This window comes from Mobula hypostoma, chromosome 3 (genome assembly GCF_963921235.1).
Source record: "Mobula hypostoma chromosome 3, sMobHyp1.1, whole genome shotgun sequence".
Lineage (NCBI taxonomy): Eukaryota > Metazoa > Chordata > Chondrichthyes > Myliobatiformes > Myliobatidae > Mobula > Mobula hypostoma.
In genome coordinates this window covers 117,481,836-117,553,924 of record NC_086099.1, presented here as the reverse complement: position 1 = coordinate 117,553,924, position 72,089 = coordinate 117,481,836, and the positions used below count along the sequence as shown (strand labels likewise).

Genomic DNA, 72,089 nt, shown 5'->3' with positions numbered 1-72,089 from the left:
GCAGGATGACTAGATACAGCACAAATGGCATCTATAAATTTCCCAATGATACAACTGTTGTTGGCAGAATCTCATATGGTGATGGGGAATGAGATAAATCAGCTGGTTAAGTAGCTTCACAACAATAACCTTGCACTCTATGTCAGTAAGACCAAGGTATTGATTATAAATTTCAGGATATATATATATATATATAGTAATTTATAGTGTATTTTATGTATTGACCTGTAATGCTGCTGCAAAACAACAAGTTTCATTACATATTATGTGAGGCAATACCCAAGAGAGATGTCAAAGGATGACTCCAGACCATGTCAGTTGTCATTGTCAGCTTTGATACTGAGAGATTCGGCCTAGTGGGGAAGAAAGCCACCAAAGGCCCCTACACAATGAACTGTAAGGTGGCCAAAATATACCAGCTATGTCAAGAGCTCCGATCCCTGGCTAAACAGTACAGGGGGGCAAGTGAAGCAGGGGAACCATCACTTGCTGAGCTCCCTAACATCCTCAGAAGTAAGCTTATGACACTGTGTAGGGCAGAATGTCATAGAAGATAGGGGAGAGAGAGAGAGAGAGAGAGCCAGTATATGAGCTGTCTTTATTATGAACCCCTAAGGATTCATTAAGCGGCTGCCAGGACAGAAGGCATAGTGGGCACCTCACAAGGTCCAACCAAAAGATGGATCCACACCTTTAGAACTCCCTCAGCGGCTCAGAGAGGAAGCGGGAGCGAGGCATCCTAGTAAATCCTCCACCTCCTGTGGTTGAATTCAAAGGCAAGAGCCCAGCCGGAAGGAGCTCCAGGAAGTAGTCAGAACAACCTAGTTCTGCCCCGGTCCCAGCGAGGAATTTTGCAAGATGTTCAAGCACAGCCCTAAGCTCCTCCAGCTACTTTGGAAATTCCTTAGGGTTGTCTAAATCAGGGACATGTTGCAGACTAGCTGAAGTGAGGTGCGCAGAGGGAGTCTGGATCCCGAAAGAGGAGAACTCCAAGGACATTGAGCAGTTTAGATCAATCTTATTGCTTAGTGTGGAAGGGAAGATATTTTTCAGTATCGTTTCCTGTCGCCTGACTCAGTTTTTTCTCAAAAATGGCTACATTGATATGTCTGTGTAGAAAGGAGGGATTCCTAAATTGAGTGGAACACATGGGTGTGGTTTCCAAGCTGATCAGGGAAGAACGCAAACGAAAGGGAGACCTAGTCCATAAGACCATAAACAGAATTAGGTCATTCAGCCCATCGATTCTTCTCCGCCATTCCATTGTGGCTGATCCCAGATTGCATTCAACCCCATACACCTGCACATTTTGACATATCCTTTGGTACCATGACTGATCAGGAAACTATCAACTTCCACCTTAAATATACCCACAGACTTGGCCTCCGCCGCAGTCTGTGGCAGAGCATTCCACAGATTCACAATGCGCTAGCTAAAAAAATTCCACCTTACCTCTGTTCTAAATGGTCACTCCTCAATTTTGAGGCTGTGTCCTCCAGTTCTGGATACCCTCACCAGAGGAAACATTCTCTCCACATCCACCTTATCTAGTCCTTTCAACATCTGGTAGGTTTCAATGAGATCCCCACACATTCTTCTAAATTCCAGTGAGTACAGGCCTAAAGCTGCCAAATGTTCCTCATATGTTAACCCCTACTTCCCAGAATAATCCTCATGGACCTCCCCTGGACTTTCTCCAATGATAACACACTGTTTCTGAGCTATGGGGCCTAAAACTGTTGACAGTACTCCAAATATAGCCTGATTAGTGTCTTATAAAGCCTTGCATTATCTCCTTGCTTTTATTTCCCTTGAAATAAATGCCAACATTGCTTTTGCCTTCTTTACCACAGACTTCCCCTGTAAATTAACCTTCAGGGAGTCTTGTACAAGGACCCCCAAGTCTGTCTGCACCTCTGATGTTTGAATTTTCTCCTAATTTACATAATAGTCTGCACTTTGGTTCCTTTTACCAAAATATATTATCATATATTTCCCAACACTGTACTCCATCTGCCACTTCTTTGCCCATTTTTCCAATTTGTCTTATTCCTGCTGCAATCGCATTGCTTCCTCATCACTACCTACCCCTCCACCTATCTTTGTATCATCCACAAACTTTGCCACAAAGCCATCAATTCCACCATCTAAATCATCGACAAACAATGTGAAAAGTAGCAGTTCCAATACTAACCCCTGAGGAACACTACTAGTAGTCACTGGCAGCCAGTCAGAAATGGCCCTTTTATTCCCACTCGCTGCCTCCTGCCTGTCAGCCATTCCTCTATCCATGCCAGTACCTTTCCTGTAATGCCATAGGATTCTATCTTGTTACTATAGCTATGGTCATACTATGGCTAGATCTTGCCAACACATATGGGCCATTACCTAATAAGCTCAAGGAAATTGCGCTGAACTAACATCATGTTCTGAGGAAGATAAAAGACCTCATCCTGGATTACTATGGGAACGTCTGATTGAGAGTCTCCTCAGAAATGACCACATCAGCTGGATCTGGCTCAAGAAGGGTATTATAATTGGATGTATAATTTCAGTGATCCTCTTCTCCCTAACTACGAACATGCTGGTTAAGGCAGCAAAGTGGAGTGTAGAGTTCTCTCTGACTAAGACAGGTGTGTGGCAGCCCCCAACCAGAGCCTTCATGGATGGCCTCATGGTGACAGTAACATCAGTCCCAGGCTATACATGGATCGTCCAGGGGCTAGAGAGGCTCATTGAATGGGCAAGATGAGCTTCAAGTCAGAAAAATCCAGGGTTCTAGTGTTAAAGAAAGTTCTATTTCACCTTGGATGGTATTGCTGTCCCATTCATCTCTGGGAAACCAGTCAAGAGCCTGGGGATGGTCTTTGCAGCCCAAGAGATGCAGCTGCCATCTAGAAAACCACCAAGTAGTTAGAGGTTTGGTTCACCAGTGTGAACAAGTCAGGCCTACCTGGCAAGTTCAAGGCCTGGATCTGCCAGCATGGAATAGTTCCCCGAATCTTCTGACCCATGCTGGTATATGAAGTATCCATGTCAAAAGTTAAGGCTCTTGAAGGAAAGATCAATGGCTATCTTTGAACATGGCTGGCCCTCCCACATAGCCTGAGCAGCATTTCTCTGTATATGAAGAGGAATAAATTGCAGCTTCTTTCAGCAACCTGAACAAGGAGTTCATGGTTTCCATACACAAGAATTGCTGCTATACAGAGATTCCAGCAACCCCAAAGTCTCATTAGCAGGCACAGAGACCTGGATAGGCAGGTAAAGGAAGGCCAAGGACACAGTGGAGATGGCCAAATCATATCTGAGGCATAGGGATCTGGTGCCGACAATGGCCTCAGGACAGGTGGAGCTGGGCAGCTTCACTTCAACCCGCTTCGACAGGACCCAGAGCAGGGACAGATACAGACTTGTCCAGGAAGCGGTGCGAGCAGCTGTCAAAGAAGTGCATACCACCAGGATGATAGACATGAGGTAGTAGGGAGCTTGGACAAGGAGGGAGGGTGCGCTGAAGCAGGAGATCTCCTGGTCCAACATCTGGCAGGTAGAACCCCAGCACATCCAGTTCATCCAGGCTGTGTATGACATTCTGCCGAGTCCAGTGAACCTTTTTGCTTGGGGCAAAAGTGAGACCTCATCATGTCCATAAGACCATAAGACATGGAAGCATTGTTAGGCCTTTCAGCCCATTGAGTCCACTCCGCCATTTCATCATGGCTGATCCTGCTCAACTCCATACACCTGCCCTCTCACCGTATCACTTAATACCCCAACCAATCAGGAATCTATCAACTTGCACTTCGAATATACCCACGGAATTGGCACTGCAGTCTGTGGCAGAACATTCCACAGATTCACCAGTCTGGTTAAAAGAAAATTCCTCCTTACTTACGTTCTAAAAGGTCACCCCTCAATTTTGAGGCTGTATTGTCTAGTTCTGGATACGCCCACCACAGGAAACATCCTCTCCACATCCACCTTATCTAGTCCTTTCAACATTCAGTAGGTTTCAATGAGATCCCCACACATTCTTCTAAATTCCAGTGAGTACAGGCCCAAAGATGCCAAATGCTTCTCATATGTTAACCCCTTCATTCCCTGAATAATTCTTGTGAACCTCCACTGGACTCTCTCCAATGACAGTACATCCTTTCTGAGATAAGGGGTCCAGGCCTGCTGACAATACTCCAAGTGTGGCCTGATTAGAGTATTATAAAGCTTCAGCATTATCTCCTTGCTTTTGTATTCTATTCTTCTTAGAATAAATGCCAACATTGCTTTTCCCTTCTTTATCACAGACTCAACCTGTGAATTAATCTTCTGGGAGTCTTGTACGAGGACTCCCTCTGCATCTCTGATGTTTGAATTTTCTCCGCATTTACATGATAGTCTGCATTATTGTTCCATATGATGGATTTTGTCTTCTTTGGTTCAAAGATTTCTACAGATGGTAACTGCAGCCACAAAATTAAATGGCACCAACTTCTGGGGAGGGCAGAAGTGACAAATTTAGATAAAATACTGAAGAGCAGAGACATAAATTGTCTGAAGATCTGTATAGTCAAGTCTTTGGTATTTCCAGTTATGATGTATGGCTGTGAGAGCTGGACTATTAGTAAGGCTGAATACAAAAGAGTCAATGCCTTTGAACTTTAATGCTGGTGGAAAGTGTTAAGAGTTTGTCAGACAGCAAGAAGATCCAACAAGTCATACTGGCTAGTCGGTTAATTGGTCATTGTAAATTGTCCTGTGATTAGACTAGGGTTAACTAGATGGGTTGCTGGGTGGCATACTGTTCTGTGCAGTAACTCTAAATAAATAAAAAAGTCAGTATTTTGAAGAAATACAGCCAGACTACTCACTAGGAGGCTTGCTTATGAGACAAAAGCTCAAATATTTTGGCCACATCATGAAAAGACAAGATTCCATGGAGAAGATGCTCATGTTAGGTAAAACAGAAGATAACAGAAGGAGAGGACGACAGAGGCTATGATGAATAGATAATATTACTCAGTGTTTATCACCTTGGGGGATCTTAGAGAGGCAGTTTCCAACAAGGTTTGGTGTGGAGGAGTCCATGAGGTCACAAGGAGTCGCACTACAGCTGAACAACAAATTGTTACTTTTACCGAAGTATATTATCATACATTTCCCAACACTGTATTCCATCTGCCACTTTTTTGCCCATTTTTCCAATTTGTCTAAGTCCTGCTGCAATGGTATTGCTTTGTCATCACTACCTACCCCTCCACCTATCTTTGTATTATCCACAAACTTTGCCACAAAGCCATCAATTCCACCACCTAAATCATTGACAAACAATGGGAAAAGTAGCAGTCCCAATATTGACCCCCGAGGAACACCACTAGTCACTGGAAGCCGACCAAAAGAGGCCCCTTTCATTCCCACTCGTTGCCTCCTGCCTGTCAGCCATACCTCTATCCATCCCAGTGTATTTCCTGTAACACCATAGGATTTTATCTTGTTAAGCAGCCTCATGTAATGCGCCTTATCAAATGCTGTCTGAAAATCTAAGTAAATGACATCCACTGCCTCTCCTTTGTCCACCCTGCTTATTACTTCCTTGAAGAATTCTAACAGATTTGTCAGGCAAGATTTCCTTTTACTTATTTTATCATTAGTCGCCAAGTGCCTCAAAATCACTGAGGTTAGGCTAACTGGTCTATAATTTCCTCCCTTCTTAAAGAGTGGAGTGACATTTGTGATTTTACAGTCCTCCGGGACAATGCCAGAATCAAGTGATTCTTGAAAGATCATGACCAATGCATCTATCATCTCTTCAGCAACCTCTTTCAGGATTCTGGAATGTAGTCCATCTGGTCCAGTTGACTTATCCACCTTAAGACGTTTCAGTTTGCCTCTCACTTTTTCCTTTGTAATAGCAATGGCACTCACTCCTGCTCCCTGACACTCACAGTTCTCTCACTAGTGTCTTCCACAGCTAAGACTGAAGCAAAGTACTTACTAAATTCATCTGCCATTTCTTTGTTCCCCCATTACTACCTCACCAGCATCATTTCCCAGTGATCCAATATCAACTCTCACCTCCCTTTTATTCTTTATATAAACTGGAAAAACTTTCAGTATCCTGCTTTATACTATCAGCTAGTTTGCTCTCATATTTCATCTTTTCCCTTCTTATAGCTTTGTTATTTGACTTTTGTTGGATTTTAAAAGCTTCCCAATCATCCAACTTCCCACTTACTTTTGCTGCTTTATATACCTACTCTACCCTGCGAGAGAGACCCTGGAACATACCCTCAGAAGATGCCCAAAAGTCCTGGGGAAGGTCACTACCGTTGGTGCCATGACCAGGTGCTGAAGGCAGTGGCAGAAGGTATCTCCTCAGTCATTAACAACAGTATACACCTCACCAACCCAAAAAGCCCATAGCCTTTGTCGAAGCTGGAGACTAACCACAGCCTCAGCCCAGACACCAGCGGGCTTGCTCACCATGGTGTCTGAGTGGTAACTGAAAGTCAATCTTGGCAAGCAATTAAAGTTCCCTGATTTTATCGCATCATCATCCTTGAGGCCTGACATGGTCATTCAGTCAGAAACCTTAAAGCAAGTGGTCATGGTAGAACTGACAGTACCTTGGGAGAACTGGATTGAAGAGGCACTTGAGCGTAAGAAAGCCTAGGATGTACCTTGGCATTGTGTTCGTGATAATAAACCTGATTCTGATTTATTATTGTGCCCTGCATGCTAAATTTTCCCTCTAATTTGCCTCGTGATAGATGTCAATATCTGATGGAACCCAATGGGTGGTTGAAGGACTGCTTACTGTAAAGAGATGGGAATGGATTATAGGTAGGAGAGGATAAGGTGTTTGATGAACATAGAGTATTTGCAGACATTAAAGGGAGGTGAGCAGGCTTAAATGTGACAGGAGCCTTTCAAGCTGCGGTTCTTAGATCGTGGATGTCTAAAATAAATTAATTGCCTTCAGAGTTTTTCTGCAATTTTGGGTTAAATTTCTTTCACAGCCTGTGTCAGCTGCCAGCTTTGATAACGTTTTAAAAATGCTATAGCATAACAAGTAATTTTAATGTAGATCAGAGGAATGACTAGACTACCTCATTGTAAATTCATCAGCTTTAAGTTACTTTGATGTCTCTGAAACAATTTCTAATTGCAAGGTAGTTTCTAATCACCTCTTCTTGGGCTTCCAGCCAGGTACAGGTTTCAATTATAATCGACGATTCAATGACAAACCCTGCATCTTCATCAGGGATGATGCCTGGGCATGTCTAGTCTGGTGGTATTTATACTCCAGTAGTCCGTCCCTCCTGATTGGTTTGTCCTCATCCAATCAGGGTTCTGCTCTCCCACCTTGTTTACAATTGAATTCCAGTTCTTACTTAGAGCAAGACTTTCACCTTTGTTAAAAATCTTTTCTTTTAGTTTTATTTCAATGGCTTCCTTCACCAGGTGGTCCCAGAAGCCATTGGCATGGCACAGTAGTTTTGTACCATCGAAGTCAATCCTATGGCCACTGCAAATGTAATGTTCTGCCACCACCAATTTCTCCAGGTAACCAAAATGGATTCACCTCCTGTGCTCCTTGATGCAGGTTTCCTTCGTGCATCCTATCTGGCTGAAGTATGCTGCTCCACATTCACAGGGAATCCTGTGAAGGCCAGCCATCCTAAACCCTAGGTCATCTTTGACCCGCATAAGATGTGATTTGAGCTTCCTTATGGGTTTGTGGATTGTATTAATCTGGTATTTCTTCAGGATGCTGGCAATCCTTCCATTCTGCAGGATCATCTTGCGTAATTATCTGATTTTCTCGGGGCTGACAAGGCTACAAGGTGAAGGAAATCAATTGAGCCCTTCAAATGGCCAATGGAAAAATCCAGGAAACCTAACAACAAAGAGGAACTCATCTCTACTGCCTGTCTTCCCTATAGTTTCATGGTTTCTGGAAGGATCACCAGGATCCGGAAGAAATACATCCACAGACCTATAAGGAAGCTCAAGTCACAGCTTATGCAGGTCAAAGATGACCTCCGACACAGGTCGGCTGGCGTTTACAGAATTCTCTGTGAACGTGAAGTAGCATATATTGGCCAGATGGGACTCATGGTGGAAACCCCCATCAAGGAGCCCAGGAGGTGTATCCCTTTAGGTTACCCAGATAAATCAGCAGTAGCAGAACATTGCATTCGCAATAGCCATCAGATTGACTTCGACACAAAACTACTGTGCCGCGCCAATGTTTTTTGGGACTGCCTGGTGAAGGAAGCCATTGAGATAAAACTAGAGGAAAAGAATTTTAACAAAGTCAAAAGTCTTGTTCTAAGTAGGAAGTAGAATTCAATTGCAAACAAGGTGGGAGAGCGGAAACCTGATTGGATAAGGACTAACCAATCGGGGGGACGGACTATGAGGGTATAAATACAACCAGACTAAGCATGCCCAAGTGTGATTCCTGTTGAAAATGGCAGAGTTTGTCACTGAAACATTTATAATCAATATCTGAACCCAACTGGAAGCCTGAGAAGAGTTTATTTGTGATATACGCCAGGAAAAAAAACACCAGATCCTTTTTGAAGGTGTTTTCTCTTTATTAATATTGTCTTGTAATTTAAATTGAAATTTTCATCCAATGAAGTGCCTTGGTTCAAATACTATGTATAAAGTTGTTAGTGCTGCTATGCAGACTGGAATTTTTTTTAACCTCATGTCTTTCTTTTAACAAAATAAAATAGAGTATGATTCCAGAATCTGAATTGTTCACAGAAGTGTATAAAGGAAACTCAGAAGTCGCTTATCTCTTTGGAAAGCCCTTACAACAGGTATGTCATAATCAAAGTTAGAAATACAAAGACTTGAGGACAGACTACCACATATATTGTTTTGAGAAAAGATGCTTCCTGCAAAATGATATTTGAGGGTTTAGTAGTTTAATTATTTTAGTCCAGACTTTAGATTCAAGCAGATTATTACCATATCTAGATTTGCTGACAGTCTCTTTGAATTATAAATTAGACAATTGACCAGATATATCAATACTTTTTCTTTGGGAAGTGTTATTGAACTCTACATCTTTTCAACAGCATCTGAGTAGACTAAATACAGAATCTGAGTACATGAAGTTCATTTCAGATTACTTCGGCAGGTAAAACACTTTGCAGTTGCGGTTATAAAACACATACCATTCCATCTAAAAACCAAATTAATAATTCTATGTCTAATGTTGAGTGCTTGGCCACTCTAGACTAAGAAAATCCCTGGTGAGTTGAAATAATAGGAGGAACTCTTAATACTATTCCAATGAGGTATGTTGGGAGGATCATAGCATGTATGATAGAATTTTTACATCTGGGAAATGTGGAAAGAAAATTCAAAATTAGTTGAGTTGAGTGGAAGGAAGCAAAGGATAATGTTTAACTGGTACTTCAGTGACAGAAGGCTGTTTGCAATGTGGTTCCATACATTTTAGTGTTTGGTCCCCTATCATATTAACAATGATACAAAAACTAGCTGTAGCTGATAATGATTAAGAAGGCTATTGGATACAGAAAGATTTCAGTAGACTGCTCAGATAGCAGAAAGGTGACAAATAGAGTTCTATCTGAAGAAGTGTAATTGATAAACAATGTAGATGGAATGTACTGTCTGGTCGAGTAGAACATACTGAAACCCTAGCGGGAAGGTTTATAAGTGTTGTAAGTTATGACATTGCAATTATGACAATGTAGCCACTAGTGAGACTTGGTTGCAGAAGGGGCAACCATGGCAATTCAGAGTTCTGAGGTTTCATTATTTTAGACATGATAGAGCAGCGGGGTGGATTAAAGGGGAAGAGGTGGCATCTCTAGTCAGGGAAATTGCCGTGACACTGCTCAGTCTGAATAGACTGGAGAGCTCATCTAGTGATGCTTTATGCGTAGAACTGGGGAATAAGAAACGTATGACCACGTTAATGGGATTATATTATAGACCATCCAACAATCTGCGGGATTTAGGGGACAAATTTGTAGAGAGATCACAGACTGTTGCAAGAGACGTAAGGTTGTGATTGTAGGTGATTTTAATTTTACACATATTGACTAGGATTCCCAGTCATTTAAAGGGCTGAATGCCAAAAATGTTTGTCAAATGTGTACAGGAAAGTTTCCTAAATCAGTACATAGAAGTCCTAACTAGAGTGAGTATGATACTAGATATCTTATTAGGGAATGAGTTAGGACAGGTGACAAAATGTGTATAGGGGAACACTTTGCATCTAGTGATCATAATACCACTATGTCTAACACGAGAGGGCATAGTTTTAAGGTGCTTGGAAATAGGTACAGAGGAGATGTCATAATGGGGGGGTTGGGAACGGACCCAAATGCAAGACACAGACACTGAAGTACTAGGAACAGGACAAGGATGCAGGACTTGGGCTAGGACATGGACAAGAACCAGAGAACCCGGACAAGGAACTAAGAACTAGGAGCCCGGGCTTGAACCCCGAGCCAGAGACTGGACAAGGACCCAGAACCTGGGTCTTGCCTGGGGCTCGAGCCCCAGAACCAGGCAAGGACATGACATGACTGCAGGACTGGAGGCTGGGGTCTTGAGGCTTAAGGCTTGGAGCCTTGAGGCTTGGAGACGGGCTTGGAGGCTGGGGTCTTGGCCTTGAGGCTTAAGGCTGGGGTCTTGGTCTTGAGTCTAGGGTACTTCGAGGCTTGGGTATGGACTCCGAGCCAGAGACTGGGCAAGGACCCAGAACCTGGGACTTGATTTGGGCTCGGGCTCCAGAACTAGGCGAGGACAAGACGAGGCTACAGGACTGGACATGGCGTGGGTGTGAAACTCCTGGGTAGGGCGAAACACAAGGACAGGTAAAGGAACATGGACAGGACTCGGATAGGACTGGACTAGGCACGGACAGGACAAGGGCCTTCAGGAGCACAGAACCTTGGACTAGAAAAGATGGGAGCATGGAACACAGAGCCAGGACCCCTCCTTGGGAACAGGACGTAGGGCTGGGACTCGTACACAGAACACTGAACTTGAAGAGACGGATTGCAACACAAGGTAGCGGCAAACGGCTGGACCTACCTAGCAAAGGCATGGACACAGAGAGACAATTCTATAAAACGAAAGACAGTTCCTTATCTTGACCTAACAAGGCTCCGGTCTTACTCTGGCAGTCAAACTTCAGCGATATGGGGGGGCTATCCAGGCTAGGTGAGCAGGCAGAGAGTCAGGCAAGGGGGGAAAGACAAGGAGGGGAACAGAACAGTCCAGCAGGGAATCCCTGGTTTGCAGAGGTATTTATTTCTCAGCCCCAGAATGAAAAACATGTGCCCACAACAGAAACTGGGGAAAACCAGAAACCCCAGAACAAGAAACCATGGACTGGACCGTGAACCGGAACACGGACTTCACGGACTGGACCATGACAGGAGATGTCAGGTAAGTTTTTTATGCAGAGTGGTGAGTGCGTGGAATGGGCTGCCAGCGGCTGTGGTGGAGGCGGATACAGTAGGATCTTTAAGAGACTCTTGGATAGGTACATGGAGCTTAGAAAAATAGAGGGCTCTGGGTAACCCTAGGTAATTTCCAAAATAAGAACATGTTCGGCACAGCATTGTGAGCTGAAGGGCCTGTATTGTGCTGTAGGTTTTTTATGTTCTATGTTCTTTAGTTTCAAGATAATTATGGAAAAGGATAGGTCTGGTCCTCAGGTTGAGATTCTAAATTGGAGAAAGGCCAATTTTGATGGAATCAGAAAGGGCCAGGCAAATGTGGATTGTGACAGGTTGCTTTCAAGCAAAGGTGTACTTGGTAAGTGGAGACCTTCAAAACTGAAATTTTGAGAGTACATAGTTTGTATGTTCCTGTCAGAAAAAAAAGGCAATGCTAACAGGTTTAGGGAACCTTGATTTCCGATAATTATTGAAGTCCTGGTTAAGAAGTAAAAGGAGGTGCATAGCAGGTATAGGCAGGCAGGAACAAATGAGGTACTTGAGGAGTATAGGAAATGCAAAACAACATTTAAGAAGGAAATCAGGAAAGCTGATGACATGAGATTTATTTGGCAGGCAAGGTGAAAGAGAATCCTAACAGCTTTTACAGATATATTAAGAGCAACAGGATAGCAAGGGACAAAATTGGTCCTCTAGGAGATTAGAGTAGTAATCTATACACGGAGCTGAAAGAGATAGGAGAGACCTCAGATGGATTTTTTGTATCTGAATTTATTCGGGAGATGGACACAGAATCTGTAGGTCTGGGGCAGTGCAGCTATGAGGTCAGGGACCCTATACAGTTTACAGAGGAGGAAGTGTTTGCTGTCTTGAGGCAAATTAGGGTAGATAAATCCCCAGGATCTGGCAATGTGTTCATTCGGACCTGTGAGAGACCATGCAGAAATTGCAAGGGCCCTAGCAGAGATATTTGAAACATCCTTAGACACAAGTGAGGTGCTGGAGTTTTGGGGGAGAGCTTATGTTCTTCCATTGTTTAAGAAAGGCTCTAAGAATCAGACAGGAAACTATAGGCCATTGAGCCTGACATGAGTAGTGGAAAGGTTATTGGAGGGTATTCTAAGGGACCTGTTATATAAGTATTTAGATAGACAGGGACTGATTAGGGATAGTCAACATGGCTTTGTACATGTTAGTCATGTCTAACCAATCTTAAAGATTTTTTTGAAGAAGTTATGGGGAATGTTGATGAAGGCAAGGCAGTGGATATTGTTACACAGATGTTAGCAAGGCCTTTGACAAGGACCTACGTGGGAGATTGGTCAGGAAGGTTCAGTCGCTTGGCATTCAAAATGTGGTAGTAAGTCTGTTTAGACATTGGCTTCATGGAAAAATCCAGAGAGTGGTTGTTGATGATTACTTCTCTGACAGGAGGCCTGTGCCTAGTGGTATGCTACAGGATTCCTGCTGGGTCCATTGTCTGTCATCCATGTCAATGATCTGGATGATAATGTGGTAAACTGGATCAGCAAATTTGTGGATGATTCCAAGATTGATGGTGTAGTGGATGGTGAGGAAGACTATCAAAGCTTCCAGCAGAATCTGTACCAACTGGAAAAATGGACTGAGAAAGGGAAGATGCAATTTAATACAGACAAGTGTGAATTTGGGAGGTCTTACATGGTGAGTAGTATGATAATAAGGAGTACGGTAGAACAGAGGGATCTGGGAGTACAGGTTCATAATTCCTTGAAAGTGGCATCACAGGTAGATAGGGTCATAAAGAGAGCTTTTGGCACATTGGTCATGATAAATCAATGTTTTGAGTGCAGGAGTTGGGATGTTATGTTGAAATTGTGTACGACATTGGTCATTGGTGAGGTTGAATTTGGAGTATTTTGTCCAGTTTTGTTCACCTACCAACAGGAAAGATGTAAGTAAGATTGAAGGAGTGCAGAGAAAATTTACAAGGACGTTGCTGGGACCTGAGGACCAGAGTTATTGGAAAGGTTGAATAGGTTGGGACTGTATTCACTAGAACATAGAACACTGAGGGGTGATTTGATAGTGGTGTACAAATTTATGAGGGGTGTAGGCAGGATAAATGCAAACAGGCTTTTTCCACTGAGATTGGGTTAGACTACAATTAGAGGTCTTGGGTTAAGGGTGAAAGGTGAAATGTTTAAGGGGAGCATGAGGGGGAACCCCTTCACTTAGAGGGTGGTGAGAGTGAAACAAGTTGCCAGCACAAGTAGTGGATGCAGGGTCAATTTCAACATTGAAGAAAAATTTGCATAGGTACACAGATGGGAGGGGTATGGAGGGCGATGGTCCATGTGCAGGTCGATGGGAATAGGAAGATGGATGGTTTGGCACAGACTGCATGGGCTAAAGGATCTGCTTTTGTACTGTAATGATCTATGGCTCTAAGATGCTTGGTTATTATAAGCACAAGGAATTGTTAACAAAATGGTGGATAACTCTATTTAAACTGGAGTTAAAGTAGGGTTATATTCTTCAGAATATAGCAGACTGAGAATTGATATAATTGCGGTTTATAAAAATATGAGTAGTTTCAATTGAGTGGTTGGGAAAGGCCTTTTAGCTCAGGAGAGAAAATACTTAGAAAAGCATAGAAGTAAGATAACCGTAAGAAAGATGAAAGAGGAATTGAGAAAAATTATTTTCACCAAATTGATATTAATGGATTGGAACCCACTGTACAAAGGTAACAGAGGCAGACATACTTATAACCATATAACAATTACAGCACGGAAACAGGCCATCTCGGCCCTTCTGGTCCGTGCTGAACTCTTACTCTCACCTAGTCCCAGCGACCTGCACTCAGCCCATAACCCTCCATACCTTTCCCATCCATATATCTATCCAACTTAACTTTAAACAACAACATCGAACCTGCCTCAACCACTTCTGCTGGAAGCTCGTTCCACACAGCTACCACTCTCTGAGTAAAGAAGTTCCCCCTCATGTTACCCCTAAACTTTTGCCCTTTAACTCTCAACTCATGTCCTCTTGTTTGAATCTCCCCCATTCTCAATGGAAAAAGCCTATCCACATCAACTCTATCAATCCCCTCATAATTTTAAACACCTCTATCAAGTCCCCCCTCAACCTTCTATGCTCCATAAGGTTCTTATTCCAAGTAATGCTTTGATGAGCACTTGATGTGATATCACTTACTAACTTTAATAAGTAGCATTACAATTTGTTACAATATGTTGTTTTTCAAATTAAATGCATTATTATAAATATTTTAATCAGTTTTTCCCCATTTATATTTTATTTCCAGTTGAGCAGCCCAGCAAAGCTCAGAACATATGGCAATACTCTCAAAATGGCTGCTGTTAAGAAAATGCGACAAGCAGGATGGGAATCTGTTACTGAGTCAAGCAGGAAAAAAAGAATGAAAACAGCAGAGAAAAACTATTGAATTAATTTAGATTTTAGTTTCTTTTCTTTTTCTTATAATTTCTTTGGACTTCCTAAGAAAACATCTTTTTTTGTATATTCAAATATAATTTTAATAATATGTTTTCAAATCCTTTAAAATATTTAAAGAGGAGGATGTTTTAATTTTACATGTAGTTGAGTTTAAATCTTCATAAAAGTGATGATTTACTGAGTTTCTCGGTATCATATGCTCCTAGGAGAAATTACAGCAATTCTCCACAATTCAGCAGTACATAGTTCAAAACAATTTTAAAAAATCTCTATCTTCATTGTTTAACTTTTTTTTTAAATAATAGGTAAGTCCTTAAATGTGTTTAGAAGCCAATATCATAGAACAGAACTATTATTTTGATTGAAGATCTTCAACTGAATTTTGGGTTATACTGCTGGAGATGATGAGGAATGAATGGACACATCCATTTCCTTTCTTGGTAACCAAAGGGCATTTTCCAACTTTTAAACTTATTTTCACAACAGGCAAGGAATGCTTTGTTGTCAGGAGTAGCATTAGGATTAATAAGATGGCCCAAATATTGGTAAATTTATCACTAAATGATATGTTGCATAGCAAGTTCATTTTTGTAAAACATTTAAGTGCATGGAAGTGAGTCTGGCTATCTGCAATGTTCTATTCTCTTTGCAACCATTTTCCATTGTAACAGTTGAAGAGGCTAGCAAAATTATGCAGATCTGGAATATACAATACCACTTTCTTGCTGATAGATTCAGTCTCGCTAAAGATGTGTTGAATCCTGTGTGGTAAATCTAGGTTATTGCTACAATTGAGGGTTGACTAATTCCTACAGTTTGTATTTGGGCAACTTGGTCATTCGCCTCACTTTTCAATGTTAATAGAAGTTTCTGCTTTGGAACATAGTTCAGTTAAATTCCTTTCAATTGAAGTTCAAATGTTAAGTTTTACTGACTGAGATAATACTTTATTTGAAAAAATTGTTAACCTATACAGAGAAGGCAGTAACAACAAAATATGTTCGACAAAATATATTTTTGTTCTTGTTCTTAAAATATTTGTACTGTAGCAAGATATTCTTGATGTTAATAAATTTAAAAATATTTCATTCTTGTTATTTTATTTGTAAAAGATTAATATGTCATTATAATTCCAAAAAGTCTCTCTCTTTCCACTTAAAAATAAAATGTTATTCAAAAAATAACGGAAGCTAATTGATGGCAGTGTTCTTAATATTCAGCATAAACATCATACAAATTAATTCATAAAATAGATGCAGATAGTTTTATTGGGGCAATGGCAACTTTGTCACGTTATTGTCTTAGGGTTATGGTGAGAATTAAGTCTAAGATCCCTTTAATTGTATATTTTCTTGTTATATTTAAATATCTCTAAATTTGTTCAAAAAACTGCAGATTTGATTTTTGTGCCTCATTAAATCCTTGGTAACATGGTATATAGCCAAAATATGGTTGAAGAGTCCAGAAGGAGATCAGCTGGTGAAAATACTGATCTATGGTAGATAAGTTTTAATGCAGGTATGAGCAATGCATTCAATGAAACAAAGTTGCAAAATCATAGTTTAGGCTCAGTGGCCACCTTTTAAGGTAACTCCTGTACCTAATAAAGTGGCCCTTGAGTGTATATTTACGGCCTTCTGCTGCTGTAGCCCATCCACTGCAAATTTCAACTCGTGCATTCAAAGATGCTCTTCTGCACACCACTGTTGTAACATGTGGTTATTTGAGTTACTGTCACCTTCCTGTCAGCTTGAATCATTCTGGCCACTCCCATCTGACCTCTCTCATTAACAAGGGATTTTGTCCACAGAACTGCTGCTCACTGAATTTTTTTGTTTTTCGCACAATTCTCTGTAAACTCTATACAGTTGTGCTTGAAAATCCCAGGAAATCAGCAGTTTCTAAGATACTCAAACCAACAAGGCATTTTTGCTCACAGAACTGATGCTCACTTGATGTTTTTATTTCTCATTCATTCATGTACAATATAGGATTGTACCTAAGTATTGATGGTGATTTTTTTCTGGCTTGTCTCCAGAACTTAGCTGCAAACTTTTAAAGTTTATCCTACAACTTCAGTGGGGTTTTAACTATCTATGATACAACAATGAGCAGGGACAAGAGCCAAGGGACTTGTGAATATATATTTACAAATTGCTAAAGAAAGTGCAAGCTGTTAAACAAGTTAAGTATAAAGATTGATTGAATACAAAAAAGTCATGCTTAACTCATAAGAATCAATAATTATGCATCAACCTGTTTGTACTGTGTATAACTTTGGGTTTAACAGAATGGTACCAGAGCTGAGGCATTTCTTTGTATTAAAATATTGGAAGAAAACTATTTTCCTTAGAGCAAGAAAAGTAAGAAATGTGTTTAATGAAGCAAGTGTGCGAAGCAGTAGATCATATAGTTAGTTAGAGATAGTTCCTTGTGGACTTCATGTGCCAGAGTTAAAAAGCAACCAGGGCCTGACGGGACTTTTCTGCGCAGTGGGAGATAACAGAGTGAGCTGGGACAGTTCCTTGTGGACTTTACGTGCCAAATTTAAAAAGCGACTGGAGCCTATTGGGATTTGTTTGGGGTATGGAAGATTGCTTGGGTTATTAGTAACTTAGCAAGGGCCAGTAAAAAGAAGGGAGTTTTAAGTGGAGTGCCCATCGTGTGAGTGGGCCAGGTTTACAGGGGGAGACTTTGACTCAATACAATTTGGTGAGAACAGGAAGAGGCTGAGAGTGCTGAGTTGTTTGGAATTTTTTCATTGATTGTAGAACTTAAACTTAAGAAATTAGAGCTAAATGTATGATAAGAGTAGGCAGGATGGTAGTTAAGGCAGCGGAATGCTCTTCCTGTAAGATGTGGCATTACAGAGTACCTAATGGTCTCCCTGATGACTACATCTGCAGGAAGTGCACATAACTTTGGCTTCTGACTGAGAAGGTCAAGGAACTGGAGAACCATCCAAGAGGGTGGAAACCTCATAGATAAGACTTTTACTGAGATGGTCAACCCAGAGTACAAGCTTCAGATAATAGATGGGTGACCACCTGGGGAAGTAAGGAGAGTAAGCAGTAAGCAGGAGGGTAAGTATAGACCTTGTGGGAGAGTATTAAATTGAAGAAGAAACTAGGGAGAGTTAATTGGGTACAGCTATTTTTGGACAAGTCCACATCTGACATGTGGAGGGAGTTTGAAGCAAATGCAGGACAGGTATATTCCAGTGAGAAGAAAGGACAAGGAACAAGGATGGCAAGGTATGGGAATTTTGGATTTCAAGGAGAGGTGATGAATTTAGTCAAGAACAAAAAAGAATAGTGTGTAAAGCTTAGGAAGCTACAAACAGAGCCCTTGAGGATTATAAAGAAGCCAGAAGTGAACTAGGAAAGCCAGGAGGGACCATGAAAAGTCCTAGGCAAGTAAGATTAAAGAGGATTCCAAGACATTCTATACATAGATCGAAGGCAAGAAAATAACTAAGGAGAGGGTAAGACCACTCAAGAATAAAGAGGAGAACATTTGCTTGGTTGCAGAGGATACGGGTGAGGTCCTTAAGTACTTTCCATCAGTATTTACAAAGGAGGAGGACATAGAGGATAGTGAGATCAGTGCTGAGTGCATTAATATGCCAGGGCATTTGAGGTAAAGGAAGTAATATTGGGTATGTTAAAGATCATTAAGGCGCATAAATCCCCAGTGCCTGATGGGATATACTCCAGGTTATTGAGACAGACGAGAAGAGATTGCTGGAGCCTTGACCAATATCTTCATGTCCTCTCTAGCAACAGGCTAGGTCCCAGAGGACTGGCAATTAGCTAATGTACCATTCAAGAAGGAATAAGGGATAATCCTGGAAGCTATAGACCATTGAGTCTCACATCAGTAGTAGGGAAATTACTAGAGAGAATTCGTAGGGATGGGATTTATGAGCATTTGGAAAACCATGGCCTAATTTGGAGGAACTAGCATGGCTTTCTGCTGGGCAAGTCATGATTTGCTAACCTGATTTAATTTTTTGATGAGGTGATGAGGATGATTGATAAAGGTAGAGCTGTGGATGTTGTCTACTACATGAATTTCAGAGAGGTGCTTGACAAAGAACCTCATGGGAGACTTTGTCTAGAATATTAAGATATGTGGGATCTATGGTGAATTGCCATTTGGATTCAGAAACAATGTGTTCCACAGGGATCTGTACTAAAACCCTGCTGTTGTGATGCATATAAATGACCTGCCCTGGATGAAAATGTAGATGGGTAGATTTTTAAACTTGCAGATGATACAAAGATTTTTGGTGTTGTGAATAGAAACATAGAAACATAGAAACATAGAAAATAGGTGCAGGAGTAGGCCATTCGGCCCTTCGAGCCTGCACCGCCATTTATTATGATCATGGCTGATCATCCAACTCAGAACCCAGCCTTCCCTCCATACCCCCTGACCCCTGTAGCCACAAGGGCCATATCTAACTTCCTTTTAAACATAGCTAATGAACTGGCCTCAACAGTTTGCTGTCTTCTAAATTCCAACGAGTACAAGCCCAGTTCATCCAGTCTTTCTTCATATGAAAGACCTGCCATCCCAGGAATCAATCTGGTGAACCTTCTTTGTACTCCCTCTATGGCAAAGATGTCTTTCCTCAGATTAGGGGACCAAAACTGCACACAATACTCCAGGTGTGGTCTCACCAAGGCCTTGTACAACTGCAGTAGTACCTCCCTGCTCCTGTACTCGAATCCTCTCGCTATAAATGCCAGCATACCGTTCGCCTTTTTCACCGCCTGCTGTACCTGCATGCCCACTTTCAATGACTGGTGTATAATGACACCCAGGTCTCGTAGAAGACTGACAAAAGATACAATGGGATATAGATCGGTTGCAGATATGGACAGAGAAATGGCAGATGGAGTTTAACCTGGACAAATGAGAAGTGTTGCACCTTGATAGATCAAATACAAAGAGACAGTACACTGTTAGGGGCACTTGTTGATGAGCAGAGAGAACTTGAGTCCAAGTTCATAGCTCTCTGAAAGTGGCTGCACAAGTTTATAGAGAGGTTTAAGTTCAAAATTCAAAATAAACGTATTATCAAACTACATATATGCCACCATATACAATCCTGAGATTCACTTTCTTGTGGGTATACTGAGTAAATCCAATAACCATTATAGAATCAATGAAAGACTGCACCAACAGGGCAGACAACGACTGTGGAAAAGACAAACTGTGACAATACAAAAAGAAGGAAAAAAATAAATAACAAATAAATAAACATGCAATAAATATTAAGAACATGAGATAGAGTACTTGAAAATGGTTGTGGGAACAGTTTAGTGATGGGCCAAGTGAAGTTGAGTGAAGCTATCCCCTCTGATTCAAGAGCCCGATAGTTGAAGGGTAATACATTTTCCTGAATCTGGTGCTGTGAGTCCTGAGACCCCTGTGCCTTCTTGATGGCAACAGCAAGAACAGAGCATGAACTGCTTGGTGGGGATTCCTAATGATGGATGCTGCTTTCCTGCAACCAACAATGCTCTGTGTAGATGTGCTCAATGGTGGGGAGGGTTTTACCTATGATGGACTGGGCTGTATCCATTACTTTTTGTGGGATTTTCCATTCAAAGGCATGGTGTTTCCATACCAGGCTGTAATGTACCCAGGCAATATAATCTCCACCACACATGTATAGAAGTTTGTCAACATTTTAGATATCATACCAAATCTTTTAAAACTTTTAAGGAGTATAAAGGCTGCTCTAATCGCCTTGTAACTGCACTTAGATGCTGAGCTCAGCACAGGTACACCCAGGAATTTAAAGTTGCTGACCCTCTCCACCTTTGATTCCCTGATGAGGACTGACTTGGACCTCTGGTTTCCTCCTCCTGTCATTAATAATCAGCTCCTTGGTCTTGCTGACATTGAGTGAGAGGTTATTGTTCTGACACCATTCAGCCAGATTTTCAATCTCCCTCTTATATGGTAATTCATTAACATCTTTGGTTCAGCCTATGATAGTAGTGTCATCAGCAAACTTAAGTATGGCATTGGAGCTCTGCTTGGCCACACAGTCATGAGTGTAAAGCAAGTAGAGCAGAGGACTAAGCACATAGCCTTGTGGTGCATCTGTGCTGATGATAGAGATTGTGAAGGAGATGTTGCCAATCAAAACTGACTGGGGTCTGCAAATGTGGAAATCAAGGATTCAATTGCAGAAGGAAATATTCAGGTCAACGTCTTGGAGCTTATTGATTAGATTTGAGGGGATGATGGTATTGAATGCTGAGCTGTAGTCAATAAAGAACATCCTGATGTATACATCTTTGCTGTCCAGATGTTCCAGGGTTGAGTGAAGACCCAATGAAATGGCATCTACTGTGGACCTGTTGTGCCAGTAGGCAATTGAAATGGATCCAAGTCACTTCTCAGACAGGAGTTGATATGTTTCATCACCAACCTCTCAAAACACTTCATCGCAGTGGATATAAGCGCGACTGGACAATGGTCACTGAGGCAGGTTACCATATTCTTATAGGCACTGGTATAATCCTGTGTATCAAGAAGGCTTCTGTTCTGATAACCATATCTGGCATACTCTTGAGTAAGCCAGGTCTTGGTAATCCACAGAACACAACAGTTCCTCATTTCCCTACGGGCAAGAGTGCTGTATGCACCCTTGCCCTTAGGTCCTCAATTTTGTTCTCCAGCAACTGCACACTTGCTAACAAGATGCTGGGTGGAAGGAGCTTCCTCCCTTGGCATTTCAGTCTGGCTTGGAGTTCTCCCCTCCTGCCTCGCTTCCAGCCATTGCACTGAACCTTCATCCACTTAATAGTGCCATAACTGCTTGCTTGAAAGTTAAATCTGCCAAGTCCTTCAGTAGATTGTGAAGAAGGTATACGGCAGACTTGCCTTTAGTAGTCAAGGCATGGAGTTCAAAAGTCATGCAGCTTTATAAAATTCTGGTTAGTCCACATCTGGAGTATTGCATACAGTTCTGGTCATCCCATTATGGGAAGGGTGTCATGGTTTTGGAGAAGGTGCAGAAGAGGTTTACCAAGACGTTGCCTGGATCAGCGGGCATGTACTAGAACAAGAGGTAGGACAAACTTGAGTTGTTTTCTCTGGAGTACCAGAGACTGAGGGGTGCTCTGATAGAGGTTTATAAGATTATGAGAGGCTTAGGTAGAGTAAATAGACAATATCTTTTTCCAAGAGCTGAAACATTTAACACCAGAGAGCATGCATTTAAGGTGAGAGGGGCTTCCCATAATGGCAATGGACTTGAAAGGCAATAAAAATATATGCAACTCTGTAGCTGAAATCTGCAGCCAATATATTTTAATTTAAATGCTGACATACCCTTGTTAAATATAACAATGTAAGTACAGGTAACACGGAGTTGTTTGTTTACTCTTTTATTGAAGAGCAATATTTGGTGATATTTTGATACACTAGGATAAATAAATGCATCAGCCGCTGAAGATAAATTGTAGAAAGTTACTAAGATACTAGATTGGCTGAAAGTTTTATCTTGAACATGTATTTACGAGCAACCTACTAGCAAGTCTGGGCAGAAAATGATTTATAAAAATAAAACTATTTAACTAAAATAGGATTTCAGATTCCAAAGAAATATCCAAACAGTGTCGATATATATAATATATTTACAGCTCTCCTTTAATAGCATTGATTTCCTTCATAATAACTTCATTACCTGGCACCAGTGGAACCTGTCATAATTATTATCATGGTTGTCTGCACGTTAAATCCATACTTGAGCATACCACAAATACAACTAACTTGAGCTTATAATGAGGATACATTTGCTTAGAGTTTCAAAATAAATTAATCCTTATTTTAAGATAATTTACTTTTACAGGACAGAATTATTACCATGTTTTCTGTGCAAATGGTGTCTGTCCCTAAACAAAGCTCCTTTGGCATGCCCGATAAACCAGAGCTATCTAAATAGGACAGGAAACATACTGCCACAGACAGAGGTTTTAAGCAACAATTCTGATCAACAAAGTGACAATTTTTCATTCTGACCAGTAACCAAATACAAATGCACAAGCATACAGCTGAAAGAATCTCACTGATTAGACATGCTTCAAGGCAATTCAACATAATCAATGAAAACTATTTTGACTGAATATCACGGAAATAAGTATTTTGATACTTCAGAATGATTAAGGAGTGTCTACACATGATTAGGCTCATCATTAAATTTGGAGTGAAAGATAGAAAAGGTCACCTCACCCTTTAAAATCCAGGGAAGTCAAGGATTGGATGATTATTCCCAAGGCAACTAACAAGGATTATAACAAAGTTACACATAGGTACATCAAACACAAATACTTCTGAATATAAAAGTTCATATTATTTACAATACAGGCATGTCTGTACAAACATTCACGCTTTCTTCAGAGTTGCTTTCACAATATCACAAACACAGTTGCTGGTTAGAACACATACAATACTAGTTTTACTCATTCCAAAAGTTCTATTATAGCTGCAGGGACACAAAACACAAAAAGCTACCTTTTGTTCATCTAACCCAAGAAACTGAAAGAAATACAGGATAGAGGGTAGAGTTAACACAATGGTTGTAATGGGATTATGTTTCCGGTTGGAATGTGGTAAATGAGGCTCCTTGACCTGAAACATCTCTTTCCTCTGGTAAAAATTCCAGCTTGAATTGGCTATACTTGGAGGTAAATGAAGGGTAATCAGCATGAAGGTCATCATCTTCTTCAAGAACAGTCATGTTGGGATTATAAACACGTGATTCATCATATAGACCTCCTGATATCACTAACGTATCATTTGGAAAACCTATACAAGAGAGAATAGACATTTATGCATGAGAACTGTATTACATAAGCAATGCCAATGTCAGCTTTAGCTTTCTGAGATCAACATTAACAATACTGTAACTTCCACAAAACATGGCCCATAAGACCATAAGATCTAGGCCATTCATCCCGCCAAGTCTGCTCTGCCATTCCATCATGGCTGATTTATTATCCCCCTAAACCCCATTCTCCAACTGTTTCCTCATAACCTTTAATGCCTTGATTAATGAAGAACCTATCAACCTCCGTCTTAAATGTACCTTTGCCGCCTGTGGCAAAGAATTCCACAGATTCGCCACCCTCTGGCTAAAGGAACTTTTCCTCATCTCTGTTCTAAATGAATGTCTCTCAATTCTGAGAATGTGCCCTCTGGTCCTAGACTCTCCCACTATAGGAAACATCCTCTCCATATCCACTCTATCCGACCTTTCAATCTTGAATCGGTTTCAAAGAGATCCCCTCTCATTCTTTTAAAATCCAGTGAGTACAGGCACAGAAGCATCAAACACTACTCATATATTAACCCTTTCATTCCTGGGATCATTCTCATGAACCTCATCTGGTCCCTCTCCAATGCCAGCACATCCTTTCTTAGATAAGGGGCCCAAAACTGCTCACAATACTCCAAGAAGGGTCTGATCAATGCCTTATAAAGCCTTAGCATTACATCCTTGCTTTTGTATTCTAGTCGTCTTAAAATGAATGCTGACATTGCATTTACCTTCCTTATCATCGATTCAACCCGCAAATTAATCTTCAGGGAATCCTGCACAAGGACTCCTAAGTCCCACTGCACCTCTGATTTTTGAATTTTCAAAATATATTTACAAAATACTTCATGTCTTCTTCATTCCTTCTGCCAAAATGTAGGACCATGCACTTGCCTACACTATGTTCCATCTGCTGCTTCTTTGCCCATTCCCCCAACCTGTCTAAGTCCTTCGGTGGACACCCTGCTTCCTCAACACTACCTCCCCTTCCACCAACCTTTGTATTCATTGCAAACTTGGCCACAAAGCTAACAATTCCTTCAACCAAGTCTGTGCAATATAACATGAAAAGAAGTGGTCCCAACACCAAACCTTGCAGCACACCACTGGTCACCTGCAGCCAACCAGAAAAGGCCCCCTTTATTCCCACTCTTTGGCTCCTGCCAGTCAGCCAATCTTCTATCCATTCTAGTACCTTTCCCATAATACAATGGGCTGTTAGTTTGTTAAGCAGCCTCATGTGTGGCACCTTGTCAAAGGCCCTCTGAAAACCAAATAAACATTCAATGACTCTCCTTTGTCTATCCTGTTTGCTATCTCCTCAAAGAATTATAAAAGATTTGTCAGGCAAGATTTCCCCTTTAGAAAAGCATGCTGGCTTTGGCCTATTTTTATCATGTGCCTCCAAGTAAAGTACAGTGATACTTCATGAGAGAGTGAGAGAGAGAGAGAGAGAGAGAGAGAGTGAGAGTGTGTGTGTCTGTGTGTGTGTGTGTGTGTGAGAGAGAGAGAGAGAGAGAGAGAGTGAGAGTGTGTGTGTCTGTGTGTGTGTGTGTGAGAGAAAGAGAGAGAGAGGCCAGCTCCTCTCTCCTGCCTCTATAATTCCCTTTACTTCACTGTAATGCTGATACATCCATTTTTTTCTTCTCCTTGTCAAACTGCAGGGTGAATTATATCATATTATGATCACTGCCTCCTAAGGGTTCCTTTACCTTAAATTTCCTAATCAAATCTGGGCCAGTACATAACATATTACCTGGGTTTCAGCACCTAAGTTATAGAGAAAGGTTGAACAAGTTGGGTCTTTATTCTTTGGAGCGTAGAAGGTTAAGGGGGGACTTGATAGAGGTATTTAAAATTATGAGGGGGATAGATAGAGTTGACATGGATAGGCTTTTTCCATTGAGAGTAGGGGAGATTCAAACAAGAGGACAGGAGTTGAGAGTTGGGGGCAAAAGTTTAGGGGTAACACGAGGGGGAACTTCTTTACTCAGAGAGTGGTAGCTGTGTGGAATGAGCTTCCAGTAGAAATGGTAGAGGCAGGCTCGATATTGTCATTTAAAGTAAAATTGGATAGCTATATGGACAGGAAAGGAATGGAGGGTTATGGGCTGAGCGCAGGTCATTGGGACTAGGTGAGAGTAAGCATTCGGCACAGACTAGAATTGTCCACGGCCCCTATTTAACGGATATGATATCATTTTTCACTGGTGCACTGCTCTCTCTCCTCCCGCCGTTCTTCTCTGCTCTACTATAGAATCCCCTCTCACTACTGCCGCTCCTCCCTCTTCCCACTTCCCTTCTGAGCCACAGAGCCAGACTAGCTTCTCCCAGTAGGTTAAACCTTACCTCCCCCACCAACCCACAGTATCCAAAGCAGTGTACTTAAGCACAAGAGTACTCTGCACTGGCTACCTATTCCTTTTCCCTCTCCTGACAGCCACCCAGGGATCTGGCTCCTGCAGCTTAGGGGTGACTACTTCCCTGTAGCTCCAGTTCTTTAACACAGTCTCCGAGGAGCTGCAGCTCGATGCACTCATGAAGACTGAGTTATCAGAGAGGCCGGAAGTTTCTCAAATTTCCCACATCTCACACAAGGAACACACTACCTCTAGATCCATTATCAGTGCACTAGCTATGTACTAACAGAGGAAAAAAAAACTTACTAGAATCTTTCTTTCTTACTTACTTAGAAGCTCCGCCTGTTCTTGGCCAAACCTGTTGAGCTGAAGTCTGACCACTCTAACAATGCCCCACTCACACAATGGTCGCTCCAACAATAACCATTCCAATCACACCTCCTTTCTTTTTATTGGCCCCATGTTGATCGCTGCCCACCGAGAAAAAAGCCGAAAGCACCAAAGGACTTTTCAAACTTCCTACTGTGTCACCAAAGAATGACCTCCCACACTGATTGCCATCCACCAAGAAAAAAGCAACGAACACCCGAGCTCTTTTTTAAACCTTGCACTGCATCACGAACGAATGACCTCTTGTGCTTATTGCCTCCTACCCAGGGAGAGTCAAGAGAGTGTCTGCTGATGCAGATACAGCTAATTTTATCACATGATTTCCAAACTTACTTTTTTTCCCCTGATTTTTTAATAATCGCAAAAGAAACTATTAAAAGAAAATGAAAGCTCCCCCTTTCCACACAGCTGATGAATCCAAAGGAACAGCAGAGACCGGTACAGTTCAGCACCAGCGATGGCGCAGGAGTTGCCAGTCAGCGTTAAACAAAGAACTGCCTTAGGATTTTCCCTTGGAGTTTACTCCCAAAGCCTTCCCTGTGAGTAGTCATTGCTGCAAGGCAGTAGAGGTCAGAGATCAGCATTCCTTCCAGATGACTTGCCAACCACGGCTGACAAACCCCATCTGCCCAAAGCGATTGGTATTTAACGCACCAGTAATCTGCCTTTACCCCCTCTCCTGTCAGTAGAAACAGTTCTGCCGGGCTTAGTCACATGTGAAGGCCAGAAGCTGGACTTAGTTGTCAGAGGCTATTTGAGACGCGTGCCTTTGGGAGCTTATCCTCACTACCACCCGTGGCTATGACAACCTTAAGGAACCAATACTATAAGTAAAGCTGAACATATCTACATATAGACCAGAGAGATCAGGAATTTACACACCTGGCTCCTCATGTGAGTTGGCATAGAGAGGATGGTGTGAGTACTGTGCTCTCCTTCGTTTGCACTTGTTGACATTATACATCACAATAGTTAAAATGACCACAGCGAGAATGGTGCTCAAGCAGATAGTCAGAATTACTTCTTCCTTTTGCAGAGGTAAAATTGAGCCTGGAAAATAGAAACAAATTTGCTCCTCGTTATTTTACTCTTCATGCAAGCTAACCAAGTGTTTCCAATTAACAGTTGATACAACATATTAAAGTAATACTTTGTCAAAGTATTTACACTCCCTTTATCTGGTTTCACTCATCATGTTTTCTTAACAGGTTCCATAACCTGTTCCCCTTTGTTCTCACTACTTATCACCACTCTGCCTGTGTCACTATCTCCACCCTTTCTACCTCTACCAACCTCCATCTGCTTATCAACTCCTCCCCATCTGGATCCACCTATCACTCGCCAACTCGAGCCTCAGCCCTTTCCCATTCCTTGTCATACTGGCTATCTGACCTTTGCACTCTTAGTCCTGATGCAGGATATCGACAAAATGTCCTATCACTTTGCCTCCACAGATGCTGCCTGACCCACTGAGTTCATATAAGCTCTTCAGCCCATGCACCAATATTTTAACATACTCTAAGATAAATCTAGGGTGGCAGGGTGGAGATAAGTCTCTACCAAAGGAGGTGTAAGGTGCTCCTTCCCTCCGCTAGTCCTTGGGTAGGGTGTAGCACCTGCTCCGACCCCCAGTCAAGGTCACGTGAACCCATGAGTTCAGGTTGGGAATAGTCATATGAGCAGCTGGTGCATATCACAAACTCTGGTTTTGCAGCCAGTGACTCTAGGCAGACAATCTCTGAAGAGTATTGATAATGGCTGGGGTCACCCCTCTTGTAAAGACACTGCCCAGAAAGAAGGCAATGGCAAACCACTTCTGTAGAAACATTTGCCAAGAACAATCATGGTCATGGAAAGAGCATGATTGTGCACGTCATATGACACAGCACATAATGAGTGAATGAACAAATCTAACCATTCCCTTCTCCATAAGCTCTCTGTTTTTCTATCATCCATGTGCCTGTCTCAGAGATTCTTGTTGCACCACATCCCACATCTGCAGTCTTTTTATTCTCACTCCTTGCCTCCTGCGTGGAGAGTGGCTGGCATTCTGATGCAATGACTCTTCCATTCTAGACCCTCTCCCTCTTCACAGTGCCTCCTGGAGACTTGCAAGAGTACACAGTGAAGTGTATGGTCGCAGAATCTTAGTGACTCCTGTGACAGGAATCTCAGCACCTGGTCTACGTTGGTTACACATGGAGAAAGTGCCTGGCTCATATTGGCCGGGACACTAAATACAAGGTTTGATGTGTCATCTTACAGCTGTCTAGGATGTTGGTGAGACAGCACCTGCAATAGTGTGTGCAATTCTGGTCACAAGTTATAGAATGGATGTGATTAAGCTAGAGGGGGAGCCAGGACTGGAAGACAAACTGGCCAGGCTGGGATTGTTTTCCCTGGAGCAAAGGAGGCTGAGTGGTGGTCTAATAGACCTTTATGAAGTCATGGGAAACACAGATGAGGCCGTTGATCACAGTCTTTTCCCTAAAGTACTGCAATCTAAAACTAGAGGGCATAGGTTGAAGATGAGATAGGAAAGATTTAAAGGGGACTTGAGGGGCAAGTCTTTACATACAGAGGGTAGTGGGTTTGTGGAATGAGCTGCTAGAGGAAGCCATAGGGGTATTGCAAGTACAATTATTCAGGTTGATGAATAGGAGAGGCATGGACCAAATGTGAGAAAATGGGACTAGCTCAGGTAGACAGCCTGGTCTGCATGCTGTATAACTCTGAGAATACAGGCAGCAGTTTGACATTAAATCTCCAGAGCACCAGGACGAAGAAATACCCATAAAAAGAATGAAGGTTAGGTCTTTAGTTAATAGACAAAGAAATTAATACATTAATTAGAGGTAATTCACTGTATCTACACTGAAATTCAACACCGAGGTAACTCTTTCCTCTTCCAATTCCACAGACAGCCACCTGTTGAAAATCCTGGCTGTCACAGAGGGCAGGCATCCTAAGACATCCATATAGTCTAAAGGTCCACCATGATAGCATCTGATTACTTGTCTTGCTCCAATGAAAGTAAATCTGATGCTCTGCTGTTATGTGATCCTTCTCTAGGCTCTGACTCAGCAGCAAGATCACTGATGATAGAATTTAATGCTGTTAACATCAGCCCTTACAATGCAAAGCCAATAGGAAAGTTCAGCACCTATGGCTAAGGTAACCATTGGACAAAAGGGCCAAGAAATTGCAATGTACCGATGTAGACTAGCTCTGAGCAGTCCTGCCATGTCGACATGTAATTGCCATTGAGGACCAGAGACCTCATCCTAAGAGGCTGCTGAGACTTCTGGCTTATGGAGGATATAGGGCCAATGGAGGACCCAAGGGGATCAGAGAAGTAGATGTCTTTATTCTTCGAGGGATTGGGAGCATTAGGACAATTCTTACTGGGGGAGAAAGTGTGGGAGCGATTTGAGGCACCAAAATGATTCCTGTGTTCAGGGATAAGCGTGATGTGGAGAGAGATCAGAGATTTTGGTCCACAGGTGTGGGTGCACAAGTGTGTGCACATTGCATTAGCAAAATTGTCTGGGAGACTGGCCAGATAGAAATCAAAGGTTCACACTAATGCAAGCAGTCAGAGAAGTGGTCAATTGGAAATTGGTGTGAAGCTGGGAGAGGGTTATCCAGAACTTTCTTAAGGATTTTAATAACTTTGCAGATGCCTCAGAGATCAAACCCTGTTAGCCAGCTAGTTACCAGGGACAGTGAACTTGTTGTTCCACTATTTTAAAAGTCATTTGCTTCCAGAGCAACATGTTTTCTGGAAAACTTCAGAATCTATGTTCCATGGGGATATGAATCACTTCTTGTGTTCCTGATGTGATAACGTTATTAGGATAACGGGACTAGCAAATGACAGGAAGTGTCGAGTCAAATTTTCCTCATACAGATGTTCACTCATGGGAAAAAAAAATTCTGAATTGACTGAAGATAAAATCATTTGGCTTTGCGTTTTAACCTACTCAAAGGCCAGAGTCCAGCAGGGTCATAACTGAGGGGAACAGAGTGAAGAAGAGGATGAGAGAAAGAGAGAAACCTAAGTCAGGGAGGCGGAAAGAATGAGAGAGACAGAGAGAGAAAGAACAAGTGTGAGTGCATAAGTGTGTGACAGCCAATGTTCCAGTAAAGAATAATGAGATGCAACACAAACCTGACTACTTCCAGATAGGGCATCTAGATTCCACAGCTGCATTCCACCTCTAAGACCAGGGGTTTCCAGCCTGAGTCCACAGACCCCTTGGTCAATGGTAAGGATCCATGACATAGAAAAGGTTAGAGACCCCTGGTTTGGACCAAAACATCATGGTCAATTTGATTCATTGCTTGTCCTCTAGAAACTGGTTTGGATCAGTATTACATCGTGTGCAACATTTAAGGACTGATGCTGGTGTCAGTTGTCCCCAAAATCCAAGTCAAAGTCAGACCCGCCTAACCAAGATCCTGCTCCTCTCTCCTATCTTACAGTGCCTCAGCCAAAATTAATACTCTTAGGATGTCAGCTGAGCAGTAATATATTTGATAATGAGCTACTCAGTTCCAGTGGAGGAATGAAGAGTATCAGAAGCGGAACAGAAGAAAAGCAAAGGAACATATTTGACCATTGGGCTCTCTTCCAGGGGTGGTGGGACCTGTACAGAAAAGAAACTTTGCACCGGAACTGGAGGGGGATTAATATCCTAGTGGGAAGGTTCCCCACTGCTGCACGGGGTGGGGGTGTTTAATTTAGAGTTGTAGGAGTATAGGAACCAGAGTGCCAGCACAGATAGTGGAGAGGTTGTGGAGGCAGATGTTGTTAAGACCTCAGACTACGTCAGGAGTCAAAAGGTTGAGCACGTTGTGACTAGTGCCCTGAGCTGTGTATATTTCAGTGCAAGAATTATCATAGGAAATGCAGACGAGCTCAGGGCATGGAGTTATGAAATTGTAGCCATTAGTGAGGCTTGTTTGCAGGAGGGGCAGGACTGGCAGCTCAATATCCTGGGGTTCCATTGTTTTTGACATGACAGAGCGGGAGGGATTAAATGAGGAGGGGTGGAGTTACTAGCCATGGGAAATGTCACGGCAGTGCTCAGTGAAGACAGACTGGGGAACTCATCTAGTGAGGCTTTAAGGGTGGAACTGAGAAATAAGAAAGGTATGTCCCCATTAATGGACAACCCCACAGTCCACAGAATTTAGAGGAACGAATTTGTGAAAAAGATCACAGACACTTGCAAGAAACGTAAGGTTGTGATACTAGGTGATGTTAACTCTCCACATATTGACCGGGACTCCCATACTGTAAAAGGGCTGGATGGGATAGATTTTGTCAGATGTGTTCAGGGAAGTTTCAATGAGAGAGTGTTTGCTATTTAATGTGCTATTAGGGAATGAGACAGGGCAGGTGACAGAAGTTTGTAAGGGGACACTTTGCATCTAGTGATCACAATGCCATCAGTTGCAAAGTAAATATGGAAAAAGATAGGTCTGGTCCATATCTGAGATTCTAAACTGGAGAAAGGCTAATTTTGATGGTACCAGGAAGGATCTGGCATGAGTGGATTGAGACAGGCTGTTTTCTGGCAAAGGGGTACTTGGTAGGTGGGAGGCCTTCAAAAGTGAAAATATGGGAGTACAAGGCTTGTACGTGCCTGTCAGAATAAAAAAGATAAAGATAACAGGTTTAAGGAACCCTGGTTTTCAAAAGCTATTGAGGGCCTGCTTAAGAAAGAAAAAAGTAGGTGTGTAGTGGGTATAGGCAGGTAGGAACAAATGAAATACTTGTGGAGTGTAAGAAATGCATGAGAATACTTAAGAAATAAATCAGGAGGGCTAAAAGAAGGCATGAGGTTGCCCTGGCACTCAAGGTGAAGGAGAATCCAAAAGGATTCTACAGATATCTTAAGAGCAAAAAAATTGCAAAGGACAAAATTGGTCCTCTGGAAGATCAGAATGGTAATCCATGTGTGGAGTCAAAAGAGATGAGGGAGATCTTAAATGGATGTTTTGCATCTGTAGTTACTCAGGAGACAGAGTCTACAGAAGTGAGGCAAAGCAGCATCTTATTCATGGACCCCAGACAGATTACAGAGGAGGAGGTGTATGCTGTCAAGGAAAATTAGGAGGGATAAATCCCCAGGCCTGACGAGGTGTTCCTTTGGACCCTGTGGGAGGCAAGTACAGGAATTGCAGAGGACCAAGCAGACATACTTAAATCGTTCTTAACAACAAGTGAGGCACCGGAGGATCGGAGGATGGCCAATGTTGTTCTGCTGTTTATGAAAGGCTCTAAACATAAACAAGGAGATTGTAGGTCCATGAGCCTGACATCAGTAGTGGGAAAGTTACTGAAAGGTGTTCTAAGGGACTGGATATACAAATATTTAGATAGACATGGACTGATTAAGGATAGTCAGCATCACTTTGTGTGTGGTAGGTCGTGTCTAACCAATCTTATTGAGTTTTTTGAGGAAGTTATCAGGAAATTTGATGAAGGCAAGGCAGTGAATGTTGTCTACATGGACTTTAGCAAGTCACTTGACAAGGTCCCGCATGGGAGGTTGGTTAAAAAGATTCAATTGCTTGGCATTCATTATGAGGCATGAACTTGTATTAGACATTGGCTTTGTGGAAGAAGTTTATGACAAGTGGAGAGCTGCAGAGATCAGTGCTGGGTCTGTTATTGTTTGTTATCAACAAATGACCTGGATGATAATGTGATTAACTGGATCAACAAATTTGCAGAGAACACAGAGACTGGAGGTGTAGCGGACAGCAAGGAAGATTATCGAAGCTTCCTGTGGGATCTGGACCAGCTGGAAAAATGGGAGATGGAATTTAATGTAGACAAGTGCAAGGTGTTGCACTTTGAAAGGACCACCAGAGGAAGTCTTACACAGCGAATGGCAGGGCACTGGAAGTGCTGTAGAACAAAGGGATCTGGGAATACAGGTCCATAATTCACTGAAAGTGGTGTCACAAGTAGATAGGGTTGAAAGAAAGCTTTTTGGCATATTGACCTTCATAAATCAAAGTACTGAATACAGGAGATGGAATATTATATTGAAGTTCTATAAGACATCAGTGAGGCCTAATTTGGAGTATTGTGTGCAATTTTGGTCACCGAGCGACAGGAAAGATGTAAATAAGGTTGAAAGAGTACAGAGAAAGTTTACAAGAATGTTGCAGGGTCTGCAGGACCTGAGTCATAAGGAAAGACTGAATAGGTTAAGGCTTTATTTCGTGGAACATAAAAGATTAAGGGGAGATTGGACAGAGGTTTACAAAATTATGAGGGGTATAGATAGGATAAGGTCAAGCAGGCTCTTTCCTCAGCGGTTGGGTGGGACTACAACTAGAGGTCATGGGTTAAGGATAACAGGTGAAAAGTTTAAGGACAACATGAGGGGAAACTTCTTTACTCAGAGCGTGGTGAGAGTATGGAACAAGCTGTCAGCACGAGTTGTGGATACAAGCTCGATTGCAATGTTTAAGAGAAGTTTGGATAGGTACATGGATGGCAGGGTATGGTCCCGTTGTAGGTCGATGGGAGTAGGCTGTTTCAATGGTTTGCATAGACTAGATGGGCTGAAGGGCCTGTTTCTGTGCTTTTTTCTATGACTATTGATTTCTGGGGTTGTTTACTGTGAACAATAGCCTGGGGCATGGATTTATAATTGCACAAACTAACATACAATCGAGTCTGCTTTCTCAGAAATGGTGTCTCCATAGGCTTGATCCCCATTGTCTCTTGTGGTGGAAGAACAGAAGGAAGGATTAAGTTGAATTTGGATTCAGTTTCATACTCAATTACTAATATTACTCATTAAATTAAAAGCTAACAAACGTCATCAATTTCAAATCCATACTGAACACCGGAAGAAAGACTGGAAATGATATTTAAAATGATGAATTCACCTTCCCCTCTGCGTTTGGTCTGGAATACCCTTGGACTGCTTACCTTAAGTAGATTCAGGTTTTGCTAAACTGATCAAAATTCCTGAACAGTGACACAGCAAATAATCTGCTGGAAGAACACAGGGCATCAAGCATCACCTGTGGGAAGAAAGGAATTGTCGACATTTTAGATCAAATCCTGGCACTAGTCCCAATGCACAGTTTCAACCCGAAACGTTGTTAATTCCTTTCCTCACGTAGATGCCGCTTAAGCTGCTGAATTCTTCCAGCCGATTGCTTGTTGATCTGGACTCCAGCATTTACAGTCTCAGTCTCCTGAATTGTTACAGTTTGTTCATTTGAGTATTTGATTTCACTGTGCTTCCGTCAGAAATGAGACCATACCTGAAGTGGCAGTGGTAATGACTGTATACAGTGAGCCAGTGGTTGGCTGAGTGGTGCCAGTGCTACTTGACTTTCTGCCTGTTGCAGTGGACTCCATCTGCGTGGACTTTGGTACCAGTGTTGCTATCGCAGTAGTTTGGGTTTTTCCAGCTGTTGAATGAACTGTTGGAGTTGCTGTTGACTCATTTATACTGTGACTTGAAATATTGGACAGTGCTGTTTGAACAGAATCTGTTGGTGTCACAGATGTCTGTGAACTGTTAGGCTTAGAGGTTGACATGGCATCTGTAGTCCCAGAAGCCAAGGTACTTGCGCTCTGATTGGATGTAGGTGCTGATGTTGCCTTCGGCACAGTGGACCCTTGACCCAGGGGACCATTGTTCGTAGTTGTTTGAAGACTTTCAGCTGGAGTGCCACTGCCATTCGAATCAGTAGTGGCAGAAACATTAACATCAATGACCAAGAGGACATTGCACAGAATATAAGCTGCACGTAGCCAGCTTTTGGACTGCATGTTCTTTTTGCTACTTTTGTGCACAGTGTTTGATAGTTTAGAATTTTCTTAATCTATTCCTGTAAAATACAAAAAAAATTACTTATGTATGACCATAAAAAGGAACTCAACCATATTTAATAAAGATATAAATGCCAAAAAGATTTAAAGATTCAAAGTACTGTGACGAATACACAGAGATAAGATGTTAGCTGTCCAGTGTGATCAGCAGTTGGTCTGCCACCTGTCTTCAAGAGAGAGATAAGGGACACAATGAAACAGCACCTGGAGATGTGTAGAGAGCTGTCTGGAGCGGCTCCCCCTTTGAACCCTGAACTGTGTGAAGTGATGGACAGGCGATGCCCCAGCAGGGGGATAAAAAGGGACCGGTTCGCTAAGGCAGGACACACGCCACCCGAGGTAACGAGACCCTGGAAGCGGTGCGCCTCTCACCAGTCGGTGGGAAGTACCAGACAACGCCCAGGGTGGAAAGGTACGATCAGCGGGAACCCGGTGTGTGTCCGCCCTTGCTTGGGTGCCGGGTTCACTGCAGAGGATCGACCGCATCTGGAGGAGGGGTCACAGTCGGTGACCTCAGGTGACATCACCAAGGACCTGCCCAAAAGCTGCTTGTGAGCCATCTCGCCGGTCTGTGAGTGAAACCGTGTCTGAATGATCAGTTGTTCCTGTTCTCTCTCTCTCTCCCCCCCACGTTGTCCATCGCCATGGCAACGATTACTGTGAACTGAACTACTAAACTGGACTGAACTTTGAGTCACTTTGAAATTTGGTCATTTACCCCTAGACAACGATAGAGCTTGATTGATGCTGTTATCTTAATTCCGTGCACATGTGTGTTTATCATCGCTGAACTGTTGCATTTATTATCCTTTCAATTACTGTGTTGCTTGTTTCTTTAATAAAACTTTCTTAGTTCTAGTACTCCAGACTCCAACTGAGTGATCCATTTCTGCTGGTTTGGCAACCCAGTTACGGGATACGTAACAGTACATTTATTATCAAAGTATGTATACAGAATACAACTCTGAGACTCGTCCACCCACAGGCAGCTATGAGACAAAGAAACACCTTGGAACCCGTTCCAGAAAAAATCAAACACTCAATGCGTGAGAAAAGAACAAATTGCACGAACGGCAGTAAGTGAGTGAACAGCATGTAGGGTATCAAACGTCAAACCAGGAATCCAGGAGAATCATATTTGAAAGAAGAAGAAGAAGAAGTAGTAGTTTTGTGAACTGTCTGCAGGACACCGTCGTTGGGTGTGCTGTTCGCTGGTGCCATCTTGAAGATAATGAAGGGCAGCGTGCAGGCAAAAGAGAAGACTCTCCACTGGAGGCAAAGCGCTAAAGCTGTGGTGACTGCTTTGCAATTGTCTGAAAGCAGAGGGTGCTTTATTAGTTGCCGGCATGATTAGTCAGGGTACAGACTGACAAAGCAAAGGTGGTTAAAATGTGGTTAAAGGAAACTCATGCTACTGATAGAAGGCAGTCAGGTTTCTGAGTGAACAGAAAGTCTGGTCATGAGTCACCCAACATCTTTTGATATAGAGGTGCCGGCTCAGACTGAAGGGATGCCAGCGATGTTTATAAAAGATACCAAGTGAGATTCATCAATTACCCAGCTTCAGTAAATAGGTGAATGTTCAGAAATAGCAATCCAGGGAAGAATTGTTGGTTGGGAAATCATGGGGGATAAATGAAAGTTAGTACAGATTTACTGAAGGTAAACCACTGTTGGTGAACTAATTTACATTCTGCTGTAAAGCAATCTAAGATTGGATAAGTGTGAAGTGGTAGATACTGTTACATGTATAATTAAAGAACACATAAAATACCACATGAAAGCTTATGCCAGGACCTTCTGCATTTTCATCTCTACTGCTACGTAGGATGCACTACGTGTTGATCAATTACCCTTAGCAGGGTCATCCTTTGTAGGATCTCTTCAACAAGTTTCTTCTCAACCATTATCTTCCCTATCTCACTGATTTTGAAATATTGGCAATATTCCTGCCTTGGTAAAGACTGATAGAACTTACTCATTCTGTATTCTAGCTTTGCTCCATTTCTTAATTTATACACTACACTTCTTGGCTCTTAATCTGCCTCATCACATCCATTTCTACCAACCTTATATTCATATACCTTTACAAGACCTTTAGTCTCCCTGATAGTGTTAACTATCCTTCCATTCTCATTCCCACTTTGCCCATCTTACTTTCTTTTCCACCTCCCATCTTTCTACCATCTAGTTGAGCTTTCAATCATCTGACATGCACAACTGAAGGAGGTAGAAGAGAGCTGGGCGGCACACATACAGATGAGCAGTGGAGAGCATCCTAACAGGCTGCATCTCTGCTTGTTATGGAACCTGTACTGCGGCAGGCAGGAGGGGTCTACGCAAGACTGCCCAACGCATCACTGGCACCAGCTTACCCACCGTCAAGGGACTTGGATGGAGAACCCACAAGTGGTGGTCATCTTCTGCAGGTAAGGAGCACCATGAGCTTGTAACACGAGAAATACCAGAGGTAGAAGAGGAGAAGGGGTTAACTAAAACAGCTGGCCTGGCCAAACAAGGGGCTTGGACCTAGTGGGAAAGTATTGAACAATGACATCTATCTTGGAATGTTCTGTGGCAGATGGAACCGCTCCGCATTTTGTTTCTATGCAGAGCAGCGTATGATCTGCTCCCAACACCTGCCAACCTCAGCACCTGGTATGAAGATAAGACAGACAGGTGTGCTGCTTGTAGTGAGAAGGGAACACATCAACATATCTTGAGTGCATGCAGAGTCAATCTTTCCAGCGGCATGTACACTCGGAGACATAACAACGTTCTCAAAGTTGTAACAGAAGCGGTTGAGCAGAGAGTACTGCAGCACAACTTATCTCATGCCCCATGCTGCACAGAACATCGCATATCATTTGTGAAAGAAGGCTCCAAGTTGAGGGTGTACAGCATAGGCTCACAATCAAGCATACTTTCTTCAGCCAATGATTGGTGTGTCAAGGCTGACCTGGATGGGAAAGGCAGTTCCCCGGAGCAAATAGCTTTCACCACATTGCGTCCAGATATAATCGTATGGTCTGACAGCAGTAGGGAAGTGGTTATTGGTGAAGTCACAGTCCCCTGGAAAGACAACATCGATGAAGCCCATGAGCGCAAGTTAACCAAGTATGCAGAATTAAGATCAGAGTGCAGAGACAGAGGGTGGAAGGTCTCATGCTATCCATTGGAAGGCTACATTCACTCTCCAGAAGTGGCTGCGTGACCTTGGCTTCACTAGAAGAGAGATCAAGTCAACCAGCAGGGCTGTAGCTGAGGCAGCAGAGAAAGGATCAGCATGGGTGTGAACCAAGTACGTCCAGAGGGGCAGATAGTCAGACAGTGTATCCATCTTTTTCCAAACCCTTCAGTAGTTGCATAGACACCTGAAGAGCAGACTATCTGTTGGATGGAAGTGACCAACAACTCTGATAAAGGCAGATGCCAAGTTTTTAAACTCACCAGTGGGAGGTGGTGCTTTAGCACTGCTGGCCCACCACCTCGAGGGAGTCTTGATCATAAGCGGGCCGAAACTCCTGAAGACAGGTGGCAGATCAACTGATGATCCCACTGGTGATAGCACAGGACAGTTAACATCTTAGTCCACGTGTATTCTGTAACTCTACAGAAAACTGCCAGAATAGGGCCATCCATATCATGAAGGATCCCACCCACCATGCTGATGGACTGTTTGCCCACTCCCAGCAGGGGAGAAATTACACAGCATCCACGCCAGGACCACCAGACTAAAAACAGTGACTTCCCCCAGGCAGTCAAGCAGATCAGCACCTCCACACACTACCCCGCCCCTCCACCACTACGTGCACACCATCTAGCACCACTTCATGTACATAAAATCAGTCTATCTATAGAAGTTACTTGGACATTGTGTTTTATAGGATTGTTTTATATTTATTTTTATTGTGCTTTTGATTGTGTTCTTTATACTTATTATGTTTTTTTATGCTGTATCAGATCTGGAGTAACAATTTTGTTACACTTGTGTGCTGAAGAATGGCAATAATCAATGTTGAATGTACTGAGGGACAATGAAAAACGTCCCTTGCATACCATTCATACAAATTAATTCATTAGAACAGTAATTTGAGATTGTACAAGGTAAAGCAATAACAGAGTACAGATGGAGTTCAACCCAGATAAGTGTGAGGTGGTTCACTTTGGTTGGTCAAATATGATGGCAGAATATAGCATTAACGGTAAGGCTCTTGGCAGTGTGGAGGGTCAGAAGGATCTTGGGGTCTGAGTCCATAGGATGGTCAAAGCAGCTGCGCAGGTTGACGCTGTGGTTAAGAAAGCATACGGTGTTTTGGCCTTCATTAATTTTGGAATTGAATGTAGGAGCTGAGAGGTAATATTGCTGCTATATAGGACCCTGGTCAGACCCCACTTGGAGTACTGTGATCAGTTCCGGTTGTCTCACTACAGGAAGGATGTGGAAACCATAGAAAGGGTGCAAGGATGTTGCCTGGATTGGAGAACATGCCTTGTGTGAATAGGTTGAGTGAACTCGGCCTTTTCTCCTTGGAGTGACGGAGGATGAGAGGTGACCTGATAGAGGTGTATAAGATGATGAGAGGCATTGATCATGTGGATAGTCAGAGGCTTTTTCCCAGGGATGAAAAGGCCTCTGACTATCCACATGATCAATGCCTCTCATCACCTTAAGTGAGTACGTGGAATGAGCTGCCGGCAACGGTGGTGGAGGTGGATACGATAGGGTATTTTAAGAGACTACTGGATAGGTACATGGAGCTTAGAAAAATAGAGGGCTATGGGGAAGTCTAGTAATTTCTAAGGTAGGCACATGTTCGGCACAACTTTGTGGGCCGAAGGGCCTGCATTGTGCTGTAGGTTTTCTATGTTTCTAGAATAATGTGTAACAGTTACAGAGAATGTGAGGTACAGGTAGACAATAAAGTGCAAAGTCATGACAAGGTAGATTGTGAGGTCAAGACTCCATCTTATTGCACCAAAGAACCGTTCAATAGTCATAATGGTGGGATAGAAGCTGTCCTTGAGCCTGTCTGTACCTGCTTTTGTACCTTCTGCCCAACGGGAATGGGGAGAAGACGGTCTTGGGTGGATGGAGTCTTTGATCATGATGGCTGCTTTACAGAGGGAGCGAGAAGTGTAGATGAAGTCCACAAGGGGGAGGCTAGTTTTCATAATGTGCTGGGTTGCATCCACAACTCTCTGCAGTTAGTTGCAAACCCATAAAGTGTTCCTTTACTCCACCACATTTCTAACTGCTGCTCACCCAAGTCCACATTATCCTGGTCAGACCCTCTCTCCTCTTACTGAATTAAGTCCTCTCCAATTCGGGTGCTCATTACTTTTTGCTGTTACTGGTCTAAAGCTTATTGCTCACCCTTTATATCTGTTTCGGGATCACAAGACACCGCTGGTTATCAAGCACCGCAGGTCTACCCCACTAGCAAGTTGCTAGGTAGCGGTGGAGTTGGACTTGTGGAGCTCTGTTGAAACCTGCTTTAGCCACCCAGGGAAGAAGTCACCAGAGGCAGTGCGTGATCCAACAAATGGAAGTCTTTGTCGTGATCGCAAGACCCTGTTGGACATTGGTAATGTGAAATGTTACAAATTCGGAACACTGTATATTCAGTGATAACAATAGATTTACTTCAGAGCCCTTTTAAATCTTTCCCCTCAGCTTAACCCTATACTCTCGAGCTTTTGGTTACCCTTCCCTGGAACAGAAAAGACTGCATGCATTAACCCTTTCTATGCCCCTCAGGATTTTCTACACCTCCAATAAGTTCATCCCTCAATCTCCTTTGATTAAAGAATAAAGTCCTAACCTGCCCAACCTTTCTCTATAACTCAGGGCCTCAATTCCTGCTAACACATTAATCTTCTTTGCACTCTTTCCATCTGTCCTGTGAAAGGATAACACAAACTGTAGACAACACTCCAAATGTGGCTGCACCAATGCCTGGTACAAAAGCAACACAGCATCCAACAATACTACTCAATGCCCTGAAGGCCAGTGTGCCCTGTGCCTTCCTTACCACTTTCTCCACATCATTATTGCTTGCTGTACCAGTCAACCACAGAACCACAGGATACCAAAACTGCCCAAGATAGCAAGATCCGCAAGCCTGCCTGTCCAGGTTGCACCATTGTTTCTACTTGTTCCTGCCCCACTGAACTTATATCTGCATACTTCGGCTCTGTTTTATCCTCCATGGTTCAGTCCCTTCCTACCTGCGTCCGTGACACCTCACAGGCTCTTGATCTTTTCAATGATTTTAAGGCCCCTGGCCCCCATCACCTTATTTTTACTATGGATGTCCAGCCTCTATACACCTTCATCCCCCATCAGGAGGGTCTCAACACTCTCCGTTTCTTTCTGGACACCAGACCCAACCGGTTCCCCTCCACCAGTACTCTCTTCTGCCTGTCCTCACTGTCAATAATTTCTTCTTCATCTCCTCCCACTTCCTTCGAACAAAAGGTGTAACCATGGACACTCGCATGGGTCCCAGCTATGCCTGCCTGTTTGTTAGCTAAGTGGAACGGTCTACGTTCCAAGCCGGTGTCTGGTGTCACTCCCCAGCTTTTCCTACACTGCATCTACGATTTCATTGGTGCTGTTTCCTGCATCCACGTGGAGCTTGTTGTCTTCATCAACTTTGCCTCCAACTTCCACCCTGCTGTCAAATCTACCTGGTCCATTTCTGCTTCCTCTCTTCCCTTTCTCAATCACTCTGTCTCTATCTCTAGAACTTATCTACTGATGTGTATTATAAACCCACAGACTCTCACAGCTACCTGGACTACTTGTAAATATGCCATCCCTTCTGTTAATTCCTCTGTTTCCACCACGTCTTCTCTCAGGATGAGGCTTTTCATTCCAGTACTAAGGAGATGTCCTCCCTCTTCAAAGAAAGGGGCTTCCTTTCCTCCACCATCAACACTGCCCTCAACCGCATCTGTTCCATTTCACGCACATCTGCCCTCATCCTCCTGCCTCCCCACCAGGGATAGGGTTCCTTTTGTTCTCACCTACCACTCCTCCAGCCTCCGCGTCCTGCACATAATTCTCTGTAAGTTCCAGCATCTCCAATGGGATCCCACTACCAAACACATCTTTTCCCCCCTCCCCACTTTCTGCTTTCCTCGGGAATCGCTCCCTACGTCACTCCCTTGTCCATTTGTCCCACCCGACTGATCTCCCTCCTGGCACTTATCCTTGCAAGTGGAACAATTGCTACACCTGCCCCTATACCTCCTCCCTCACTACCATACAGGGCCCCGAATAGTTCTTCTAGGTGAGGCAACACTTCACCTGAGAGTCTGTTAACCTGGTATGGCCTCTTTAATAACGATGAGACCCAACGTAGATTGGGAGACTGCTTCGCTGAGCACCTACGCTCCATCCACCAGAAAAAGTGGGATCTCCCAGTGGCCACCCATTTTAATTCCATTTCCCATTCCTATTCCGACACATCAGTCCATGGCCTCCTTGACAGTTGTGATGAGACCACACTCAGTTTGCAGGAGCAACACCTTACATTCTCTCTGAGTAGCCTCCAACCTGATGGCACGAACATTGATTTCTCGAACTTCCGGTAATGACCCTCCCCCCCAACCATTCCCCATCGCCTTTTCCCTGTCTCATCTTATCTCCTTACCTGCCCATCACCTCCCTCTGGTGCTCCTCCCCCTTCCCTTTCTTCCATGGCCTTCTGTCCTCTCCTATCAGATTCCCCCTTCTCCAGCCTTGTATCTCTTTCACCAATCAACTTCCCAGCTTTTTACTGCACCCCTCCCTCCCCTCCCGGTTTCACCTACCACCTTGTGTTTCTCCCCCCCCCCCGCACCTTTTAAGTCTACTCCTCATCTTTTTTTTTCTCCAGTCCTGATGAAAGATCTCGGCCTGAAACATCGACTGTATACTCTTTTCCATAGATGCTGCCTGGCCTGTTAAGTTCTCCAGCATTTTGTGTGTGTTGCTTAGATTTCCAGCATCTGTAGATTTTCTTGTTTATAACTTTTTGGTGCAGTAATGTCCCTATTTGACACAATAATACATCTTGAACTCCAAGCAAAGTGTAAGCAACACATTACACAAACAAGAGAGCAAAATCCCCTCTAACTGCCCATTTGACCTGGTCTCACCCCATCACAGATATTTCATTGCCCTGTCTATTCCTCTCTGAAACTTAAATTACCCTCTTTCATCTCTCCCTCCCAGTTCTGACGAAGGCTTTCTGACCTGAAATATTAACTCTTTCCTCACCCATAAAAAGCTGCCCAACCTGCTGAGTTCCGATCCCTGCAGAAGTACGTGGGCAGCTCCGGCCATACATCCCAAACTGAGACATTTTGGTGAAAGAAAACAGACCACAATTTCCTCGGCTTCCCTCTCTCCTAGGAGACCGTTTTTGGGCAAGGTTTCCTTCCTGGTACAACGCGCGTGGTGAGGTTCTGGCTTTGAAGTGAATGTAAAGTTCAGTGAGTTGTCCGCTCCTGAACCTGCAGATGCCGGTGAAGAGACCAGCCGCCGGAAATCAGAATCGCACTGCATTCCTTCAGCGCAGCTTTTGCCAGCCGAGAACAACGGTTTGTTTGCCCGAATCCCCAGCCCTTTACGCAACGGAAGAATTTCCGAGTCAGGTAACTTTTATGGCTTTGACTTTGCAACAAGTCTGTAAACGCAACAAGTCTGCAAACTACGGCGCCGCACTTAAACATTCCGCAAATCAAGTTCCTCGCAGCAGGGCTTCGCTGTCATTCAGTTGCCTAAACTTATGAAGAGCTCACCTGACAGGTGGGCTCTTGCCGGGCAGGACAGAGAAAAAAACGTTCTTCCACAAACTCAAATGATGCCCAATAAGGCTGGGATGGAGGCTTCCGAAATGTTGAAGACTCGGGGCTCGATGTCTGTGCTTTCACCAGCGGTCGCTCGCTGCCTCGGCCGACTGTTGTGTCAGATCTGTGACCTGACCGTGGCCACCTTTTCCGTGGCTGGTATCGGCGCGGGGTTCTCAAAACCTGTCTGAGCCTTTCGGTCTCTGGTCGGAGGCACCAAGGTATCTCAGATCAGGTGTAAAGCTGCTTTTGCCTGCGTTATTTGCAATTACCCCTTGAAAGCATTTCCGTTCCTGACCTTCGGGCGGGTGAGCAACTTGGAACCAGAGAATGCTGTAAACGCCGAGGCTTAGTAAGAAGGATTTTCTGGTGTGGACTCCTCCATTTTACACCCCAAAAGTGGCTCGTGGTTTTCCTGACAGCCGTCAACTCGTACTTTGAGATAGAAATTTCCGCGCTCCCTCGTCCCGCCGACAGTGGACAATTTCACGGGCTAACTGGGGCTTAGCCGAGTGGGACAGTCTAACTATTGAGCTGATGGGGAACGACCTTCAAACAATCTTATAGGTTCAAATTTAGGGTCAGAGCTTAGCGTGTTAAAGGGACTTGTTTACCCTCTTTACTTCTGACGCCCTGATTTTGATCATTAAAGTGGAAAAAGGATACGATTCGTTGATGCGGTTCCTACCCGCGCGTTCGCTGACATCGCGGAGAGGAAGCAGTTAATAAGCCTTGCACGGTCTGGACTCTTACCAAACGGGCACAGGGAAGTTTTTCGGAACCTGGACAAAGGAATGATACGGCCTCAGCTGACGCCCTGCATTGAGTTGTGTTCGCCACAGTAAAGGCAGGAAAAGATCTGCGAGAACGGTCCCTGACAGATTAAAGAGCCCAGAGACTGAGGGCAGATCCGATAAGAGTTTATTAAAATAAGAGCGGGATCAGTGAGGTTGGAAGGTCACGGGACAACTCTAATGTACTGTATTTGGATTCGGGGATATACCGCCTTGCTCGCGTGATGGAGGCGGATTCCACTGGGGCATTGCAGAGGGAATTTGATAAAGATATGTTGAAGAAAATTGTTCGTACAAAGTTACTAATATAGGACTGGCGAGAGGCAAGGAGGAAAGGAAGACACGCAATGGCAGAATCCGTGGAAAAGAGTACAGCTAACCGTTCGGGCTGAGACCCTTCATCAAGACTGTACTCATTTCCATCGATGCTGCCTGGCCTGCTGAGTTCCTCCAGCATTTTGTGTGTGTTGCTCGGATTTCCAGCAAATGCAGATGTCGGGTTTATTCGTGAGTGGGTGGTGAACGGCCCCTGTGCTGTGTAACCAGCCTCTGATTCTGCGGCGTGATGCCAAGTCAGCCTTTGATCTTTGCACTTAAGGAGCCTTTCCCAATGCTCAGTGATCTTGTGTCTGTTAACATTCCTGATTTGACAGCTCGCTCAACTCCTGCACTAAACTGAACGCCAGTAAACCCAGACAAATGAGAATGTGGGTCTAGGTAAACCAGCGGGGATGGACTGTGTCTGAGGAATGCATCGCAACATGGCACTGGGCCACTTGCACACAGTATGGTTCAGAAAGCTACACAGTGACTCTGGAATGGGGAGGATCCCACTACCTGATGGAGAAGTAGGTTAACAGGTCATTGTAAATCGTCCCGTGATTAGGCTGGGGTTAAATCAGGAGTTGCTGAGTGGCAAGAAGGGCCTATTCTGCACTGTTTCTCACTCAGTAAAGAAAGCAGAGCACCCCAGGCCAGCCTCGAACCTGGGCCTCAGGAGCATATGATGAGGTAGCAGCACTAACTGCTGATACCCTTTGTAAAAGGCAAAGAGAAACCCGAGAAGAAAATTTGCCTTTATTGTGTCAAATAGATTTAAAAGTGAAGCATGCAAACGAAATGAGAGTTTGCATCAAATTCTGGGAATGGTACTCATTGATCGTTATTGCTGTCAGCAAAACGGACAAAGAAATCACTGCTAATGGGGGGCGGGCGCTGTTGAGCCATGGGTAAATAGGACACACCCTCCTGTAGATCCGGCAGATACGATATTAAAACTTCATTTACATAAAGTCTGTTTGAAGTTTAGGGCGGCAAACGAAGGGGAGGTAGCGGTCTCTTTGAGAAGTGAAATTGCTTCGTTGAAAGTGGAAAATTTCGCTGTGATTATCACATTGAAAGCCCAGCTGAATACACAGGATCAAACTCTGAAAGAGATCCCAGAGTCGGCTAACGGAGCTTCGGACATAGCTGTGGAGCTGGAAAGCAAGGTGAAACGACTTTGTGGGCAAGTTGAACAACTTTCTGAAAATGCCTGGATTTAGAGGGGCGTTTGAAATGACAGAATCTGAGAGTTGCGGGCCTACGAGAGGGGCAGGAAAACGGGCAGAAGACAAGAGATTTCGCAGCACAGATGCCAAAAGATGCTCTAAACCCGGAAGAAGCTCCGGTGACAGACCGAGCACATGGAGCACTTCGGACCCGCCCGGGGGACGACGAGCCGCCGCCACACCTGATCGTGAGGATCCATTATTGCCTTGTATTTGAAGATATAATGCGGAAGGCGATAGGTACCAAGAATCTACAATATCAAGGACAAAGGATTCAGATCTTCGGAGACCTTCCATCCACGGTGGCTGAACGACGTGCGGCTTTCACACCGGTCAGGAGGTCGCTGCGGGATAGACCCAGAGTCCAGTTTGGCCGCCTCTATCCCGCGAAGCTACGAGTGACAATTAATGGAACCGAGGCGGTGTTTACAGATCCAGAAGAAGCTCGCCGGTATGCGGAACGTCATTTGGGAAATGCTGAGAAGTGACTGTGCACAGTGAGAAGAAACCCCTTACAGAATGAAGATGCCCCAAGTAAAACTCCGCGGTAGGAACTTGTGAACGTTTCGAACATTAATGAGGCCCTGCCTCTAATCCCTGTAGAAAACAGGACCCTCTGAGTTATATTTGGAGTGTACTATGTTGGATTAAGGCCCTATGAGTGCGCAGATAGTAATAAGAGTTGGTCCAAACTGGTGTTGTGTGAGGAGTATGTTAATGGTGCTAGACTCTCTGGTGCTAGAGTAAGTTATAGTTTTGAGAATCACACTTACTTTAACATCTCGATAATCACTGTTTGCTAGTTTTTCTGGTTTTTTTTCATTCTGATGCCGAATTTGGCTTTGTGACCATCTATATAACTGGGGAGCTACTAAATTGGTTCAGAGAAGTGTTCGAGATCAAGAAGTTATTCCTAGAGTTTTGACTAGGTGTATTTGTATATGGAGATAGGGATTTTTTTGTTGGTTATTTTGAGCTTTCAAGGGTGGTGGGGGTTGTGGGGGGAGGGAGGGACAGGGGTAAGGGAGTGCTGTTTAGGGTCCATTCATTTCTAATGACCGATAGATTTACAAGGTCCAGAACAGATCAAAAACATTCACGTACAGATGTGAGATACTGAGATGGTAGGAGGACAGGGGACAAGAAATCACATTACTTTTTGTTCCTGGAATGTAAATGGGATCAATGAGCCGGTGAAAAGGGGTAAAGTGCTGTCTCACCTAAAATCACTACAGGCTGATGTGGTCTTCTTGCAGGAAACACATTTGAAGAATGAAGCTCACTGTAAAATTAGGGGCAAGTGGATGGGCCAAATATATTCCTCAAAGTTTCCAATGAAGTCTAGGGGTGTGGCAATAATAATTCGCAGAAAAGTTCCATTTCGTCACCTAACAACGATAGTGGACAAGGATGGGAGATATGTTATAGTTACTGGGGAAATACAATCTATGTCAGTTACCTTACTGAATATCTACGGACCAAACTGGGATGACCCGGAATTTTTTAGACGAGTTCTAGATTGATACCAGAGGTCTCCAGCACTAACCTGATTATTGGAAGGGATTTTAATTTTGTTCTAGATACATATTTAGACAGATCTTCCAATCAGAGGGCATTACCATCGAAGGCAAGTAACCTGCTGAAAACATATATAGACAATATGTATCTGTGTGAGATACGGAGACTATTCAACCCAACAGGGAGAGAGGATTGACTATTTCCTCCTTGATGGCAAAATACTGCCGCAAGTCGATAGCGTAAGGTATCATAATGTTGTCATCTCAGACCACAGCCCTGTCACTTTTTCTCTGGAGCTGGGTGAATCGACGCAAATATAAAGAAATTGCTACTTACAAACCCACAATTTTGTGAGTATTTAGAATCGCCAATTTTACTGTTTTTTGAGACAAATGATAATAGTGAAACACCCCCAGGACTACTATGGGAAACATTTAAAGCTTATGTTAGAGGATATATAATTTCTTTTCAGTCTTCCAGCACATTTGGAAAGCAGTGAAATCATCGGACAAAGTCAGCATGGATTTGTGAAAGGAAAATCATGTCTGACGAATCTCATAGAATTTTTTGAAGATGTAACTAGTAGAGTGGATAGGGGAGAACCAGTGGATGTGGTATATTTGGATTTTCAAAGGGCTTTTGACAAGGTCCCACACAGGAGATTAGTGTGCAAACTTAAAGCACACGGTATTGGGGGTAAGGTATTGATGTGGATAGAGAATTGGTTGGCAGACAGGAAGCAAAGAGTGGGAATAAACGGGACCTTTTCAGAATGGCAGGCAGTGACTAGTGGGGTACCGCAAGGCTCAGTGCTGGGACCCCAGTTGTTTACAATATATATTAATGACTTAGATGAGGGAAGTAAATGCAGCATCTCCAAGTTTGCGGATGACACGAAGCTGGGCGGCAGTGTTAGCTGTGAGGAGGATGCTAAGAGGATGCAGGGTGACTTGGATAGGTTGGGTGAGTGGGCAAATTCATGGCAGATGCAATTTAATGTGGATAAATGTGAAGTTATCCACTTTGGTGGCAAAAATAGGAAAACAGATTATTATCTGAATGGTGGCCGATTAGGAAAAGGGGAGGTGCAACGAGACCTGGGTGTCATTATACACCAGTCATTGAAAGCGGGCATGCAGGTACAGCAGGCGGTGAAAAATGCGAATTGTATGCTGGCATTTATAACAAAAGGATTCGAGTACAGGATCAGGGAGGTACTACTGCAGTTGTACAAGGCCTTGGTGAGGCCACGCCTGGAGTATTGTGTGCAATTTTGGTCCCCTAATCTGAGGAAAGACATCCTTGCTATAGAGGGAGTACAAAGAAGGTTCACCAGATTGATTCCTGGGATGGCAGGACTTTCATATGAAGAAAGACTGGATGAACTGGGCTTGTACTCGTTGGAATTTAGAAGATTGAGGGGGGATCTGATTGAAACGTATAAAATCCTAAAGGGATTGGACAGGCTAGATGCAGGAAGATTGTTCCCGATGTTGGGGAAGTCCAGAACGAGGGGTCACAGTTTGAGGATAAAGGCGAAGCCTTTTAGGACTGAGATTAGGAAAAACTTTTTCACACAGAGAGTGGTGAATCTGTGGAATTCTCTGCCACAGGAAACAGTTGAGGCCAGTTCATTGGCTATATTTAAGAGGGAGTTAGATATGGCCCTTGTGGCTAAAGGGATCAGGGGGTATGGAGGGAAGGCTGGTGCAGGGTTCTGAGTTGGATGATCAGCCATGATCATAATAAATGACGGTGCAGGCTCGAAGGGCCGAATGGCCTACTTCTGCACCTATTTTCTATGTTTCCCTAAAGAAATGTAGTAGAGCAGAACAAATAGAACTACAAGAACAAACACATAAACTAGACCGGGAGAATGCACGACAACCATCCGCAGAAAAATACAACAGAATTTCAGCGTTAAAATACAAACATAACCAAATACTCTCAGAAAGGATGTGGAGTGCCTTTATGTTTACAAAACAGAATTTCTTTCAATTTGGTGATAGACTGCACAAATTGCTGGCAAGACAGCTATGCAAATTGGAAAGTGATCGGGCCATTCATAAAATTAAATCAGACTCGAGTGCTCCGTTGATGTCAGACAAAGACATTAATCAAAGATTCTGTCAGTATTACAAAAAATTATATGCATCTCAATCTAATGTACCGATGGAGAGCGTGCACACATTTCTGGACACTTGTAGGCTACCTTCACTCAATCTGACGGACTGTCAGGCTTTGGAAGCAGAGATTACCAATGACGAAATAGTAAGAACAATAAGATCCTTGAAAAATGGCGAAAGTCCAGGTTCGGATGGAATAGGTAATGAGTTTTATAAGAAGTTTAGTGACTTTAGCACCTTATATGGTAAGGATGTATAGAAAGTCGTTTGAAACTGGCAGGTTACCCCAAACCCTGAATGAGGCCATTATCACGCTTATTCCGAAAAAGGACAAAGACCCCGAGGAGATAGGATCTTACAGGCCAATTTCACTGCTAAATTTGGATCAGAAAATTTTGGCTAAAAAGCTGGCAAGGAGACTCAGTCAGCAGATAAATAAATTGGTATATATGGAAAATTACTTAAGTATTCTTGTAAGAAATGTCTGACCCGAAGATATTGCCAGAAATGTGAGTACGAGAGAGAGTATTTGGTTACTAATTTCTCAAAAGACATCAATCGGCCTTCTTGGAACAGATCCATGAAGGAATAGACTCCTTTATTCCCCCAAAGGAGAAAGCTAGAATCCCTTAATGAAGGTTTAAATAAATAATATCAAGAAATTAAACTAAGAAGGTTAAATGTTTTGAGATGAAAAAAATTATGAAACTGGTACCAAATTCGTAATGACTGCTTAATCATAGGATATAAATTTTGGCTAGTTGTATAGGTAAAGAAGCTCCTAATAACGAAGTTAAGTAAAACTGTTTCACAGCTTTCAATTCCAGATCAGCCCAAGGTGGTTGTTCATTTTTATTGGTCCAATATAACCACGAACACATATAACGTATATTAACAGCCCAATAGTACATCCTTAAATTAGGCAGGACAAGACCGCCATCCTTTTTTAATTTTTGTAAATGATATTTTCCAATTCTTGGTCTTTTATTATTCCAAACAAAAGATGAATAATAGAAACAACCTGATCAAAAAATTTCTTAGTTATTTATAACTTGGATTAAGCTACTGTACAGTAACCCTAGTGCTAAAATACTAACTAATCAGACCCTCTCGGAACCACTCAGTTTGCACAGGGGCACAAGACAGGGCTGTGTATTAAGCCCCGTATTGTTTGTATTGGCCCTGGAACCACTGGTGCAGACTGCACATTCTCACCCCGAAATTTATGGGTACAATACAGAATATACTATCAACAAAATTTCCCTTTATGGGGATCATTTTTTGTTGTCTGTAACAAAACCATATATTACTATTACAGTTTTGCTGGAAATAGTCAATTTATTTGGCACTTTCTTGGGGTATAAGATTAATTGGGGGAAAAGTGAATTATTCCCAGTCTGAGTAGAAGAACAGGAGGGGCTTAAATAATTTCCATTCAAAATAACCCTTGAGAAAATTACTTAACTTGGAATTGTAATAACCAAAAAGTATAGTTCTCTATTTGAGGCAAATTTTATCCCTCTAATTGAAAAGATTAAAAAGAAAATAGAATTTTGGAAGACACTCCCAATTTCTTTAGTGGGTAGAGTAAATGCAGTCAAGATGATCTTTTTTCCCAACTGCTCTATCTATTTCAGAACCTGCCCCTCCATCTTACCAAAACCTTTTTTCAAGGATTAGATTCGATAATTCTACCCTTTATATGGAATTATAAAGCCCATCGAATTAGGAAAGAACATCTCTGCAAGAATAAGACTAGTGGGGGGCTGGCACTACCTAATTTTTTATTACTGGGCTGTTAATGTCAGCCATAGAGCATACTGGATAGATGACACGGTTGTACTTCCCGGATGGTTGGAGATGGAGTGTGAGGATTGCCTACCATATTCCATAGGGGCAATCATTATGTCTCCTATTCGGTTAAATAAAGCCTGTTATAGAGGCAATCCCATTATCCATAGCACCATACAGATGTGGAGACAAACAGGGAAGCATTTGAAACTCAGAACATTATCTTTTCTTGTACCTATATCAGCGAACCCCTCATGTATAGAAGGGGCCTTTGATGCATGGTGAGAATTAGGGTTACACAGCGTTGGAGATTTATACATACAAGGGATTTTTGCATCATTTTGGCAGCTTCAGGACAAATTCAGATTGCAAAAGAGTCATTTTTTCAGGTATCTCCAGCTAAGACACTATATAAGATCACATCTTTCTGGTTTTGAGATGGCAGAACCTGATAAATTAGATAATAATTTAAGATCATGTTTAGGGACTGAACACACCATCACCTATCTGTATGATGCCATACAAAACAAGTGTCATACAACAATGGATAATATTAAAAAGGAGTTGGGTACAGAGATAGAGGAGGTTATATGGAATGAGGCTTTGGAGTATGTTAACTCCTGTTCCATCAATGCCAGGCATTGTTTAATACAATTTAAAATCCTACATAGACTACATTACTCAAAAGTAAGGATTCATAAAATATTCCCAGAGGTGTCCCCAGTGTGTGAGAAATGCCAGTCCTCGGAGGCAAATTTGTTACATAGTTATGCTTTATGTCCCAGGATACAAGAGGAAGCAAATATTTGAGGTCCTGTTGAAGGTACTACAGGTTCAGATAATACCAGACCCCATTTTAATAATTTTTGGAACTTCTGCGAGGTCAAATAAATTCCAGGCTACCCAGCAACAACTCCTGACCTATGGCATACTTAATGGAAAGAAACTAATACTGATGTTCTGGGAAAAGGAGGAAACTCCATCACTCAGACAATGGCTGGCTGCATTAATGGATACTCTGCATCTAGAGAGGATAAGATACGTTATCAAGGATTGACTCAAGGAATTTGAAAAAACCCGGCAACCATTATTGTTGTATTTAGAAGAGACCAACAGCTGAACTAAGTGTGGGGTGGGGGGTGGGGGGGCGCGGTAGGACCTAAACAGCTCATATGGGAGGGGTGAGGGGAGGGTAGGGCTGGGAAGGGGAAAGGAGAGCGGGTGGTAGGGTTTCCTTTGCTTTTTGCTTGTTTACTATACGTACGTTCATTTGACTTTCGTTATGTTGTTATAAGAAAGAAGCATTGTACTTTAGGACATTGCCGGTTGTGGTTAGGCTGATGTTGCTTCACAATAAAAACATCAGAAAACATGAAGTCACTGCTAATTGATACCACAGAAGAGGGCTCCCTTTCCAGCTGCCGGATGGAAAGACGGGGGAAAGCCAAGCTGCTGAGGGACCTCTGCAGTGACTCACATAACTAGCAGGCACCTGTGTCATGGGATGTTCTTCTTTAAAACTTCAGGTAATTTTCTCCCGTGCAAGTTGAGTTATTGCCATGACCAGAAATTCCCGTTCCATGTGTCAGCTTCACTGAGTGCCCTTCCCCTCAGCTTCCTGACACCAGGTTACTCCGCACTCTGTCTGTGTGTACTAAACAGCCCAGTTCCAATGGCATTATTCACAAAGGAAAACCATGCAGTCCCAACATATTCCCACCAAGACCGCAGTTCTCCTCCTGGATCCATGGGTGGTAGGAGTCGCTCACGCAAAGGGAGGCCATCCAATGCATTACTGATGCCTGGCCTCCTCTTCTCCTAACCAAGGCAGCTGCATCACCTAACCACTTACCACCACCAACCTGTTACTCTCCTCCCCGCGCCCCCCCACCTCACATCGCTGAGGACCCTAAATGTAACCTTCAGCCTGACAGACATCACACCATTCCACAGCCCACCTCCACTCCATGCTCATCCTGAGAAAACTTAAAAGCCGTTCACCTGAACCCATCCTAATTACACAACTGGTTACCAAGGCTTGATGGCCTGAGCTTTTACGAGAGGTTGAGCAGGCTGGTAGCGTAGTGGTTGGCATAATGATTTACAGTATAGGTGACCCGGGTTTAATTCCCACCGCTGCCTATAAGGAGTTTGTACGTTTCCCCCCTCCCACCCCCGTGACCTCAAGGGTTTCCTCCAGTTGCTCTGGTTTCCTCCCACAAGCTAAAGACATATTGGTTAACTGGTCATTGTAAATTGTCCTGTGATTAGGGTAGGGTAGAGTTAAATCGGGTTGCCGGGTGGTGTAGCTGGAAGGGCTGTATCTTAATAAAATTTTAAAAAGTTTGGGTCTTTATTCCTTCGTGATCTTCCACACTCTCCTATCAGATTCCCCTTTATCTCTTTCACCTATCAGCTTCGCAGCTCTTTACTTCACTGCTCCCCCTCTCTCGCGGTTTCACCTCTCACCTACCACTTCATACTTCTTCCTCCCCTCCCCACCTTCTTGCTCTAACTTTCATCTCTTTTTCCAGTCCTCATGAGGGATCTCAGTCCCAAAGGATGACTGTTAACTTTTTCCATAGAAGCTACCTGGTCTTCTGAGATCCTCCAACATTTTGTCTGTTACAAGAATAAAATACTTTTTCAAAGAGTTGTTGAGTGCAATGTCTGAAAATTGTGGAAACAAATTAAATAACTTTAAAAGGGGAAAAACAGCTGAAAAGGAAATGTTACTGGATTGTGAGGAAAGAACAGGGGACTGGAATTATTACTGAGCTCTTTCATCGGTCAATAGATCAAGGAGCCTCCTCCTATACCTTTATTGATGAATCTATCCCTGATAGTGTGCAGCCGTTCCAGTGCACAGTACCGGCAGCTGTGCTGGAGCCTCTAGAGCAGGGGTTCCCAATCTGGGGTCCACAGACCACCTCTTAATGGTATTGGTAAACGGCGTAAAAAGTTGTGATCCCCTGCTCTAGAGTGCAAGTTGAAAACACCTCTCTGACGCTAAGTACCACAGTCTCTCTATATTAACACAATAAATAGGATCTGACCCATCTTGTTTCTGCCTCATATTTACTGAAGTGGATATTTCGGGAGATGGCATTGAATTACTGCATTTATCATATATGCTCATAAGATATTGTCCATCCTTAGAAGTGACAGAATATATAATGGATGTCTTAAGTGTTTTCTCATGCTGTGCTTAACAAAGCATCTCCCCGAATTAATAATTAACACTCTAACTACTTTGGTGGCCTGAACATGTTGCTAAACGACAGTTGCCATGGAACCGGAGTGGTATGATTCACTAATTAGTTTTCTTTAATATGTAAGTGTGCCCTTCTTTCGTTTCCAAGAGCAGGGCAAGTGATGGTTGTCATTCCTGTCTGTCATATTATCATTACTATTTGTTCTCTACCGTTGTTTGTTTCTGTGATGGTATTTTACAATGTGAGCCGGACTTAAAATAGTAACTATTAACAACAACAGAAGGCTTATCCAGTACCAAGTGAAATACTTTAAAATTCCGAGGCACGAGCATACTTGAGTTGCAATTGAGGTTTAGAGCTGGCTGATAGTACCCTGTACATTGTTTGGAGCCGTTGGCAATTAGAACCAACAAGCCAAGAGCTACTGAACAGGAGGACTTTGCAAATATGGTCACTAGTATCACTTGCAGGATTAATGGACTGCTCTCGTGCTTGCCACAAGAGGTTGTTCACCTGTTCGGACTTGAATCTGGAGAGTCAGTCACACCAGATGTGCTGTACTTTCAGGAGGTATGGGAAAGAGAGAAGGAGAAGTCGAGATTCAGTTTTAGGGGGGATCATTCAGATGGCAATTGAAATGGGCCCAGGGAAAGTGGTCTGTGCATTCCTGCCAGCTGCCTGCCAATCCGCATCTCTATTCAGGCAAATCACCTACTCCTTCAGTAAAAATGACCTAAATTGACCTGGCAACATTCAGCTGACAATTATGTATTCAGATTTATTTTGTTAACTGAGCAATATAACTGGACAATGTTGGGAATGGACAGAGTACAAGTATACAATTACTGTCAAGCAGAGAGAAGTGGTCCAAAGACTGGGGCAGGGGTTCCCAACATTTTTTTATGCTATGGACCCCTACCGTATACCAAGGCTGGGATTCCCTGGACTAGACTAAAGGCTCCTCATGATGAATAGTAGTTGAATGAATGGTGCAAAGAGATATGAAGATGCATGATCTGGTAGCCATCACGGGGATCAAGAACAAAATGCTGGTAAAACTCAGTAGGTCAGACAGCAACTGTGGAGGGAAATGGGCCGTTGATGTTTTGGATCATGATGCTTCATCAAAGGAAACCCAGACAGAGAGCAGACATTGCTGAGTCATCGCTGTAAGAGCAAGGTTGGGAATTAACTATTCCAGAATAATTAACTTTTAGTAAAGACATTGGACAGAGGGGGAAGCCTGAGCATAAAGGTTGGAGTAAAGGCAGTGGCAAACTAATAGTGGTGATAGAATCATTAAACAGGAACGTTGTAGATTGTCAAACCAAATCAGTGGTAAATATCTGGAGGAGGTATTTGTGCAATGTATTCTGGATCAGTACGCGGAGAGACAAGTGAGGATGCAAGCTAGTTTTGATCTCGAATTTTGCAATAACTGAAGGAATGTAGGGTAAGCAGTATAGTTCCTTTATTTAATCCAGGAAGTTATTGGCTGGTGAGCCTGACTTCAGTGGTAAGGAAATCTTGGAGAGAATTCCTCGGGATAGAGTTTACTCACATTTGGAAAATCACAGCTTTATTATGGATAGTCTGCATGGCTTTGTATGGGGCATGTCGTATCCTTCACTGAGTGTTTTGAGATGGTGATGAAAATGGCTTATTTATTTATTTAGAGATACAGCGTGGAATAGACACTTCTGGCCCTTTGAGCCATGCTGCCCAGCAACCCCTGATTAACCTGAACTTTATCACAGGACAATTTACAATGATCAGTTAATCTACTAACTGTAAGTCTTTGGAATGTGGGACGATGCTTGAGAAAACCCACACATTCCATGGGGAGCGCGTATAGATGCTTACAGAGGATGCTGGGATTGTACTCTGAAGCCAGACACCACGATTTGTAGAAGTGTCATGGTAATCACTATGCTACCATGGTGCCCCAATTGATGGAGGCAGAGCAGTGAATGTCAGGCATTTGAGAAGGTCCCTCATGGCATGTCAGCTTGCAAGATTAAGAGTGTGGCATCCACAGTGACTTGGAAGATTGGATTCAAACCTGGCTTGGCCACAGAAAACAGAGGGTAGTGGTGGAGGGGTGTTATTCTGACTGAAGGTCTGTGACCAGTGGTGTTCTGTTAGGATCAGGCCGAGGACCTGATTTCATTGTGGTGCATATATAAACTAATAAACGGGACCTTTTCAGAATGGCAGGCGGTGACTAGTGGGGTACCGCAAGGCTCAGTGCTGGGACCTCAGTTGTTTACAATATATATTAATGACTTGGATGAGGGAATTAAATGCAGCATCTCCAAGTTTGCGGATGACACGAAGCTGGGTGGCAGTGTTAGCTGTGAGGAGGATGCTAAGAGGATGCAGGGTGACTTGGATAGGTTGGGTGAGTGGGCAAATTCATGGCAGATGCAATTTAATGTGGATAAATGTGAAGTTATCCACTTTGGTGGCAAAAATAAGAAAACAGATTATTATCTGAATGGTGGCCGATTAGGAAAAGGGGAGGTGCAACGAGACCTGGGTGTCATTATACACCAGTCATTGAAAGTGGGCATGCAGGTACAGCAGGCGGTGAAAAAGGCGAACGGTATGCTAGCATTTATAGCGAGAGGATTCGAGTACAGGAGCAGGGAGGTACTACTGCAGTTGTACAAGGCCTTGGTGAGACCACACCTGGAGTATTGTGTGCAGTTTGGGTCCCCTAATCTGAGGAAAGACATCCTTGCCATAGAGGGAGTACAAAGAAGGTTCACCAGATTGATTCCTGGGATGGCAGGACTTTCATATGAAGAAAGACTGGATGAACTGGGCTTGTACTCGTTGGAATTTAGAAGATTGAGGGGGGATCTGATTGAAAAGTACAAAATCCTAAAGGGATTGGACAGGCTAGATGAAGGAAGATTGTTCCCGATGTTGGGGAAGTCCAGAGCGAGGGGCCACAGTTTGAGGATAGAGGGGAAGCCTTTTAGGACCGAGATTAGGAAAAACTTCTTCACACAGAGAGTGGTGAATCTGTGGAATTCTCTGCCACAGGAAACAGTTGAGGCCAATTCATTGGCTATGTTTAAGAGGGAGTTAGATATGGCCCTTGTGGCTACGGGGGTCAGGGGGTATGGAGGGAAGGCTGGGGTGGGGTTCTGAGTTGGATGATCAGACATGATCATAATAAATGGCGGTGCAGGCTCGAAGGGCCGAATGGCCTACTCCTGCACCTATTTTCTATGTTTCTATGTTTTCTATTTTCTATAAATGACCTGGATGAAAACACAGATCAGATTATTAGTAAGTTTGCAGACAAAACAAAAATTGGAGTGGTGGATAGTGAAAAAGATGTCAAAGGAGACAGCAGAATATAAATTACTTGCAGATATGGGCAGAGAAGTGGCAGATAGTGTTTAATGTAACACACAAGAGATTATGCAGATGCTGGAAATCCAGAGTAACACACACAAAATGCTGGAGGACCCTAGCATTGACAAAGGGAAATGAACAGTCAACATTTCATCCAGGATAGTGCGAGGCGTGGCACTTCGGGAGGTCAAATGTCAACACTGACGTAGTGAGGGATCCTGGGGACCAAATCCATACTCCCCGAAGGTGGTAACCCAGGTTGTTCAAGAAGGCATGTGGCGTTGAGTGTGCTAATCAGGAGCTCATGTTGCAGCTATAGTCAAAGTCTCTTTCCCTATACTAGAGGGCATAGCTCTATATTGAGAGAGGGCAAATTTAGGAGAGATGTATGGGACAAGTTATTTTACACAGAGAGTGGTAGGTGCTTTGAATGTGTTGTCAGGAGTAGTGGTGCAAGCAAATTCAATAAGAGGCATTTAGACAGAAGTATGAAGAGGAAGGGAATGAATGGATATGGATCATGTACTGGCAGGTGGGAATAGTTTCATTTGGCATCATGGCTGGCACCAGCATTGTGGGTCAAATTACTGTTCTATATTTTGATAAGAAAGGCTGTTTTGAAACTGCACCAGTTATTTTCCAACATTAGGATTTGCGTTTAAGCAATTTAAATAAACAGGTTTTTTAAACTATCAATTCTAACCAGCAACAAAGCAAGCAATGAGCCATGTCCATTAGTTGCTGTTTTTGACAACTAAAGTGACAAATCTGATCAAAATTCTTTACTCAACTGTGAGATACAGTACCGTGTGAAAGTCTTTGACACATACGTGCGTATATATATATATATATATATATATATATATACATACAGATACAGCTAGGGTGCCTAAGACTTTTGCATAGAACTGTAATAATTTAATGTATTGCACTGTACTGGTAGTGCAAAAAAAAACAGATTTCATAACATATGTGAGTGAGGATAAACATAATTCTGATATGGGTCTCTATTGTGGACTAAGAGTGGGAAGGGGGGGAAGGGAGAGGAGAATCATGGTTGGGAAAAGGGGAAGAGAGAGGGGAGGGAGCGGGAAGCACCAGAGAGACATTCTGTTATGATTGTTTAGAATCAAATGACCTTGCCTTGTGTCTGAGGGCTGGGTGTGTCTGCACCTGTGCTCCCCCTGTCCTGGCACTCCTTCTCTGCCATTTGTCCCACATCCCTCCCACTGTGCTCCATCCTTGCCGTCCCCACCCTTTCCTCCCGCAAGATTTACAACCTCGCTCTTCACTCCATGTTGACAAGTACAGACCTGTGCAAGAGTCTTATCACCCTAGCTATATATATGTGCCTAAGACTTTTGCACAGTACTGTATAATTTCTTTTAAAGTATTCAATGGACTGCACATAACATCTTGCACAAAAAGATGCAGAAAAGTCAAAAGATTACCAAAAAGTTTAGTATTAAAGTCATTAAAGAATTCCCAAGCTGAACAACTCTGTGGTGCAGCCTGCAGAAACTACACAGTGACATTTCTACAATGTGGAAAGTTAATCCACTGCTTTGCCCACATGAATGGACCATAAATTGGCTTAAAATATTTTGTGAGTTCCATTATGCAGTTTGTTTGATCACAGACACAAAACATTTTTCAAATTTTGACCATGTTGTGACTTGCTCTGGGTGTGTGCATTTGAGCAAATTCAATATGTTTGCATGATTTGCAATATGGAGACAGGAAACCAGAAAGTCTGCACTCAGCCCAGTGCGGGCTGTTGCATAACAGCTTAGGTACCGTACGACTAAACCGTCAAAAGATTGTACCAAATAGTGAGCTTAAATTCTCCAACAAAAATATTTCATTGGTGTCGTGACAGCATTGTAAACTGATCTGCAGCTCATTGGATGAAATCGAATGTGTTTACAAGGCACACAGAAAAATGCAACATGGAAGTGGTTCTTTGGCCCATTGAATCAATGCTGATCATCAAACGCCTCTTTACATCAATCCTACCTTAATCTCATTTCTTATTCTCCCACCTTCCCATCAATTCCCTTCCACCCTCCCCCACCCATATTCTACCACACGCCCTCACATTAGGTACAATTTTCAGTGGTCTATTGACTTACTGGCTTGCCCTGGAAGGGAACAGAAGCACCTGGGAGAGGCCCATGCCGTCACTGGGAGAGCGGGCAAAGTCCGAACAGATGGCAGCAGATGTCGAGCATGACCCCAGGTGACTGGCACTGCGAGGCACCAGTTCATCCAGCAACACACTCCGAAGATTCGGAGAGAAAAGTTCCTCTAAATTGTAAGGGGTTGTTTAAGTTTGCAGACTTCAAACCACATTTATTTTCAAAAAGTGTTACCTTTCCCCCTAACGATGGGTCTATCTGCAGTCTGAAGTCTAGTTGCTGTGATGTACTTTCTTTCTGAATGATTAACTGAGTAGTGAAATTGAATACTGAAAGGAATTACAATAAACCTTCAGTGTGAGAGTTTAGGGCCCAATATTATCCCAGTAGCAAGGATGGGAACATTAGAAACTACAGACATTATTACTTCATGAATTGGCCTCTAGAGCTTTCAATAAGCCTGTTTAACACACCCTTTGAAACTTTTCCCAACCCCCCTCCCCTGCTCCTTCCAAATTTAGCAACTCTATTAAATGAACCAGAAAAGGTTTGAAAACCTGCAACTCTGCACTTCCCAGGTTACAGAACTTGTAAGTTTAAAAGCCTCTTATTCTTATCAGATTCCAAAAGAGTCTAGAATTTGTGTTCACACCAATGGCGAGCAGCCCTTGCTTTTTGTGATTACATCGGTCAAAGTACTGGCCACGGCTGGAAGTGAAAAATATACCACATAGGACCTACCTTAACTGCCAAAGTGGAAAGTAAAGTTTCGCACAAGCCTTTGTCGTCTAGTTTTATGATTCAGTGAAGTGTTAAACGTTGCTGAACACTGAAGTACCTATGGGTTGACTGGCACTCACTCTCACTGCTGCCTTGCTGTCATTTCCAGGGCTTTTTGTTGCTTTAATTCCCCTGAGGCTGTGTGAAAGAGAGTGAGTGAGAGAGAGAGAGAGAGAGAGAGAGAGAGAGAAACAGAGAGATAGAGTGCAGATTAGAGCAGCCAGACCAGAACTGCTTCTACGTAATCAGGAGGGTGGGCCCTGGAATTCAAGTTTCACCACGACTACAGGGAGTGGCATACCTGGGCTGTAACCTGTGGCTGTTTATTGAGTGATTGAGTCACCCTCGCTGTGTACACACCAGGCTTCGGTTTATTTGTACTTCCTGCAAAAACAACTTAACCAGGAGAGAAAACAAATCAAATATTTACCAGCTGGGAAAGAGCTGAACAGGCTAACATTGCCTTTACAATACTTCATCAGAGCAGTGATACGACACTGTGACAAGGGATCAGCTGATGAAAGTATTCGTGATAACTTTAGAAACTAATGGTGAGAAAGAGCTGAAACACTCAGCTCATAGTTACTGTCACTCACTTCGTCAGCAGTCCAAACAACATTCAAAGGCGTCTCAGTAGCATTGCAAAGATCTTGAATTGCAAGTCCAGAAGGGCAAACCTGAGTTTCCAGTTGCTTCTCACTTTAATTCTCCATCGTACACCCTCCCCCCCATGTCCCTGGTTCTGAAGCAGAGACTTTGATCCAAATCATTAATTCTATTTCTCTTCCTACAAGTGCAGTCTGAGCTGCCGAGTTTTTCCAGTACTTTCTGTTTTTATTTCAGAGTTCCAGCGGCTGCAGGTTTTGATTTCCTTTGAGATTTGTGGGTGACATCGCAAGTAGACAGAAGATGAGGTGTTGCCGCATGATCTTACTTCCTTGGAAGAGTGGGTTGGTTTGGATGTTGTGGAGGGAGGTGGAGAGGATGCACGAGCCTAAGAAAGGTGTTGAGTGTGGATCTGAGGATGCAAAGAGGGCCGGTGACTCGAGAGATGTGGATAAGTTTACACAAACCTGAAATCAAACCACGTGGGTCTGATTTGTGAAGGGCAAAATTTCAGTTTCTGTCACAGCGGGATGAGTTCCACCCAGAGACGTGTGCTAAGGAAGGAGACAGGCCATGGAAGCAAATTTTGGTCAGAGGCTCATCAAAGTCAAGAATAGAATGGGAGGCCACAAAGCATGAGAGAAATCACACTGCATGAGAGAAATCATGCAGACAGAAACAGGTGAATTGATCATGGGGAACAAGGACACGGCAGACCAATTGAATAACTACTTTGGCTCTGTCTTCACTAAGGAGGACATAAGTAATCTTTCGGAAATAGTAGGGGACAGAGGGTCCAGTGAGATGGAGGAACTGAGGGAAATACATGTTAGTAGGGAAGTGGTGTTAGGTAAATTGAAGGGATTAAAGGTAGATAAATCCCCAGGTCCAGATTGTCTGCATCTCAAAATGCTTAAGGAAGTAGCCCAAGAAATAGTGGATACATTAGTGATAATTTTTCAAAACCCTTTAGATTCTGGACTAGTTCCCGAGGATTGGAGGGTGGCTAATGAAAAAAGGAGGAAGAGAGAAACCGGGGAATTATAGACCGGTTAGCCTGACATCGGTGGTGGGGAAAATGCTAGAGTCAGTTAACAAAGATGTGATAACAGCACATTTGGAAAGTGGTGAAATCATCGGACAAAGTCAGCATGGATTTGTGAAAGGAAAATTATATCTGACGAATCTCATGGAATTTTTTGAGGAGGTAACTAGTCGAGTAGATAGGGGAGAACCAGTGCATGTGGTATATTTGGATTTTCAAAAGGCTTTTGACAAGGTCCCGCACAGGAGATTAGTGTGCAAACTTAAAGCACACGGTATTGATGTGGATAGAGAATTGGTTGGCAGACAGGAAGCAAAGAGTGGGAATAAACGGGACCTTTTCAGAATGGCAGGCAGTGACTAGTGGGGTACTGCAAGGCTCAGTGCTGGGACCCCAGTTGTTTACAATATATATTAATGACTTGGATGAGGGAATTAAATGCAGCATCTTCAAGTTTGCGGATGACATGAAGCTGGGCGGCAGTGTTAGCTGTGAGGAAGATGCTAAGAGGATGCAGGGCGACTTGGATAGGTTGGGTGAGATGCAATTTAATGTGGATAAATGTGAAGTTATCCACTTTGGTGGCAAAAACAGGAAAACAGATTATTATCTGAATGGTGGCCGATTAGGAAAAGGGAAGGTGCAACGAGACCTGGGTGTCATTATACACCAGTCATTGAAAGTGGGCATGCAGGTACAGCAGGCGGTGAAAAAGGCGAATGGTATGCTGGCATTCATAGTGAGAGGATTCGAGTACTGGAGCAGGGAGGTACTACTGCAGTTGTACAAGGCCTTGGTGAGACCACTCCTGGAGTATTCTGTGCAGTTTTGGTCCCCTAATCTGAGGAAAGACATCCTTGCCATAGAGAGAGTACAAAGAAGGTTCACCAGATTGATTCCTGGGATGGCAGAACTTTCATATGATGAAAGACTGGATCGACTAGGCTTATACTCGTTGGAATTTAGAAGACTGAGGGCGGATCTTATTGAAACGTATAAAATCCTAAAGGGATTGGACAGGCTAGATGCAGGAAGATTTTTCCCAATGTTGGGGAAGTCCAGAACGAGAGGTCACAGTTTGAGGATAAAGGGGAAGCCTTTTAGGACCGAGATTAGGAAAAACTTCTTCACACAGGGAGTGGTGAATCTGTGGAATTCTCTGCCACAGGAAACAGTTGAGGCCAGTTCATTGGCTATATTTAAGGGAGTTAGATATGGCCCTTGTGGCTAAAGGGATTAGGGGGTATGGAGAGAAGGCTGGTGCAGGGTTCTGAGTTGGATGATCAGCCATGGTCATACTGAATGGTGGTGCAGGCTCGAAGGGCCGAATGGCCTACTCCTGCACCTATTTTCTATGTTTCTATGTTTCTAAATCACACTGCATGAGAGAAATCACATCGCATGAGAGAAATCACACTGCATGAGAGAAATCACTCTGTATGAGATGAGAGAAATCACTCTGCATGAGAGAAATCACACTGCATGAGAGAAATCACTCTGCATGAGAGAAATCACAAAGCATGAGAGAAATCACTCTGTATGAGATAAATCACTCTGCATGAGAGAAATCACTCTGCATGAGAGAAATCACAAAGCATGAGAGAAATCACTCTGTATGAGATAAATCACTCTGCATGAGAGAAATCACAAAGCATGAGAGAAATCACAAAGCATGAGAGAAATCACAGAGCATGAGAGAAATCACTCTGTATGAGATGACAGAAATCACTCTGCAAGAGAGAAATCACAAAGCATGAGAGAAATCACTCTGCATGAGAGAAATCACAAAGCATGAGAGAAATCACTCTGTATGAGATGAGAGAAATCATACTGCATGAGAGAATTCACTCTGTATGAGATGAGAGAAATCACACTGCATGAGAGAAATCACTCTGCATGAGAGAAATCACACTGCATGAGAGAAATCACTCTGCATGAGAGAAATCACTCTGGGGAGTAGAATAAAGCTTCTTCAGGCTGGCATCCCTGGGCCAGAAGTGATGGTGAATTAATTACGTATATTAAAATCAAAGCAAAATCATTGATGCTGCAAATTTAAAATGAAAGGAGTAACCACTAAAATACTGAACAAGTCAGGCAATATCCGTGAGAGGAGAAACAAAGTTAACATTTGAAATCAAAGACTGTGAATAAGGGAAAATTTTCAGCGTGAAATTTTAATTCTGTATTTTATTCCACAGGTCTGCTGAATACCTAGCTTTATCAAGCTTTATTTTACCTCAACTTCCAACAATTTCAGATAACTCGCCTTTCCTGTTTGCATTAAAGCTGGCGATTCTGCTGCAAGGCACTTCACATCTAACAACCATTAGGCTGTCTCTCCGCAAAAGCGTTGCCTGAGCTGCTAATGCCAGCATCATATTTTATCTTGGATTTCAAATTTAAAGTATGTACAATCGTAAGATTCTTCTTACAGGCCGCCACAAAACAAAGAAACCCAGTAGAACCCATGAGAAAAAGAAAATCGTCAAACACCCAGTGCGCAGAAACAGAAACAAATCGTGCAAACAATAAAAGTAAGCAAATGACATTCAGAACTGAAGATCACAAAAGTGAGTCCACAGCCAGGAAACCAGTCATCACTGCAGCCGAACCAGGAGCCCATTAGTTGCAGGCCACAGCCTCAGCTCAGTGCAAAGACGAGTAGACCTCACAGAACGGCGAGCTGAACACTGACCTGTTCCTCTCCTCTGGCCCTGACACCCTGACCTTTCCAATCTGGCCCGGAGCTTAAATCGGCCAAACAGCATGTCGTTCCTCATTCTCAGACTCGGGCCCTACTGCTTCGATAACCTCTTGGGCCTGGGACCCACCTGCTCAATTCGGCCCGTACATGCTACGCTACAACCATCCTGCACCTTCGAAACTTCAGTTCCTACCACAAAAATGCCAGGTCATACAGGTGGTTCCAAGGCTCAGTTGTGAAAGGGAACTGACGGGCTATTGATTGCAGCAATCATTTACCAGAAATAGGGTGATTAATGAAGAAATTAATAGTTGATTTGTTGCCAGCAAGTTGTTGCTGTGTTTCACCAGCGCCGTCTCAAACCGGAAAACCGGTTTCTAATGGCAACCATGTTCTACAGCTCTTAAACAACAGGAATTCTGCAGATGCTGGAAATTCAAGCAACATACATCAAAGTTGCTGGTGAACGCAGCAGGCCAAGCAGCATCTATAGGAAGAGGCGCAGTCGACGTTTCAGGCCGAGACCCTTCGTCAGGACTAACTCTTGCTACCTGCACTTTGGGATTCTTTTTCTGAAACTCCCCACAGACATCTTCTCCTGTTTATAATCCTCCAGTTAGATCAGCACTCATTCTCAAACAAGGGAAAATCTGCAGATGCTGGAAACCCAAGCAACTCACAGAAACTGCTGGAGGAACTCAGCAGACCAGGCAGCATCTTGGGGAAAGAGTACAGTCGACGTTTCCAGCCGAGACCCTTCAGCAGGACTGAAGGTTCCTGATAAAGGGTCTTGGCCTGAAACATCGACTTTACTCTTTCCCCAAGATGCTGCCTGGACATAAGACCGTAAGACCTAAGAGTAGAATTATGCCATTCAGCCCATCGAGTTTGCTCCACCATTCTATCATGGCTGATCCCAGATCCCACTCAACCCTATACTCCTGCCTTCTCACCATATCCTTTGATGCCCTGACCGATCAGGAAACGATGAACTTACACCTTAAATATACCCATGACCACCACTGTCTGTGGCAGAGAATTCCACAGATTCACTGCTCTCTCGCTAAAAGAATTCCTCCTTATCTCTGTTCTAAAAGGTCACCCTTCAATTTTGAGGCTGTGCTCTCTAATTCTGGATATCCTCACTATAGGGGACATCCTCTCCACTTCCACTCTATCTAGCCCTTTCAACATTCAGAAGGTTTCCATGAGATTACCACACATTCTTCTAAATTCCAGCGAGTACAGGTCCAAAGCTGCCAAACACTCCTCATATGTTAACTCCTTCATTCCTGGAATCGTCCTTGTGAACCGCCTCTGGACTCTCTCCAATGACAAATCCTTTCTGAGGTATGGGGCCCAAATCTGTTGACAATACTCCAAGTGTGGCCTGACTAGTGTCTTATTAAGGCTCAGCTTTATCTCCTTGCTCTTATATTCTATTCGCCATGGAATAAATGCCAACATTGCATTTGCCTTCTTTACCACAGACTCAAACTGTAAATTAACCTTCTGGGAGCCATGCATAAGGACTCCTAAGTCTCATTGCACCTCCGATGTTTGAACCTTCTCTCCATTTAGATAATAGTCCGCACTATTGTTCCTTTTACCAAAATGCATTATCATACATTTCCCAACACTGCATTCCATCTGCCACATTTTTGCCCATTTTTCCAATTTGTCCAAGTCCTGCTGTAATCACATTGTTTCCTCAGCACTACTTACCCCTCCACCTATCTTTGTATCATCCACAAACTTGCCACAAAAGTCATCAATTCCATTATCCAAATCATTGATAAACAATGTGGAAATTATCGGTCCCAATACTGACCCCTGAGGAACACCACTAGTCACTGGCAGCAACCAGAAAATCCCCCTTTATTGCCACTTGCTGCCTCCTGCCTGTCAGCCATTCCTCTATCCACGCCAGTATCTTTCCTGTAACACCATAGGATTTTATCTTGTTAAGCAGCCTTCGGGTAGACGGAGCTCGTCAGCCTGGGAAGGCAGTCCACCTAAGAGAGGGAAGACTTTGATTTCAAACCTCTGCTGCCTTACGGCAATACCCACTCATCGGAAAAGCTTTGGGAGTAAATCCTGAGGACAAATCTGGAGCTGGAGTCCCTAAGGCAGTCCGACGTTGCCTTCAACCTCGTTCTGGCAACTCCTGCAACGACACTGGTGCCAAGCTGTATCGGACCTTGCCGCTCCCTTGGACAACATCGGTGTCATGGAGAGGGGAGACTTGCTGCTTAGGCAACTGCCGATCTTCCATACAACCTTGCCCAGGCCTGCGCCCTGGAGAGACTGAAGCAAGACTTTCCAGGCGCAGATCCATGGTCTCGTGAGACTAACGGATGCCGTCCAAGCAGCCTTACATGTGGCCTCTTAACAACTGCCTTTAAAGAATCCAAGTAAATGACATCCACTGCCTCTCCTTTGTCCACCTTGCTGGTTACTTCCTCAAAAACAGATTTGTCAGGCAAGATTTCCCTTGACAGAAACCATGCAGGCTTAAACTTATTTTATTATTAGTCTCCAAATATCTTGAAACTTCATCCTTAATAATAGACTCCAACATTTTCCCAACTATTGAGGTTAAGCTAACAGGCCTATAATTTCCTTTCTTTTACCATCCTCCCTTCTTAAGGACTGGAGTGACATTTGCAATCTTCCAGACCTCTAGGACCATGCCAGAATCAAGTGATTCTTGAAAGATCATAACCAATGCATCTGCTATCTCTTCAGCAACCTCTCTCAGGACTCTGGGATGTAGTTCATCTGGTCCAGGTGATTTATCCACCTTAAGACCTTTGAGGTTGCCTTGCACATTTCCCTTTGTAATAACAATGGCACTCACTTCTGCTCCCTGACAGTCACGGACCTCTGGCACACTGCTAGTGTCATCCACAGTGAAGACAGATGCAAAGTACCCGTTAAGTTCATCTGCCATTTCTTTGTCTCCCATTACTACCTTACCAACATCATTTTCTAGTGGTCCAATATCAACTCTCACCTCCCTTTTACTCTTCATGTAACTGAAAAAACTTTTAGTATCTTTATATTATTGGCTAGTTTGCCCTCATATTTCATCTTTTCTCTTCTTATAGCTTTTTTATTTGCTTTTTGTTGGATTTTGAAAGCTTCTCCGTCATCCATCTTCCCACTTTTGCTACCTTATATGCCCTTTTCATTGGTTTTATGCAATCCTCAACTTACTTTGTCAGCCCCAGTTGCAATATGAGAACTTCTTCTGTGGGAAATATCGATCCTGCGCCTTGTGAACTATTCCCAGAAACTTCAGCCATCTCTGCAGTTCCGCATTCCGCACTAATATCCTCCTCCAGTCCACCAGGGCAAGTTCCTCTCTCATGCCTCTGTAATTCCCTTTATTCTATTGTAATCTTGATACATGTGATTTATGCTTCTCCCTCTCAAATTGCAGGATGAATTCAATCATATTGTGATCACTGCAACATACATCAAAGTTGCTGGTGAACGCAGCAGGCCAAGCAGCATCTATAGGAAGAGGCGCAGTCGACGTTTCAGGCCGAGACCCTTCGTCAGGACTAACTGAAGGAAGAGTGAGTAAGGGATTTGAAAGCTGGAGGGGGAGGGGGAGATGCAAAATGATAGGAGAAGACAGGAGGGGGAGGGATAGAGCCGAGAGCTGGACAGGTGATAGGCAAAAGGGGATACGAGAGGATCATGGGCCAGGAGGCCTAGGGAGAAAGACGGGGGGGGGGTGACCCAGAGGATGGGCAAGAGGTATATTCAGAGGGACAGAGGGAGAAAAAGGAGAGTGAGAGAAAGAATGTGTGTATAAAAATAAATAACAGATGGGGTACGAGGGGGAGGTGGGGCCTAGCGGAAGTTAGAGAAGTCAATGTTCATGCCATCAGGTTGGAGGCTACCCAGACGGAATATAAGGTGTTGTTCCTCCAACCTGAGTGTGGCTTCATCTTTACAGTACAGGAGGCCGTGGATAGACATGTGAGAATGGGAATGGGATGTGGAATTAAAATGTGTGGCCACTGGGAGATCCTGCTTTCTCTGGCGGACAGAGCGTAGATTTCAGCAAAGCGGTCTCCCAGTCTGCGTCGGGTCTCACCAATATATAAGAGGCCACATCGGGAGCACCGGACGCAGTATATCACCCCAGTCGACTCACAGGTGAAGTGATGCCTCACCTGGAAGGACTGTTTGGGGCCCTGAATGGTGGTAAGGGAGGAAGTGTAAGGGCATGTGTAGCACTTGTTCCGCTTACACGGATAAGTGCCAGGAGGGAGATCAGTGGGGAGGGATGGGGGGGACGAATGGACAAGGGAGTTGTGTAGGGAGCGATCCCTGCGGAATGCAGAGAGAGGGGGGGAGGGAAAGATGTGCTTAGTGGTGGGATCCCGTTGGAGGTGGCGGAAGTTACGGAGAATAATATGTTGGACCCGGAGGCTGGTGGGGTGGTAGGTGAGGACCAGGGGAACCCTATTCCTAGTGGGGTGGTGGGAGGATGGAGTGAGAGCAGATGTACATGAAATGGAGGAGATGCGTTTAAGAGCAGAGTTGATAGTGGAGGAAGGGAAGCCCCTTTCTTTAAAAAATGAAGACATCTCCCTCGTCCTAGAATGAAAAGCCTCATCCTGAGAGCAGATGCGGCGGAGACGGAGGAATTGCGAGAAGGGGATGGCGTTTTTGCAAGAGACAGGGTGAGAAGAGGAATAGTCCAGATAGCTGTGAGAGTCAGTAGGCTTATAGTAGATATCAGTGGATAAGCTGTCTCCAGAGACAGAGACAGAAAGATCTAGAAAGGGGAGGGGGGTGTCGGAAATAGACCAGGTAAACTTGAGGGCAGGGTGGAAGTTGGAGGCAAAGTTAATAAAGTCAACGAGTTCTGCATGCGTGCAGGAAGCAGCGCCAATGCAGTCGTCGATATAGCGAAGGAAAAGTGGGGGACAGATACCAGAATAGGCACGGAACATAGATTGTTCCACAAACCCAACAAAAAGGCAGGCATAGCTAGGACCCATACGGGTGCCCATAGCTGCACCTTTAGTTTGGAGGAAATGGGAGGAGCAAAAGGAGAAATTATTAAGAGTAAGGACTAATTCCGCTAGACGGAGCAGAGTGGTGGTAGAGGGGAACTGATTAGGTCTGGAATCCAAAAAGAAGCGTAGAGCTTTGAGACCTTCCTGATGGGGGATGGAAGTATATAAGGACTGGACATCCATGGTGAAAATAAAGCGGTGGGGGCCAGGGAACTTAAAATCATCAAAAAGTTTAAGAACGTGAGAAGTGTCACGAACATAGGTCGGAAGGGATTGAACAAGGGGTGATAAAACAGTGTCGAGGTATGCAGAAACGAGTTCGGTGGGGCAGGAGCAAGCTGAGACAATAGGTCGGCCAGGACAGGCAGGTTTGTGGATCTTGGGTAGGAGGTAGAAACGAGAAGTGCGGGGTGTGGGAACTATAAGGTTGGTAGCAGTGGATGGGAGATCCCCTGAGCGGATAAAGTCGTTGATAGTGTGGGAGACAATGGCCTGGTGCTCCTTAGTGGGGTCACGATCGAGGGGTAAATAAGAGGAGGTATCCGCGAGTTGTCGCTGTGCCTCGGCAAGGTAGAGGTCAGTACGCCAGACTACAACAGCACCCCCTTTATCAGCGGGTTTAATAATAAGGTTAGGATTAGTGCGGAGGGAGTGGAGAGCAGAGCGTTCCGAAGGAGTGAGGTTGGAATGGGAACAAGGTGCGATGAAGTCGAGACGGTTGATGTCCCGTCGGCAGTTGGCAATAAAGAGATCCAGAGCAGGCAGAAGACCAGAGCGGGGTGTCCATGAAGAAGAGGAGGGTTGAAGACGGGAGAAGGGGTCATCGGTGGGGGTGGAAGAGTCCTTGCCGAAGAAGTAGGCTCGGAGACGGAGACGGCGGAAGAAAAGTTCCGCATCATGGCGAACACGGAACTCGCTGAGGTGTGGGCGAAGGGGGACAAACGTGAGGCCCTTACTGAGAACAGAGCGTTCTGCCTTTTTTGTGATCACTGTCTTCTAAGTGTTCCTTTACATTAAGCTGCATAATAAAATCTGTGAAATCACACAACAACCAATCCAAGATAGCTTTTCCCCAAGTAGGCTCAAGCACAAGCTGCTCTAAAAAGCCATTGTGTAGGCATTCAACAAATTCCCTCTCTTTCAATTGGACACCAACCTGATTTTCCCAATCCCCTTGCATAT

The 72,089-nt window shown here is 43.5% G+C and overlaps 1 protein-coding gene across 3 annotated transcripts; it reads right to left on the bottom strand.

Annotated features, from left to right (window-relative positions):
• Window positions 1–22,314: 22,314 nt before the first annotated feature.
• Window positions 22,315–61,733, bottom strand: si:ch211-105j21.9 (sialomucin core protein 24-like). 3 transcript variants are annotated; one of them, XM_063043628.1, is made up of 5 exons: window positions 61,469–61,733; window positions 40,763–40,960; window positions 34,812–35,384; window positions 27,393–27,560; window positions 22,315–23,750 (listed from the first exon to the last, which is right to left on the bottom strand). In XM_063043628.1, exons 3-5 carry the CDS (start codon window positions 35,323–35,325, stop codon window positions 23,533–23,535), a joined length of 900 nt encoding a protein of 299 aa, XP_062899698.1. In that variant the 5' UTR covers window positions 35,326–35,384; window positions 40,763–40,960; window positions 61,469–61,733; the 3' UTR covers window positions 22,315–23,532. The 3 variants fall into 3 exon arrangements, with proteins under 3 accessions (XP_062899698.1, XP_062899696.1, XP_062899697.1); XM_063043626.1 differs by lacking the exon at window positions 40,763–40,960; XM_063043627.1 differs by lacking the exons at window positions 40,763–40,960; window positions 61,469–61,733 and adding an exon at window positions 60,722–61,413.
• Between the last annotated feature and the right edge of the window lie 10,356 nt (window positions 61,734–72,089).

Excerpts from the sequence above, each read along its gene's own strand:
- si:ch211-105j21.9 (XM_063043628.1), bottom strand. The coding sequence starts at position 35,325 with ATGCAGTCCAAAAGCTGGCTACGTGCAGCTTATATTCTGTGCAATGTC. Across the intron at positions 27,561-34,811 it reads CATTACCACTGCCACTTCAG|GCTCAATTTTACCTCTGCAA; the intron begins GTATGGTCTCAT and ends TCTATTTTCCAG. Across the intron at positions 23,751-27,392 it reads CAACTCACATGAGGAGCCAG|GTTTTCCAAATGATACGTTA; the intron begins GTGTGTAAATTC and ends TCTCTTGTATAG.